The following is a 61,526-nucleotide window of genomic DNA, read 5'->3' on the forward strand; positions in this document are numbered from 1 at the left end:
CGAATAAAGACGACCCTTTGGAGGGGCTGTTCCAGGGAGGAGGTCGATGGCACAGTCGTACGGTCGGTGAGGGGGCAGAGATGTGGCTCTTGCTTTGTTAAACACCTCTCTGAGACCATGGTAGCATTCTGGGACATTGGAGAGGTCAGGAGCGGAGTTAGTAGGTACTGGCCGAGGGGGTAGTGCGGCAGCAAGCAGGCAGGTTCGGTGGCAGTCCTCTCCCCACTCCCTGATCACCCCGGTCACCCAGTCGAGCTGAGGGTTGTGCCGGCGGAGCCATGGGTAACCCAGGATGAGGGGTTGGCCTGGAGAGGGGAGCAGGTGAAACTGGATAGTTTCTTGATGGTTTCCGGACAGACCCATCGAGACCGGGGCCGTGACATGAGTGACCGATCCGAGTAAGTGTCCGTCCAGTGCCCGGGCAGGAATAGGAGGTGTCAAACGGAGGTTCTCCAGTCCCAGTTGGCGTGCCAGCTTGATGTCCATTATGTTGGCTTCGGCGCCAGAATCCACCAGAGCAGCCAGGGTGTGAGTTGAGTCAGAGAGGCGGAGGTGAACTTGCAGCAGGGGTTTGCGGTCGGAGGACTGGATGGTCATTGAACTCAACCGGACTCCCCCTATGCCCGGTGAGCTTCGGCCCTTTAAAGGGCAGGTTACCACACGATGTCCATCACCTCCACAATAGAGGCAGAGGTTTGAGGTGAAGCGGCGCTGGCGCTCTGCAGGAGTGAGAGAGGCTCGCCCAATCTCCATAGGCTCAGACTGATCAAACTGACCTGGGTGAGTGGCAGTAGATGACAGGAGCCCAGTCGGATCTCTCCGAATGCCGGTAGTAGGTGGACCTTGGCGCCCCCTCTCACGACGACGGGTCTGTATCCTTCTGTCGATCCTGACAGTCAGTGCGATGGCTTCATCAAGAGTGGAAGGCAGTTCATGGGAGACCAACTCGTCCTTGATATAGTCAGCCAAACTATGGAGGAACGCGTCCACCAACGATGGTGTGTTCCAAGAACTTCGTCTAGCCAGGGTTCGGAAGTCGATGGAATGGTCTGCGACTGTACGTCTGCCTTGTCGAATACTGAACAGTTCACGAGACGCCTCTGCGGTTGGTGAATCCAGGTCAAACACCTTCAGCATCTCCTCAGCAAACAGGTCGAAGGTTGCACATGCGGGGGTTTGACGTTCGAACTCTGCTGTTCCCCAGAGTCGAGCTCGGCCCGTCAGGTGAGTGATGGCATACCCAACTTTAGCCCCCTCCGTGGCGAAGGTCCTTGGCTGCAAGGAGAACTGAAGTCGGCAGCTAGTCAGGAATGGCCGGACCTGGGTTGAGTCGCCGTTGAACCGCTCGGGGTTTCCAATCTTGGGTTCCGGAGCAGCGGCTGCAATGACCGGGGCAGGTAACTCGGGGGCAGGGCTGGTGGGCAGACTGGCTGGGGTAAGGTTGGTGAGGAGTTGAATGATCATGGCGAGTTGTTGTTGCTGCTGCTGGAACTGCTGCTCATGCTCATCGGTTTCCATGTCGGGGAAAGTGTGCGCTGAGTCCATAATGGTCAGATCGTACTGTCACGGTTCAGACAGACGACCAGAGGACCACAATTGCGTCACACCAGAAAGTTATTTAAAACTTAAGGGAAAAGGGAAGTAGGGAGTGAATGAAGGCTCCAGGGGTAACAGGGATCCCGTCCAATGTGCTGGGTCTGTGCCCCCCCCAGTGGCAGCGATGCGTCCTATGAAGCCGGTGGTGGGTGGTCCAGAAGTCCTGGGGGGGGGAGACACAGACACAACAGGGCGGAATGAAACAAGGCAGCAGTACAGTTCAAGGGAAATCCAAAATACGTAGTAGCAAGGCAGAAGGCTGGTCAGAGTTACCGGGATTGAAGAGTAGTCAGGAGTCGTTATGGCAGAAGCAGGTCTGGATCTCCTGGGGCAGAAGAGTATCCAAAAATCAGGCAGGTCCGGGGTCACAAAACCAGGGTGAGCCAGAAGCGCGAGCAAACAGGTTCCGGGTGTGAGCTTTGCAGACGATCTGACACCGGAGAGCTGAAAGACAGGGCCTTAAATACTGGGAGAGGTAGTGGGTAATGCAGCGCAGCTGGCAGAGTAATTAGAGCAGAGCAGAGCAGGGACAGGTGGAGCTAGTTAGGCTGAGTAGAGAGAGTGGTGAGCAGAGTGGAAGAAAATTAAGGTGGTAACCCGGTGGAGTGAGAGGCTCATGACACTCATTTAACATTATACTGTAGTCTGTGACTGTAAACATGTTTTTTTTACAGTCACTGCCTTTTTAGCTAGGATATGTTGATTTCAACAACATGTCATTATAAGGTCAAATCCTCGGCGCTAAGCAACATTACTGTCAGTCAGTATTGTGAAAGCTATTGTTAATTGACATCCTAATTTCATCATATTATTGTGTGGGAACAGAATGTCTGACTGTAAATCTCTTTTCACCCGAATCCTCTGAATCAGCCCCGTTGCCCTGTTATATACCCCACCATACAGTCACTCCTTATGTTGTATAAAAAATAAAATAAAAAATCACCACAGTACATTATTAAAAGTACAGCGTTAAAGATGAAAGCTGACACTGTTTCTCTTTCGTTCCCCAGCAGGGTAAGAACAGAGAGAAGGAGCAACACAGAGAGAAGGAAAGGGAGAGGGAACAACCCAAAGACAAAGATAAACTGCATCACACTACTAGCAGTGGGCATAAGTTGGTGCCGGGCTCCTTCTCCTGCTGTGCCACCTGCTCACTATGCAGTAAGGCCCTGCAGAGAAAGCATGGCCTGCAGTGCCTGAGTGAGTAGCACACTAACTAACACACTCTAACGTAGTGTACACCCGGCCTTCACACACTCTAACGTAGTCTACACCCGGCCTTCACACACTCTAACGTAGTGTACACCCGGCCTTCACACACTCTAACGTAGTGTACACCTGGCCTTCACACACTCTAACGTAGTGTACACCCGGCCTTCACACACTCTTCAAGTGTACCTCACACACACACACACCTTTCCCACTGGGCGCAAACCGGTAAGAATCAACGTTGTTTCCACATTCTATATCGACATACTTTTTTCAATTCAATGAGACTCGTTTTTTTTTTTTTAATAGGTCTAAAGTTTGTGTCCAGTGGGACCTACTGCTCTCTGCATACTCTGTTTATGACTTATAATCAACACACTCCTCTGCTCCTTTTTTAGAAAATGTTGCAACTGCTTCATTTCACTTCCTGTTGATAGCTTCTGCTTGTGTAATGGAGGAAGGGCATGGTTCCCACTAGATGCCCAAGCTGCAAAGTCAAAATTGGCTATATCATAAAAATTTATGAAAGCTAAAATTAGCTTTTTTTGGTCTCAATTTAAGGTTAGGGTAAGGCATAAGGTTAGCAGTGTGGTTAAGGTTAGGGTAAGGCTTAAGGTTAGCAGTGTGGTTAAGGTTAGGTTTAAAATCTGATTTTAAAAAGAGGAATTGTAGAACTAGGCGGGGCTTCTGACTTTGCAACTTGGCCAGATAGTAATGACCATGTCCGCCACACAGAACCTTGAACTGGTTACATGGACGGTTGGAGAGAATCCAGAACAACTACATTTACTTGAACTGTCAGGTCATGTGCACGCCACCCCGTCTGTTTGGTTTCGTTCTTTACATGACCTGTCCCCCCCCGAGCTTTGCCGTAAACACTGAGAACGTCAGACCGGTGAAAAGACAAACATCGCAGTTGCACTTCATTCAATACCTGTGATGTGTGTGATAGAAGGAGTCAGGCGCAAGAGAGTAATACGCATCCAAAGAGTTTATTCCGTCGATAAACAGTTGCGCAAGCATGCGACAACAACACTCAGGCACAGGGGAAATATCTACCCTGGCAACAACAAGGTAAGGGTAGCTCAACCGAGCTACACACAGCTCACTACAAACAATCACCCACACAGACAAGGAAGCAGAGGGAACACTTATACAATGACTAATTGGGGATAAGGACCAGGTGTGTGTGATTAATTAGACAAGACAAGTGGAGTGATGATAAATGGATCGGCAGCAGCTAGTAAGCCGGTGACGACGAACGCCGAAACCTGCCCGAACAAGGAGGGGAAGCAGCCTCGGCGGAAGTCGTGACAGTACCCCCCCCCCCCTTGACGCGTGGCTCCAGCAGCGCGCCGACCCCGGCCTCGGGGACGGCCAGGAGGACACGGAGCAGGGCGAGCCGGATGGCGACGGTGGAAATCCCGTAACATGGAGGGATCGAGGATATCCCTCACTGGGACCCAGCACCGTTCCTCCGGACCGTACCCCTCCCACTCCACGAGGTACTGAAAGCCCCATACCCGACGCCTCGAATCCAGGATGGAATGGACCGAGTACGCCGGGGCCCCCTCAATGTCCAGAGGAGGTGGAGGGACCTCCCGCACCTCAGACTCCTGGAGCGAACCAGCTACCACCGGCCTGAGGAGAGACACATGAAACGAGGGTTAATACGGTAATCAGGGGGAAGTAATAACCTATATGTGACCTCGTTGACTCTCCTCAGGACTTTGAACGGCCCCACAAACCGCGGGCTCAGCTTCCGGCAGGGTAGGCGGAGGAGCAGATTCCGGGTCGAGAGCCAGACCCGATCCCCCGGTACAAAGACGGGGGCCTCACTGCGGTGGCGGTCAGCTTTGGCCTTCTGACGACGCACAACGCGTTTGAGGTGAACATGGGCAGCATCCATGGTCCCATGGTCCTGGCAGTAGGACCGCAGGAACCTACCCACGTCCTGATTTACCCGTTCCACCTGCCCATTACTCTCGGGGTGGAACCCAGAGGTCAGACTGACCGAGACCCCCAGACGTTCCATGAACGCCTTCCAGACCATGGACGTGAACTGGGGACCTCGGTCCGACACTATATCCTCTGGTACCCCGTAGTGCCGGAAGACATGAGTAAACAGGGCCTCCGCAGTCTGCAGGGCTGTGGGGAGACCGGGCAGAGGAAGGAGGCTGCAGGACTTTGAGAAGCGGTCCACAACGACCAGGATGGTGGCGTTACCTTGGGAGAGGGGAAGATCAGTCAGAAAATCAATGCTAAGGTGAGACCATGGTCGTTGTGGAACTGGTAACGGTTGTAGCATACCTGCAGGGAGGTGCCTAGGTGCCTTACTCTGGGCGCACACCGAACAGGAGGAGACGTACACCCTCACGTCCTTAGCCAAGGTAGGCCACCAGTACTTTCCGCTCAGGCAGCGCACTGTACGACCGATACCTGGGTGACCAGAGGAGGGTGATGTGTGTGCCCAGAAGATCAGACGATCACAGATAAGAGCAGGCATGTACTGTAGCCCATCTGGACACTGAGGTGGAGAGGGATCCGTGCGTAATGTCTGCTCTATATCCGTGTCCATCGCCCATACTACCGGCGCCACAATGCAGGAGGCCGGCAGTATGGGAGTGTTGTCTCTGGGCCTCTCCTCTGTGTCATACAGCCGGGACAGCGCGTCTGCCTTCACGTTCTTCGTACCCGGGATGTATGATAGAGTGAAATCAAACCTGGTGAAGAATAGGGCCCACCTGGCCTGCCGAGGATTCAGCCTCCTCGCTGCCCGGATGTACTCCAGGTTACGGTGGTCCGTCAAGACGAGGAAAGGGTGTTTTGCCCCCTCGAGCCAATGCCTCCACACGGTCAAGGCTCCGACAACAGCCAACAGCTCCCGATCACCAATGCCGTAGTTCTGCTCCGCCGGGCTGAGCTTCTTCGAAAAGAACGCACAGGGACGAAGCTTGGGTGGCGTACCCGAGCGTTGAGACAGGACAGCTACTATCCCAACCTCGGATGCATCCACCTCCACTACGAACGGTAGTGATGAATCGGGGTGGGCCAGTACTGGGGCTGAGGTGAACAGACCCCGCAGTTTGCTGAAGGCCAGGTCAGCCTCAGCAAACCAGCGGAGCCGGGATGGCCCACCCTTCAACAGGGAGGTAATGGGAGCTGCGACCTTGCCAAAGCCCCGGACAAACCTCCGATAATAGTTGGCAAAGCCAAGGAAGCGCTGCACCTCCTTAACCGTGGTTGGAGTCGGCCAATTACGCACGGCTGAAATGCGATCTCCCTCCATCTCCACACCAGAGGTGGAAATGGGGTATCCAAGGAAGGAGACGGACTGCTGGAAAAACATACACTTCTCTGCCTTAGCATAAAGGTCATTTTCCAACAGTCGGGCCAGCACCTTGCGAACCAGGGACACATGCTCGGCGCGCGTAGCAGAATACACCAGGATGTCATCGATGTAGACCACTACACCGCGACCAAGCATGTCCCGAAACACCTCGTTCACAAAGGACTGGAAGATGGATGGGAGCGTTCATCAAACCATAGGGCATCACCAGGTATTCATAATGTCCCGTGTTTGTGCTGAATGCTGTCTTCCACTCATCTCCTTCTCGGATACGCACCAGGTTGTACGCACTCCTGAGATCTAATTTGGCCGGCATCAGGCCGGCACCATCGGAGCGGGAGAAGGTGTCCGTCCTCGTTTCCCGCCTCTGTGGGAAAGCCCTGGAGTGGGCCAACGCGGTGTGGAACGAAGGAGGAGCTACAGGGAGTCCGCTCGCCTCTTTCGGGCGGTATTCGACCACCCGCCCGAGGGTCGAGAGGCGGGTGAGCGACTGGTCCACCTGAGGCAGGGGACGAGGACCGCGCAGGACTTCGCGTTGGAGTTCCGGACGCTGGCAGCGGGGTCCGGGTGGAACGAGCGGGCCCTGATTGACCATTTTCGGTGCCATTTGCAGGAGGACGTCCGACGGGAGCTAGCCTGCTGGGACACCATGTTGTCCTTCGATAAACTGGTGGGTGATTCTGTGATGCGTGTGATAGGAGGAGTCAGGCGCAGGAGAGTAATACGCATCCAAAAACGTTATTCCGTCGATAAACAGTTCCGCAAGCATGCGACAACAAAACTCAGGCACAGGGGAAATATCTACCCTGGCAACAACAAGGTAAGGGTAGCTCAACCGAGCTACACACAGCTCACTACAAACAATCACCCACACAGACAAGGAAGCAGAGGGAACACTTATACAATGACTAATTGGGGATAAGGACCAGGTGTGTGTGATTAATTAGACAAGACGAGTGGAGTGATGATAAATGGATCGGAAGCAGCTAGTAAGCCGGTGACGGCGAACGCCGAAACCTGCCCGAACAAGGAGGGGAAGCAGCCTCGGCGGAAGTCGTGACAGAAGTGACTGTTTCAACTGTTAACATGGTATTTAGGCCTACTAGGAAGTATGTGGTAACAGTGGAACTTACTTCATAGAATTCTACAGAATTGGTAACTATCTAAGAAGTGAACACGTAATTCATACCTCATTATTGTGTGATTGCTATTTCACCATGTACTTTATGAGTAAATGCCTGGAATGTTCTGTACCGTAAGTAAGATAAAGTGTTGCTACCAGACAATGTTTACAACTACAATAGAAGCACTCCACTCTGAAAGCTGAACAGGATGTTTCAACACCAATGTGCTTCTCCTTCTGTCACTCTTTCCTCACCCCCTATGCAGGAGCAGTCCAGATGATAAGATGATATTACACATTGTAGTGTGGAGTGATTTCAGTGCCAACAGAAATTGTATTTGAATTCTATAATTTTGAATTTGTATTAAAAGATATTGATATTTTATTTTTCATGATTTGAAACTGCGTTGACTTAATATTGAATTCAAGTACAATTTCTGTTGGCACTGAAATCATTCCATTATGTAGCCTCATGGCGAAAGAGTCATGATGAAGTATCCCTCTCTTTGGTGTGACGGCGAGGCACCATCAGCAGATGACGGGGAAAAGAAACACTAAACACACACAGACAGGAGAGGAATAGCATAACGGTCTGATACCAGTGTAAGAGGGAAGTGGTATTGTGGTGTCGAGAAAACTATGCTGAGATGCTGTGAGAACAAGAATTCCGCTGACACTGTACTTTGATTATAAAGGTTTATTTACATCAAAGGGTGACAGCGTCAATTTACAGATATCTGCAGAATATCTGGAGAACAACGACCCCAATCTGTAATATGTTGTTCTGTCCTCCTTTGTTTTGACCGTGGTATTTATATCCTATGCCCTATGTTACATAATATGGGTGTTTTCCCTACAGACCAATCCCAGGAGGCCACCTAACAGACTTCCTCGGCTTTAGGGTGCCCCTATAGAACTACTCTCCAGATGCTCCCTTTAAGCTGAGTCAACATCCTCTAAAACCATTTGAAACCATTAGCAAAGTCATAAATTCCTCAGATACCACAGTATTAATTGTTGTTTTTTAAATCACTCCCACATAACAGCCTTTCTTTGGACGTTGACATGGACATATTAATGCAATGCAATAGTATAGCTGTTAGGGGAAAAGGATGACTGAAATATTGGCACCAAACAGAGCAGAGGGGCTTATTGAATGACTTGCATGAGACCCAATGGAATATCGTACCACCCACAGACACTAATTCCCACTACTTCACGAAACCGCATGCTCTTTACGTTTGGCTGGCCGAAAGTATTCAATTAATCTGAGTTTCCAAGTAATGGCCTGAGACAAAAATCCTAACCTCTTGGAATAACAAGGAAGGAACCCACGGGGAAAGGTATGTCAGTCACTGAATTTAATTTCTCATCCAAAAAAATACTCTCTCTCTGTTTACTAATGTAATTGAGCTGCGGTTGAAGTAAAAGTCCCCTTTCTGCAAATAAGGGAGGATGTTTGTTTATTTGCTGCTTCATTTGTTTTGTACCCTTGTTATTGTTATATTGAATGAGTTGAGCCAAAAATAGTTCACTTCTTACATGGTTTCTAGGCTGTGTGTGTCCCCTTCCCTCTTACCATCTTATCTCAAGTCCAAACAGCATTGTTTGAAACTGTAGTTGGGCCTCAAGCCACACATCACTTATAGTATATAGTACCCAGCTACTGGATAGAACGACATTTGGGCCTGCCGTTTTTTGTATACGTTAATGTCACAACTTGTGTTAATGGATTTTCATAGACCCTTCTCTTTGCACACATGGTCTGCAGTGATTATTTGGGAGGGGAATCCTCTGGGAAACAGTGTGACTGTAAACACATGGAGAAGTCTCTCTCTCTCTCTCTCTCTCTCTCTCGCTCTCTCTCTCTCTCTCTCTCTCTCTCTCTCTCTCTCTCTGTCTCTCTGTCTCTCTGTCTCTCTCTCTCTCTCTCTCTCTCTCTCTCTCTCTCTCTCTCTCTCTCTCTCTCTCTCTCTCTCTCTCTCTCTCCTCTTAGTTTTTAAACTGTATGGGGAACTTGTAGTCTCAGTGTCCATTTCATATTATACTCTAATTCCACTCTGGAATGAGGAAACTACTGCCTTATATCTGCCTGGTTACTCTTATTCAGTTTATTGTCTAGGAGAAGTCAGATATAGCTACAGTATATCATCTACTATACTGGTAGTAGATTATCCTACCTGAAACTCATTTTTTTCCACTTAAAGGGCTTGAAGTATTTATAGACCTGAGTAGAGAGACAAAGCCCACAATCACCTAAAAACAGGCATAAATCGGACAGCAGGACAAGACAGCTGGGGAATATTATGGATGACTGTTTACTTTAGTTTGCTTATTAAGCGTTAAACAAATCACACTGATATATCTCACAAGGCACCAAACAGTCAGGACGCTTAGGACTGGGCTGCCTTGTGATTTAACACTAACCAGTGACAGACAGGCAGCAGGCAGTAATACAAAACACACGCACACAAATGCAAGCAGGCAGCCAGGCACACACACACAAGAATGAAAGACATACTGTGGATGACTTACATTTTAGTAAAAATATTAAATACTTTTCCAGTTGGAATCTTCTAAAACGCTACATGCCCAAATTAATTCAACTCCAACCTCCTCCAAATGTTTACCGAATGCAGGAAAAGTAAACAACCATAATTAATGACCTACTTATTGGCGTGAGAAAAGTAGTGAGTATCCCTTTAATTCTGAACCCAAGCCTAGGATAATCAGCCTAGAATCAGCCTGTGGAATGCGTCGTGTGTAAAACAGGGATTGTTCCCACAATTCTTGATCGGAGAGTGTAGGGAAGACGAACTGGACGGAGAAAAGAGTGGGAATACTTGTTGAATTTAATCGTTTGAGTGCACTGATTTACACGGCAGACCGATTTCTTTGAAATTAGATCACAGACTTCTGTGTTTTCTTTCACGGTAAGCTTTCGAACAGATCAGGTGGATGCGCCGTTGTTTCTCTCACTTGTTGCAGAGATCCATTTAGAAGCTACAGTAGTTAGCTAACCAGTATGTTAAGGTAGTTGGCAAGTAATCTAGCTAATGTTAGCTATCTATAGGCCAGCTAGCTGTTTGATAAAGGTACAGAGACAAACTACATGTAGAGATGCTTAAGTAGCTAGCTACCGACAGTACTGAAATGCGTACCGTAGTTCAATTCTGTATTTAATTACGTTGACCTAGCTAGTTTATAGCTAGGTAGCTTGCTATCCAAGTTAGAGCTAGTTGGCTACCAAGAGAGCTAGCTGGCTACAGTACTAGAGAAAATGTGCTAGCTAATTGTGGTCAATCTATCATTTGCTACTGTTCCTTACAAAATATAACTATCTAGCTAGCTATCTTTATTAAGATTTGTGATTGAGATCCTCTTGCAACAGGTGATCGAGCTAGGTTTACTACTAGTTAGCATCTATTTTACTAGAAAGCCAATCAACTAGCTAGCTATAGCTAATTATCTCATCGTTTTTGTTGATGTTTTAGCAAACATAGCAAGACATTTTTCAATTGAGTTTAACAGTAGCTACATCACTGTTTCAATAATGTATTTATTGTTGTTTACTCTCGAACTAATACCATGTAGACCTACATAACTCTTTCATTAGCTACGAATACAGGCTTGTCCCTCACAAATGTTTCTTTATATTTTTGGCAGTTAAAAAAATCCGTTTTTAAGACATCTCAAGTGTCAGTTTGAAAATCACTGCTAAACTACATTGTAACTTTATGAGATCAAAGTGTAATCTCAAACGAATGCACTGCTTCATATGTATATCATCACTTTTTGGCATGCTTCATTTGGGAGTGAAAAAGTGATGGTTCCTTGTCCCATTTCTTCAAACGCTCCGACACACAAACCCAGGTCTGGACTAGGTGGTCACATTTCCCACCAACCCCTCAGTTTTCTGAGCTCACTGGGTCTGGGTCACATGGTAATAATTGTGCTTGGCAGGTCTGCCAGTGCATAACAGCTCACCCCAGTGGCTCTGAGTCTACCCCATGTTAGGACCCTGCTTCTCCATGCATGACTGGCCACTCTCCTTCCCTGCCTGCCCTGCCACCCTCCTCCCCCGCCTGCCCTACCACCCTCCTCCCCCGCCTGCCCTACCACCCTCCTCCCCCGCCTGCCCTACCACCCTCCTCCCCCGCCTGCCCTACCACCCTCCTCCCCCGCCTGCCCTACCACCCTCCTCCCCCGCCTGCCCTACCACTCTCCTTCCCCGCCTGCCCTACCACTCTCCTTCCCCGCCTGCCCTACCACTCTCCTTCCCCGCCTGCCCTACCACTCTCCTTCCCCGCCTGCCCTACCACTCTCCTTCCCCGCCTGCCCTACCACTCTCCTTCCCCGCCTGCCCTACCACTCTCCTTCCCCGCCTGCCCTACCACTCTCCTTCCCCGCCTGCCCTACCACTCTCCTCCCCTGCCTGCCCTACCACCCTCCTCCCCTGCCTGCCCTACCACTCTCCTCCCCTGCCTGCCCTACCACTCTCCTCCCCTGCCTGCCCTACCACTCTCCTCCCCTGCCTGCCCTACCACTCTCCTCCCCTGCCTGCCCTACCACTCTCCTCCCCTGCCTGCCCTACCACTCTCCTCCCCTGCCTGCCCTACCACCCTCCTCCCCTGCCTGCCCTACCACTCTCCTTCCCTGCCTGCCCTACCACTCTCCTTCCCTGCCTGCCCTACCACCCTCCTCCCCTGCCTGCCCTACCACCCTCCTCCCCTGCCTGCCCTACCACTCTCCTTCCCTGCCTGCCCTACCACTCTCCTCCCCTGCCTGCCCTACCACTCTCCTCCCCTGCCTGCCCTACCACTCTCCTCCCCTGCCTGCCCTACCACTCTCCTTCCCTGCCTGCCCTACCTCTACCTAGGGATGGGGCAGGTGCACTAAACAGGCTACGCTACTCAGTCAGGGCAGACCAGCCCCCCTCACCAAGTTCCTATTCAGTAGGTAGGAATGTTTAGAAAGCTGCAGATGGACAATATATTATGGAAAAAACAGCATTCTGTGTTGTGGACTATGAACATTGTGCGATGGAACAATATTATGCTAAGAACTAAAACTTGTTTGAAACTTGTTTGACTAATGATGTCACGTGATACTGGTGCTGAGGCTGTCCCCAGTGGGTGCTTTTGTCCTGGGATTTCTGTGAATTAGCGTAGACCTAGGTCAGGTGCACAGACAGTTAGTTGCTTGTTGTTGTCGTCAGAGTTTTGCTGTGAAGATGGATCGTCAAAGCAGCGTAGCAGAAGTAGACTACAACGTCGTAGACTGTAGTGGTTTCTCTCTATCTGTATTAGCTTTGGCATTATGCCTATGTCATTTTGTAACATTATTATTTATTTTATTTTTTTATTTTTATTTAACATTATGAGTAAATCTTTCCTATAGCCGTCTGTACATCGACTGCCAGACCTGACGTACACTACCAGTCAAAAGTTTGGACACCTACTCCTTCAAGGGTTTTTCTTAATTTTTTACATTGTAGAATAATAGTGAAAACATCAAAACTATGAAATAACACACATGGAATCATGTAGTAACCAAAAAAGTGTTAAACAAATCAAAATATATTTTATATTTGAGGTTCTTCAAAGTAGCCACCCTTTGCCTTGATGACAGCTTTGCTCACGCTTGGCATTCTCTCAACCAGCTTCATGGGGTAGTCACCTGGAATTGTACATTTTAGTCATTTAGCAGACGCTCTTATCCAGAGCAACTTGCAGTTAGTGAGTGCGTACATTTTTATAAAAAAATAAAATAATAATTATACTGGAATGCATTTCAATTAACAGGTGTACCGCCTTAAAAGTTAATTTGTGGAATTTATTTCCTTCTTAATGCGTTTGAGCCAATCAGTTGTGTTGTGACAAGATAGTGGGGGTATACAGAAGATAGCCCTATTTGGTAAAAGACCAAGTCCGTATTATGGCAAGAACAGCTCAAATAAGCAAAGAGAAACAACAGTGCATCATTACTTTAAGACATGATGATCAGTCAATCTGGAAAATGTCAAGAACTTTGAAAGGTTCTTCCAGTGCAGTCGCAAAAACCTTCAAGCGCTATGAGGACCGCCACAGGAATGTAAAACCCAGAGTTACCTCTGCTGTAGAGGATAAGTTAGTTACCAGCCTCAGAAATTGCAGCCCAAATAAACACTTCACAGAGTTAAGTCACAGATCTCAACATCAACTGTTCAGAGGAGACTGTGTGAATCAGGCCTTCATGTTCGAATTGCTGCAAAGAAACCACTACTAAAGGAAACAAATTAAGGAAGAGAACTGCTTGGGCCAGGAAACACGAGCAATAGACATTAGACCGGTGGAAATTTGTCCATTGGTCTGGAGTCCAAATTGGAGATTTTTGGTTCCAACCACCGTGTCTTTGTGAGACGTGGTATGGGTGAACGGATGATCTCCGCATGTAGTTCCCACCGTAAAGCATGGAGGAGGAGGTGTTATGGTTTGGGGGTGCTTTGCTGGTGACACTGTCTGTGATTTTATTTTATTCAAGGCACACTTAACCAGCATGGTTATCACAGCATTCTGCAGCGATACACCATCCCATCTGGTTTGGGCTTAGTGGGACTATCATTTGTTTTTCAACAGGACAATGACCCAACACACATCCAGGCTGTGTAAGGGCTATTTTACCAAAAAGGAGAGTGATGGAGTGCTGCATCAGATGACCTGGCCTCCACAATCCCCCGACCTCAACCCAATTGAGATGGTTTGGGATGAGTCGGAACTGAAGAGTGAAGGAAAAGCAGCCAACAAGTGCTCAGCATATGTGGGAACTCCTTCAAGACTGTTGGAAAAGCATTCCAGGTGAAGCTGGTTGAGAGAATGCCAAGAGTGTGCAAAGCTGTCATCAAGGCAAAGGGTGGCTATTTGAAAAATATCAAATATATTTTGATTTGTTTAACACTTTTTTTTGGTTACTACATGATTCCATATGTGTTATTTCATAGTTTTGATGTCTTCACTATTATTTTACAATGTAAAAATAAAGAAAAACCCTTGAATGAGTAGGTGTGTACAAACTTTTGACTTGTACTGTATGTTAGAAAATAGGAATGCTGCTGAAAAAAGCTTTTTGAAAGGGCGGTGTAGGTAGATTGTTCAAGATGTCATTGAATTCTGGTCAATGTGAATAAATGATTAGGCTACAGTGGCTTGTGAAATTATTCACCCCCTTTGCATTGTTCCAATTTTGTTGCCTTACAACCTGGAATTATTATAATAATTTTTTTGGGGGGGGTTTGTATCATTTGATTTACACAACATGCCTACCACTTTGAAGATGCAAAATATTGTTTTATTGTTAAACAAACAAGAAATAAGACCAAAAAACAGAACTTGAGCGTGCATAACTACCCCCCCCCCCCAAAAAAAAAGTATATACTTTGTAGAGCCACCTTTTTGCATCAATTACAGCTGCAAGTCTCTTGGGGTATGTGTCTATAAGCTTGGCACATCTAGCCACTGGGATTTTTGCCCATCCTTCAAGTTGGATGGGTTCCGCTGGTGTACAGCAATCTTTAAGTCATACCACAGATTCTCAATTGGATTGAGGTCTGGGCTTTGACTAGGTCATTCCAAGACATTTAAATGTTTCCCCTTAAACCACTCAAATGTTGCTTTAGCAGTATGCTTAGGGTCATTGTCCTGCTGGAAGTTGAACCTCCGTCCCAGTCTCAAATCTCTGGAAGACAAACAGGTTTCCCTCAAGAATTTCCCTGTATTTAGCTCCATCATTCCTTCAATTCTGACCAGTTTCCCTGTTCCTGCCGATGGAAAAACATCCCCACAGCATGATGCTGCCACCACCATGCTTCACTGTGGGGATGGTGTTCTCGGGGTGATGAGAGGTGTTGGGTTTATTCCAGACATAGCGTTTTCCTTGATGGCCAAAAAGCTCAATTTTAGTCTCATCTGACCAGAGTACCTTCTTCCATATGTTTGGGGAGTCTCCCACATGCCCTTTGGCGAACACCAAACATGTTTGCTTATTTTGTTCTTGAAGCAATGGCTTTTTTCTGGCCACTCTTCCGTAAAGCCCAGCTCTGTGGAGTGTACGGCTTGAAGTGGTCCTATGGACAGATACTCCAATCTCCGCTGTGGAGCTTTGCAGCTCCTTCAGGGTTATCTTTGGTCTCTTTGTTGCCTCTCTGATTAATGCCCTCCTTGCCTGGTCCGTGAGTTTTGGTGGGCGGCCCTCTCTTGGCAGGTTTGTTGTGGTGCCATTTTTTTAAATAATGGATTTAATGGTGCTCTGTGAGATGTTCAAAGTTTTATGATATATTTTTATAACCCAACACTGATCTGTACTTCTCCAACTTTGTCCCTGACCTGTTTGGAGAGCTCTTTGGTCTTCATGGTGCCGCTTGCTTGGTGGTGCCCCTTGCTTAGTGGTGTTGCAGACTCTGGGGCCTTTCAGAACAGGTGTATGTGTGTGTATATATACTGAGATCATGTGACAGATCATGTGACACTTAGATTTCACACAGGTGGACTTGATTTAACTAATTATGTGACTTCTGAAGGTAATTGGTTGCACCAGATCTTATTTAGGGGCTTCATAGCAAAGGGGGTAAATACATATGCACGAACCACTTTTGCGTTATTTATTTATTTGAATTTTTTGAAACAAGTTATTTTTTTCATTCCGCTTCACCAATTTGGACTATTTTGTGTATGTCCATTACATGAAATGCAAAAAAAAATCCATTTAAATTACAGGTTGTAATGCAACAAAATGGGGATGAATACTTTTGTAAGGCATTATATATATATATACGTTTAATGGTGTTAATTGGTTACAGTTGGGGACTATCAGGTGTGAGCTGAGAGCTTGGCTACCCATCCCTAACCCATCCCCTATCTAACTTCATGCCAGGTGCTTCCCTAAAGCACCTGCTATTGACTGCTGTGCTACAAATAAAGCGTACAGTAAAACTGGACTGACAAATGAAACAAGATGTACTACTACTAGTAAGGATCCTCTTCCAGGGAAAACAATATAACTTAATAAGAAATCCCTTCCCTTCACTATCGCAATCTGACTGTGCGTGTGTGATTCCAGTAATCTGTGTGGCGGTTTCTCCCTTAAAGATAACACAAGCCCTTGCATTCTTCAGGGCAGGCTGATATTGAGGAGTGTCTGCTTGCAGCCTGTAGTCTCCACCTCTCTCTTGTTGTGGTGGGTCATGGAATTTAGAAAGACGGTTATTTGTCAGCCAAATGACCACGGTCACCGTTGTAATTGTTCGAATAGCAAACGTTTTGTAAAAAAGAGTTTATCCTCCGTCTCCTGTGTTGGTTAGCCAGTGTGGCCTGTTTTGGTAAGACATTGTGAGGCATGTGTTTTATGATACTCATTTGCTACAACACCTTTGATGAAACGAGGGGCAACAAAGTTTCATCACGTTGTTAAGAGTCTATGTTACAGCGGAAACAGACTCAACTTGACTTTTGTCTGAATGCCAAGCGGTCTTCCGTCAGCTGTTCGGTCCACAGCACAACATTCTAGAACTGGGTCGTTTTGTCTCGTTATATTGGCTGTTCTATGTGGACCAGGCTTTAACTTTGGTGCTTTTGGGGGGAAAGTTTGTTGACTTTAATATGTACAACTTTTTTAAAATAAAAATATGTATTAAAGCGGTTAATGAGTTTTATTTTAATGACGGTTATTTTATTTTAATGACTGTCTTCATCCATAATTGTCAATTGACACTATTATACAATTACCGTGCCAGCCTTAGTGGTTGCTCCTGTCTCGAGACGGTACAGACTGTCTGTACACACACCATTGAGTCAGTTGGTCATTAGTGTTGAGCGATTTAACCAACATTTCGGTTATTTTATTATTTGACCAATGTAGGTTCAATTATTTGAATTCCATTTCATTCGTTTTTTTCTTCTTCTGTGAGCTCAATAAGCACATTGCACATTTTCTGGAGAGATAAATCGGATGAAGCCCGAGCTATGCAATGTAGTCGGGAGTTATAGTTTCCAACAGGCCAATTTTCTACGTAGTTTAGTGCAGAAAATGTGGTATTTAACTACAATGACCATAATCCATTGCGCGCCTACTTGTCCGTCTGTTTCTTTGACACCTATTACATAAAAGAGACCGAAGAACGCATGAGAGGGAAACAGAGCAGTTGCTTCGCGAGGCATCTACCTGAAAATACATGATCTAAGTGATTGATAGCCTAGTTGGTATTCAGCAATCATAAAAGTATGCCTTATTTACTTTGAATAACTACTAAGATTGTGATTTTGTCAGACAGCATAGGCAGCAGCTCTGTAGAGATGATGACTTAGAATTAAATAGTCATAAAACAAATATAATATACACAACTATACAAAAAAATATAAAGTAACTAGGCAACAGGATAGATAATAGACAGTAGCAGCAGTATACTGTAGGTAGGGGTAAAGTGACTAGACAACAGGATAGATAATAGACAGTAGCAGCAGTATACTGTAGGTAGGGGTAAAGTGACTAGACAACAGGATAGATAATAGACAGTAGCAGCAGTATACTGTAGGTAGGGGTAAAGTGACTAGGCAACAGGATAGATAATAGACAGTAGCAGCAGTATACTGTAGGTAGGGGTAAAGTGACTAGACAACAGGATAGATAATAGACAGTAGCAGCAGTATACTGTAGGTAGGGGTAAAGTGACTAGACAACAGGATAGATAATAGACAGTAGCAGCAGTATATTGTAGGTAGGGGTAAAGTGACTAGACAACAGGATAGATAATAGACAGTAGCAGCAGTATACTGTAGGTAGGGGTAAAGTGACTAGACAACAGGATAGATAATAGACAGTAGCAGCAGTATACTGTAGGTAGGGGTAAAGTGACTAGACAACAGGATAGATAATAGACAGTAGCAGCAGTATACTGTAGGTAGGGGTAAAGTGACTAGACAACAGGATAGATAATAGACAGTAGCAGCAGTATACTGTAGGTAGGGGTAAAGTGACTAGACAACAGGATAGATAATAGACAGCAGCAGTATACTGTAGGGAGGGGTAAAGTGACTAGACAACAGGATAGATAATAGACAGTAGCAGCAGTATACTGTAGGTAGGGGTAAAGTGACTAGATAATAGACAGTAGCAGCAGTATACTGTAGGTAGGGGTAAAGTGACTAGACAACAGGATAGATAATAGACAGTAGCAGTATACTGTAGGTAGGGGTAAAGGGACTAGACAACAGGATAGATAATAGACAGTAGCAGCAGTATACTGTAGGTAGGGGTAAAGTGACTAGGCAACAGGATAGATAATAGACAGTAGCAGCAGTATACTGTAGGTAGGGGTAAAGTAACTATGCAACAGGATAGATAATAGACAGTAGCAGCAGTATACTGTAGGTAGGGGTAAAGTGACTAGGCAACAGGATAGATAATAGACAGTAGCAGCAGTATACTGTAGGTAGGGGTAAAGTGACTAGGCAACAGGATAGATAATAGACAGTAGCAGCAGTATACTGTAGGTAGGGGTAAAGTAACTAGGCAACAGGATAGATAATAGACAGTAGCAGCAGTATACTGTAGGTAGGGGTAAAGTGACTAGACAACAGGATAGATAATAGACAGTAGCAGCAGTATACTGTAGGTAGGGGTAAAGTGACTAGGCAACATGATAGATAATAGACAGTAGCAGCAGTATACTGTAGGTAGGGGTAAAGTGACTAGACAACAGGATAGATAATAGACAGTAGCAGTATACTGTAGGTAGGGGTAAAGTGACTAGGCAACAGGATAGATAATAGACAGTAGCAGCAGTATACTGTAGGTAGGGGTAAAGTGACTAGACAACAGGATAGATAATAGACAGTAGCAGCAGTATACTGTAGGTAGGGGTAAAGTGACTAGACAACAGGATAGATAATAGACAGTAGCAGCAGTATACTGTAGGTAGGGGTAAAGTGACTAGGCAACAGGATAGATAATAGACAGTAGCAGCAGTATACTGTAGGTAGGGGTAAAGTGACTAGACAACAGGATAGATAATAGACAGTAGCAGCAGTATACTGTAGGTAGGGGTAAAGTGACTAGACAACAGGATAGATAATAGACAGTAGCAGCAGTATACTGTAGGTAGGGGTAAAGTGACTAGGCAACAGGATAGATAATAGACAGTAGCAGCAGTATACTGTAGGTAGGGGTGAAGTGACTAGGCGACAGGATAGATAATAGACAGTAGCAGCAGTATACTGTAGGTAGGGGTAAAGTGACTAGGCAACAGGATAGATAATAGACAGTAGCAGTATACTGTAGGTAGGGGTAAAGTGACTAGGCAACAGGATAGATAATAGACAGCAGCAGTATACTGTAGGTAGGGGTAAAGGGACTAGTCAACAGGATAGATAATAGACAGTAGCAGCAGTATACTGTAGGTAGGGGTAAAGGGACTAGTCAACAGGATAGATAATAGACAGTAGCAGCAGTATACTGTAGGTAGGGGTAAAGTGACTAGACAACAGGATAGATAATAGACAGTAGCAGCAGTATACTGTAGGTAGGGGTAAAGTGACTAGATAATAGACAGTAGCAACAGTATACTGTAGGGAGGGGTAAAGTGACTAGGCAACAGGATAGATAATAGACAGTAGCAGCAGTATACTGTAGGTAGGGGTAAAGTGACTAGACAACAGGATAGATAATAGACAGTAGCAGCAGTATACTGTAGGTAGGGGTAAAGTGACTAGACAACAGGATAGATAATAGACAGTAGCAGCAGTATACTGTAGGTAGGGGTAAAGTGACTAGATAATAGACAGTAGCAGCAGTATACTGTAGGTAGGGGTAAAGTGACTAGGCAACAGGATAGATAATAGACAGTAGCAGCAGTATACTGTAGGTAGGGGTAAAGTGACTAGACAACAGGATAGATAATAGACAGTAGCAGCAGTATACTGTAGGGAAGGGTGAAGTGACTAGACAACAGGATAGATAATAGACAGTAGCAGCAGTATACTGTAGGTAGGGGTAAAGTAACTAGGCAACAGGATAGATAATAGACAGTAGCAGCAGTATACTGTAGGTAGGGGTAAAGTGACTAGGCAACAGGATAGATAATAGATAGTAGCAGCAGTATACTGTAGGTAGGGGTAAAGTGACTAGACAACAGGATAGATAATAGACAGTAGCAGCAGTATATTGTAGGTAGGGGTAAAGTGACTAGACAACAGGATAGATAATAGACAGCAGCAGTATATTGTAGGTAGGGGTAAAGTGACTAGTCAACAGGATAGATAATAGACAGTAGCAGCAGTATATTGTAGGTAGGGGTAAAGTGACTAGGCAACAGGATAGATAATAGACAGTAGCAGCAGTATACTGTAGGTAGGGGTAAAGTGACTAGACAACAGGATAGATAATAGACAGTAGCAGCAGTATATTGTAGGTAGGGGTAAAGTGACTAGACAACAGGATAGATAATAGACAGTAGCAGCAGTATACTGTAGGTAGGGGTAAAGTGACTAGATAATAGACAGTAGCAGCAGTATACTGTAGGTAGGGGTAAAGTGACTAGACAACAGGATAGATAATAGACAGTAGCAGCAGTATATTGTAGGTAGGGGTAAAGTGACTAGACAACAGGATAGATAATAGACAGTAGCAGCAGTATACTGTAGGTAGGGGTAAAGTAACTAGGCAACAGGATAGATAATAGACAGTAGCAGCAGTATACTGTAGGTAGGGGTAAAGTGACTAGACAACAGGATAGATAATAGACAGTAGCAGCAGTATATTGTAGGTAGGGGTAAAGTGACTAGACAACAGGATAGATAATAGACAGTAGCAGCAGTATACTGTAGGTAGGGGTAAAGTGACTAGATAATAGACAGTAGCAGCAGTATACTGTAGGTAGGGGTAAAGTGACTAGACAACAGGATAGATAATAGACAGTAGCAGCAGTATATTGTAGGTAGGGGTAAAGTGACTAGACAACAGGATAGATAATAGACAGTAGCAGCAGTATACTGTAGGTAGGGGTAAAGTAACTAGGCAACAGGATAGATAATAGACAGTAGCAGCAGTATACTGTAGGTAGGGGTAAAGTGACTAGACAACAGGATAGATAATAGACAGTAGCAGCAGTATACTGTAGGTAGGGGTAAAGTGACTAGACAACAGGATAGATAATAGACAGTAGCAGCAGTATACTGTAGGTAGGGGTAAAGTGACTAGATAATAGACAGTAGCAACAGTATACTGTAGGGAAGGGTGAAGTGACTAGTCAACAGGATAGATAATAGACAGTAGCAGCAGTATACTGTAGGTAGGGGTAAAGTGACTAGGCAACAGGATAGATAATAGACAGTAGCAGCAGTATACTGTAGGTAGGGGTAAAGTAACTAGGCAACAGGATAGATAATAGACAGTAGCAGCAGTATACTGTAGGTAGGGGTAAAGTAACTAGGCAACAGGATAGATAATAGACAGTAGCAGCAGTATACTGTAGGTAGGGGTAAAGTGACTAGTCAACAGGATAGATAATAGACAGTAGCAGCAGTATACTGTAGGTAGGGGTAAAGTGACTAGACAACAGGATAGATAATAGACAGTAGCAGCAGTATACTGTAGGTAGGGGTAAAGTGACTAGACAACAGGATAGATAATAGACAGTAGCAGCAGTATACTGTAGGTAGGGGTAAAGTGACTAGGCAACAGGATAGATAATAGACAGTAGCAGCAGTATACTGTAGGTAGGGGTAAAGTGACTAGACAACAGGATAGATAATAGACAGTAGCAGCAGTATACTGTAGGGAAGGGTGAAGTGACTAGACAACAGGATAGATAATAGACAGTAGCAGCAGTATACTGTAGGTAGGGATAAAGTGACTAGACAACAGGATAGATAATAGACAGTAGCAGCAGTATACTGTAGGTAGGGATAAAGTGACTAGGCGACAGGATAGATAATAGACAGTAACAGCAGTATACTGTAGGTAGGGGTAAAGGGACTAGACAACAGGATAGATAATAGACAGTAGCAGCAGTATACTGTAGGTAGGGGTAAAGTGACTAGACAACAGGATAGATAATAGACAGTAGCAGCAGTATACTGTAGGTAGGGGTAAAGTGACTAGGCAACAGGATAGATAATAGACAGTAGCAGCAGTATACTGTAGGTAGGGGTAAAGTGACTAGACAACAGGATAGATAATAGACAGTAGCAGCAGTATACTGTAGGTAGGGGTAAAGGGACTAGACAACAGGATAGATAATAGACAGCAGCAGCAGTATACTGTAGGTAGGGGTAAAGTGACTAGACAACAGGATAGATAATAGACAGTAGCAGCAGTATACTGTAGGTAGGGGTAAAGTGACTAGACAACAGGATAGATAATAGACAGTAGCAGCAGTATACTGTAGGTAGGGGTAAAGTGACTAGACAACAGGATAGATAATAGACAGTAGCAGCAGTATACTGTAGGTAGGGGTAAAGTGACTAGACAACAGGATAGATAATAGACAGTAGCAGCAGTATACTGTAGGTAGGGGTAAAGTGACTAGGCAACAGGATAGATAATAGACAGTAGCAGCAGTATACTGTAGGTAGGGGTAAAGTGACTAGACAACAGGATAGATAATAGACAGCAGCAGTATACTGTAGGTAGGGATAAAGTGACTAGGCGACAGGATAGATAATAGACAGTAGCAGCAGTATACTGTAGGTAGGGGTAAAGTGACTAGACAACAGGATAGATAATAGACAGTAGCAGCAGTATACTGTAGGTAGGGGTAAAGTGACTAGGCAACAGGATAGATAATAGACAGTAGCAGCAGTATACTGTAGGTAGGGGTAAAGTGACTAGATAATAGACAGTAGCAACAGTATACTGTAGGGAAGGGTGAAGTGACTAGTCAACAGGATAGATAATAGACAGTAGCAGCAGTATACTGTAGGTAGGGGTAAAGTGACTAGGCAACAGGATAGATAATAGACAGTAGCAGCAGTATACTGTAGGTAGGGGTAAAGTGACTAGACAACAGGATAGATAATAGACAGTAGCAGCAGTATACTGTAGGGAAGGGTGAAGTGACTAGACAACAGGATAGATAATAGACAGTAGCAGCAGTATACTGTAGGTAGGGGTAAAGTAACTAGGCAACAGGATAGATAATAGACAGTAGCAGCAGTATACTGTAGGTAGGGGTAAAGTGACTAGGCAACAGGATAGATAATAGACAGTAGCAGCAGTATACTGTAGGTAGGGGTAAAGTGACTAGATAATAGACAGTAGCAACAGTATACTGTAGGGAAGGGTGAAGTGACTAGACAACAGGATAGATAATAGACAGTAGCAGCAGTATACTGTAGGTAGGGGTAAAGTGACTAGGCAACAGGATAGATAATAGACAGTAGCAGCAGTATATTGTAGGTAGGGGTAAAGTGACTAGACAACAGGATAGATAATAGACAGTAGCAGCAGTATATTGTAGGTAGGGGTGAAGTGACTAGACAACAGGATAGATAATAGACAGTAGCAGCAGTATATTGTAGGTAGGGGTAAAGTGACTAGACAACAGGATAGATAATAGACAGCAGCAGTATATTGTAGGTAGGGGTAAAGTGACTAGTCAACAGGATAGATAATAGACAGTAGCAGCAGTATATTGTAGGTAGGGGTAAAGTGACTAGGCAACAGGATAGATAATAGACAGTAGCAGCAGTATACTGTAGGTAGGGGTAAAGTGACTAGACAACAGGATAGATAATAGACAGTAGCATCAGTATATTGTAGGTAGGGGTAAAGTGACTAGACAACAGGATAGATAATAGACAGTAGCAGCAGTATACTGTAGGTAGGGGTAAAGTGACTAGATAATAGACAGTAGCAGCAGTATACTGTAGGTAGGGGTAAAGTGACTAGACAACAGGATAGATAATAGACAGTAGCAGCAGTATACTGTAGGTAGGGGTAAAGTGACTAGATAATAGACAGTAGCAGCAGTATACTGTAGGTAGGGGTAAAGTGACTAGACAACAGGATAGATAATAGACAGTAGCATCAGTATATTGTAGGTAGGGGTAAAGTGACTAGACAACAGGATAGATAATAGACAGTAGCAGCAGTATACTGTAGGTAGGGGTAAAGTGACTAGATAATAGACAGTAGCAGCAGTATACTGTAGGTAGGGGTAAAGTGACTAGGCAACAGGATAGATAATAGACAGTAGCAGCAGTATACTGTAGGTAGGGGTAAAGTGACTAGACAACAGGATAGATAATAGACAGTAGCAGCAGTATATTGTAGGTAGGGGTAAAGTGACTAGACAACAGGATAGATAATAGACAGTAGCAGCAGTATACTGTAGGTAGGGGTAAAGTAACTAGGCAACAGGATAGATAAAAGACAGTAGCAGCAGTATACTGTAGGTAGGGGTAAAGTGACTAGACAACAGGATAGATAATAGACAGTAGCAGCAGTATACTGTAGGTAGGGGTAAAGTGACTAGACAACAGGATAGATAATAGACAGTAGCAGCAGTATACTGTAGGTAGGGGTAAAGTGACTAGATAATAGACAGTAGCAACAGTATACTGTAGGGAAGGGTGAAGTGACTAGTCAACAGGATAGATAATAGACAGTAGCAGCAGTATACTGTAGGTAGGGGTAAAGTGACTAGGCAACAGGATAGATAATAGACAGTAGCAGCAGTATACTGTAGGTAGGGGTAAAGTGACTAGATAATAGACAGTAGCAACAGTATACTGTAGGGAAGGGTGAAGTGACTAGTCAACAGGATAGATAATAGACAGTAGCAGCAGTATACTGTAGGTAGGGGTAAAGGGACTAGATAATAGACAGTAGCAACAGTGTATGTGTTGAGTGTGAAAGTGTGTGTGGCGTCCAGTATGTACACTACCGGTCAAAAGTTTTAGAACACCTACTCATTCAAGGGTTTTTCTTTATTTTTACTATTTTCTACATTGTGGAATAATAGTGAAGACATCAACACTATGAAATAACACATGGAATCATGTAGAAACCAAAAATGTGTTTTATATTTTATATTTGAGATTCTTCAAATAGCCACCCTTTGCCTTGATGACAGCTTTGCACACTCTTGGCATTCTCTCAACCAGCTTCACCTGGAATGCTTTTCCAACAGTCTTGAAGGAGTTCCCACATATGCTGAGCACTTGTTGGCTGCTTTTCCATCACTCTGCTGTTCGACTCAAAACCATCTCAATAGGGTTGAGGTCGGGGGATTGTGGAGGCCAGGTCATCTGATGCAGCACTCCATCACTCTCCTTCTTGGTAAAATAGCCCTTACACAGCCTGGAGGTGTGTTGGGTCATTGTCCTGTTGAAAAACAAATGATAGTCCCACTAAGCCCAAACCAGATGGGATGGCGTATCGCTGCAGAATGCTGTGGTAGCCATGCTGGTTAAGTGTGCCTTGAATTCTAAATAAATCACCGACTGTCACCAGCAAAGCAGCCACACACCATAACACCTCCTCCATGCTTTACGGTGGGAACTTCACATGCGGAGATCATCCGTGCACCCACACCGCATCTCACAAAGAAACTGTGGTTCGAACCAAAAATCTCCAATTTGGACTCCAGACCAAAGGACACATTTCCACCGGTCTAATGTCCATTGCTCGTGTTTCTTGGCCCAAGCAGGTCTCTTCTTATTATTGGTTTCCTCTAGTAGTGGTTTCTTTGCAGAAATTCGACCATGAAGGCCTGATTCACACAGTCCCCTCTGAACAGTTGATGTTGAGATGTGTCTGTGACTTGAACTCTGTGAAGCATTTATTTGGGCTGCAATTTCTGAGGCTGGTAACTCTAATGAACTTATCCTCTGCAGCAGAGGTAACTCTGGGTCTTCCATTCCTGTGGCGGCCCTCATGAGAACCAATTTCATCATAGCGCTTGATGGATGGTTTTTGCGACTGCACTTGAAGAAACTTTCAAAGTTCTTGAAATGTTCTGTATTGACTGACCTTCATGTCTTAAAGTAATGATGGACTGTTGTTTCTCTTTGCTTATTTGAGATGTTCTTGCCATAATATGGACCATCTTCTGTATACCCCCCTGTATACAACACAACTGATTGGCTCAAACACATTAAGAAGGAAATAAATTCCACAAATTAACTTTTAACAAGGCACACCTGTTAATTGAAATGCATTCCAGGTGACTACCTCATGAAGCTGGTTGAGAGAATGCCAAGAGTGTGCAAAGCTGTCATCAAGGCAAATGGTGGCTATTTGAAGAATCTCAAATATAAAATATAAAACAAATTTTTGGTTACTACATGATTCCATGTGTGTTATTTCATAGTTTTGATGTCTCTACTATTATTCTACAATGTAAAAAATTGTAAAATAAAGAAAAACCCTTGAATGAGTAGGCGTGTCCAAACTTTTGACTGGTAGTGTGTGTGTGTGGGTTGGTAGAGTCCAGTGTGTGTGGATAGAGTCGGTGCAAGATAGTTGGAGTAAAAAAGGGTCAATGCAGGTAGTCCGGGTAGCCATTTGATTAGCTATTTAGCGCTCTTGTTTAGAAGTCTTATGGCTTTGGGGTAGAAGCTGTTGAGGGTCCTGTTGGTTCCAGACTTGGTGCGCTGGCTGGCTGGTCAGTGTTGGCTCACTATCGGCCCCTCGCCACACCATTACTGAATCATTCTTGCTGTCCCCCTCTGCCAGGCCTTTTCAGCAGCAGAGTACCCTGGTACTCACTCAGCCGTTGCCAAACACAGACCGAACTAAACCCTGATGGGTCAACTCTGAAATGTGCTACTTTTCTAATGTGTGTGCTGAGATATTTTAGAACTCTTTTTTATTTTTATTTTTTACAAAAACAAGCAAACCAACAGACGTTACACATTTATCCCAACCCGCAACCCACCCACAGGACCTGCTTTATTTATTTTTTTACGTAGTATTACATGGCAGAAATACAGTTTGATATGCACATTACACACAAAATGGTACTCAGACATATCTGTTATACATGATTGATATATGGTATTTTTGGTCCTAACTATCACAGATCATGCATGAGTTTTTAATCCCACTGCTAAACTACTCTCAGCCCATCCCACCCAGCTCCGTAGACTGCCCTCTCTTGGTTTCCATGTGCCATGTATATTTTTTTAACAGTGCAGGGATGTCTTACATTAATTCTGAACGCATCTAATCTCGTAGTGTCCACAGATTGTAAATTAAAGTGGAATATTTTTGCTAAGAGTATTGTTAATTGATTGACTATGGCTTTCCCAATTGCCCAACAGTGCTATTTTTGTAGGCTTAGTTAAGTGAATATTGTGATTTTTCTGCCTATCCTGGGACGAGAAACAAGCTACAATGCATTGGGAAAGTATTCAGACCCTTTCCCTTTCTGTTACGTTAGACTTATTCTCAAATTGATTAAATAAAATAATTTCCTCATCAATCTACACACAATAAATACCCCATAATGACATAGTGCAAAAACAGGTTTTTGGACTCTCAAACCATTACATTTTAGTCATTTAGCAGACGCTCTTATCCAGACAATCAGTGAGTGCAGATTCTCTGGTCTGATGAAACTAAGATTGAACTCTTTGGCCTGAATGCCAAGCGTCACATCTGGAGGAAACCAGGCACTGCTCATCACCTGGCCAATACCATCCCTACGGTGAAGCATGGTGGTGGCAGCATCATGCTGTGGGGATGTTTTTCAGAGGCAGGGACTGTATACTGTGCTGTACCCTACTGTACTGTAATGTACTGTGCTCTACTGTACTGGGTTCTACTGTACTGTAATGTACTGTACTGTGTTCTACTGTACTGTGTTCTACTGTACTGGGTTCTACTGTACTGGGTTCTACTGTACTGGGTTCTACTGTACTGGGTTCTACTGTACTGGGTTCTACTGTACTGTGTTCTACTGTACTGTGTTCTACTGTACTGGGTTCTACTGTACTGTGTTCTACTGTACTGTGTTCTACTGTACTGGGTTCTACTGTACTGGGTTCTACTGTACTGGGTTCTACTGTACTGGGTTCTACTGTACTGGGTTCTACTGTACTGTGTTCTACTGTACTGTGTTCTACTGTACTGTGTTCTACTGTACTGGGTTCTACTGTACTGTGCTCTACTGTGCTCCTGATCTAGTGGTGAAATTGTTAACTTGTCATGGTCCCAACTCTCTGGGTCTGGATCTTGGGACCAATTTCCTGGTATAAATCAGTTAATTAAAAAATAAAACAATTGTTAATTTGGTATGAAAATAATTTCGTTGTAAGTTAATCAAAATGATCAGCACTGTGCATGGTTCTCCCTTTTATTGCTACTTTTTCATTGTTTCGGCAGTGACATTTAGTGGGGTGGTAAGGAATCCAGGTACATTTTTCAAATATGCAATACCAAGTGTGAAAGTATTCAGACCCCTTGACTTTTTCCACATTTTGTTATGTTACAGCCTTATTCTAAAAAAATAAAAATAAAAAATCTACACACAATACCCCATAATGACCAAGCAAAAATAGTTTTTTTGGACATTTTTGCTAATTTATTAAAAATAAAACAACTTTACTCAGTACTTTGTTGAAGCATCTTTGGCAGCGATTACAGCATCGAGTCTTCTTGGGTTTGACGCTACAAGCTTGGCACACCTGTATTTGGGGAGTTTCTCCCATTCTTCTCTGCAGATCCTCTCAAGCTCTGTCAGGTTGGATGGGAGTGTCGCTACACAGCTATTTTCAGGTCTCTCCAGAGATGTTAGATCGGGTTCAAGTCCGGGCTCTGGCTGGGCCACTCAAGGTCATTGAGACTTGTCCCAAAGCCACTCCTGCATTGTCTTGGCTGTGTGGTTAGGGTCGTTGTCCTGTTGGAAAGTGAACCTTCGCCCCAGTCTGAGGTCCTGAGCGCTCTGGAGCAGGTTTTCATCAAGGATCTCTCTGTACTTTGCGCCGTTCATCTTTCCTTCGATCCTGACTAGTCTCCCAGTCCCTGCCGCTGAAAAACATCCCCACAGCATGATGCTGCCACCACCATGCTTCACCGTAGGGATGGTGGCAGGTTTCCTCCAGACGGGATGCTTGGCATTCAGGCCAAAGAGTTCAATCTTGGTTTCATCAGACCAGAGAATCTTGTTTCTCATGGTCTGAGAGTCCTTTAGGTGCCTTTTGGCAAACTCCAAGCGGGCTGTCATGTACATTTTAATGAGTGGCTTCCGTCTGGCCACTCTACCATAAAGGCCTGATTGGTGGAGTGCTGCAGAGATGGTTGTCCTTCTGGAAGGTTCTCCCATCTCCACAGAGGAACTCTGGAGCTCTCTGAGTTCACTGGCTTGGTTTTATTCTCTGACATGCACTGTCATCTGTGGGACCTTATATAGACAGGTGTGTGCCTTTCCAAATCATGTCCAATCAATTGAATTTACCACAGGTGGACTCCAATCAAGTTGTAGAAACATCTCAAGGATGATCAATGGAAACAGGATGCACCTGAGCTCAATTTCGAGTCTCATAACAAAGGGTCTGAATATTTATGTAAATAAGGTATTTCTGTTTTAGTATTAATAAATGTGCAAAAATGTCTAAACCTGTTCTCGCTTTGTCATGATGGGGTATTGTGTGTAGATTACTGAGAACAAAATTTAATTTTAGAATAAGGCTGTAACGTAACGAAATGTGTAAAAAGTCAAGGGGTTTGAATACTTTCCGAAGGCACTGTATATGTGCCTGACATCTTGGAAGACGTGTGCTGAAAGTTTGGGGAAAATAGGAAATGAATTAGCATTTTTTTGTAATTTACTCGATGTTACTCCAGTGCTGTCGAGTAGCTGTTCAAATTTATTTTTAGATTTGTTTTGTAACTGAAAATAAAGTTGACCCATTGAAAAAGAGACTCATTTCTCCTCTCTCTGTTTTGCAGACTGTGCAGTGAACGTCCACAAGAGTTGTCGGACCCTACTAACGGAGTGTAACCGCAGCAAGAACAAGGTATGTTTAAACTAAATTTTACTTTTAGTTACTCCCTCTACTCATTTAGACCCAAAATGTAACCTTGCAGTTACAAGCAAGCATCTTCTTCGTTTTGCCAACGCTACTGTCTAAATTGTTCTCTCTCCCTCCAATTTAACATGGTCAATATCTTTGCTCTGTTACATTGCCTTCAGAAAGTATTCCCACCCCTTGATTTTTACCCACATTTTGTTGTTACAAAGTGGGATTAAAATGGATTGAATTGTCATTTTTTTGTCAGTGGAAGATTTAAAAGAAAAACATTTTGTAAATAAATAAATAAAATAAAAACACTAATGTATCTTAATTAGATAAGTGTTCAACCCCCTGAGTCAATACATGTTAAAATCACCTTTGGCAGCGGTTACAGCTGTGAGTCTTTCTGGGTAAATCTCAAACAGCTTGCCACACCTGGATCGGGCAACATTTGCCCATTATTCCTTTCAACATTTTTCAAGCTCTGTCAAATTGGTTGTTGATCATTGCTAGACAACCATTTTCAGGTTTTGCCATAGATTTTCAAGCAGATTTAAGTAAAAACTGTAATTCGCCCACTAAGGAACATCCACTGTCTTCTTGGTAAGCAACTACAGTTTAGATTTGGCCTTGGGTTTTAGGTTATTGTCCTGCTGAAAGGTGAATTCATCTCCCAGAGTCTAATGGAAAGCAGACTGAACCAGGTTTTCCTCTAGGATTTTGCCTGTGTGCTTAGCTCCATTCCGTTTTTTTTTTTATCCTGAAAAACCCAAGTCCTTAACGATTACAAGCATACCCATAACATGATGCAGCCACCACTAGGCTTGAAAATATGGAGAGTGGTACTCGGTAATGCATTGGATTGGATTTGCCCCAAACAAACTTTTTTTCCTCAATACAGAGTGTTAATTGCTTTGACAATTTTTTTGCAGTTTTACTTTAGTGCCTTGTTGCAAACAGGATGCATGTTTTGGAATATTTATATTCTGTACAGCAGGGGTGTCAAACGTCCGGCCCACGGGCCGGATCAGGCCCGCAAACGGGTTTAATCCGGCCCGCGAGATGATTAAAAAAAAAAAAAAAAAAAATTTGTATAATAATGCGCTGCAATTTTTCAATAAAATAAACTGCTGTTCCAATTGCGTCCACTGGATGGCGCAATAGCAATTGTGTTAAGCAAACTGTTTATACCGGGGCAGAGCAAGTAGGTCAAGCACGTGCAGCCAATGAGCTACTTTGTTTTGCCCGCGATATTTATTACGGCTTCTACTTTTAACATTATGTGCTTTGGCACCCTCATTGCCCCAATATGTCTCTGTCAAAAAAGAGAAAAGTGGACGCAGAGTGTTCCAAGAAAAATGGTCATCATATAGAATTGAATGGGAAAGCTGTATGTTTGGTGTGTTCAGAGCATGTTGCAGTGCTGAAAGAATATAACCTTTGTCGCCACTATGTGAGTCTTCATGCTGACAAATATGACAACTTTCAAGGACAGCGGAGATGAGAGAAGGTGAATGAACTGTTGGCGGGTCTGAAGAAACAGCAGTCTGAGTTTACTCACAGCCGAGACATCAGTGACGCTGCAGTGAAAGCTAGCTACCTCATTGCTAATGAAATCGCAGTGGCTTCAAAACCATTTAGTGAGGGTGAATTTGTAAAAACATGCATGATGAAGGCAGCGGAGATTGTGTGCCCTGAAAAGCGGCAGGCTTTTGCAAATATCAGCCTGACAAGAAACACAGTTGCAGACAGGATTTCCGATCTTTCAGTGGATTTGGACAGCCAGTTGAAGCAAAAAGTAAAGTCATTTATTGCGTTTTCGGTTGCAATTGATGAAAGCACGGACATTACAGATGTTGCACAACTGGCCATTTTCATCCGCGGAGTTGATGACACATTGACCGTCACCGAGGAGTTCATGGAGTTGGTGCCGATGACAGATACAACGACAGCAGCTGATATTTTTACCGCACTCGTCGGCGCGCTGGACAGGGTCGGAGTGGACTGGTCCCGCGCTGTCAGCCTGGCTACAGATGGTGCGCCCTCAATGATCGGGAAAAAAGCAGGCGTTGTGACAAAGTTCAGAGAGAAAGTGCAATCTGCAAATGGAGGACGTGATTTTTTGACTTTTCACTGTATTTTGCACCAGGAGGCTTTGTGTTGCAAGTCATTAAAGATGGATAACGTCATGAAGGTGGTCATCCAAACTGTTAATTTCATCCGATCCAGAAGCCTGAATCACCGTCAGTTTGACAGCCTTCTCAGAGAGAAAGACCACATCTATGGCCTGCCATACCACACTGAGGTAAGATGGTTAAGCCGAGGTGCTGAGGCGTTTCTTTGATTTACGAGAAGAAATTGAACAGTTCATGGAAGAAAAGGGCAAACCAGTGTTAGAATTTCATTCCGCAGAATGGATGCAGGACCTTGCATTTATGGTGGATGTTACAGAGCACCTGAATAACTTGAACAAACAGCTGCAAGGGCGCAACAAAGTTGTCACGCAGTATTATGACAGCATACGTTCTTTCAAGTTGAAGCTGTCATTGTGGGAGACGCAACTTGCCGGTGGTGATGCAGCTCACTTCCCCTGTCTGAAAAATGTGTGCGCGACCCAACATGTGGCAGACATGAAGCGGTTCAAAGATAAAATAACGGGACTGTTACGGGAGTTTGAGCAACGCTTTCAGATTTATGTTTATATGTTTTTATGTTGATGTGCTATTGTTTTTAATTGATTTTATTTTATTTTTATATTTAACCTATTCTTGACTCTGGTTCTTGCACTTGTTTGGGGAACAGGATTTCATTATTTTTATCTACATTTCTGCCTGAGAAATGACACCCTGATATAGTTCTGTGATCTGTGATCTACTTCTGTGAATCACTGAGGCATTGTGTGTTTGTGTGTTCTTTGTCCTCAGAACTTTCAAATAACTTGAGGTGTTTTATGATTAATAGTGATGTTGTGCTTTTGGACACTGTCCTCAGGCTCCAGCTTTATGTTTATATGTTTTTATATTGATGTGCTATTGTTTTTAATTGATTTTATTTTATTTGTATATTTAACCTATTCTTGACTCTGTGGTTCTTGCACTTGTTTGGGGAACAGGATTTCATTATTTTTATCTACATTTCTGCCTGAGAAATGACACCCTGATGTAGTTCTGTGATCTGTGAAACAGTTCTGTTAATCACTGAGGCATTGTGTGTTTGTGTGTTCTTTGTCCTCAGAACTTTCAAATAACTTGAGGTGTTTTATGATTAATAGTGATGTTGTGCTTTTGGACACTGTCCTCAGGCTCCAGCTTTATGTTTATATGTTTTTATATTGATGTGCTATTGTTTTTAATTGATTTTATTTTATTTGTATATTTAACCTATTCTTGACTCTGTGGTTCTTGCACTTGTTTGGGGAACAGGATTTCATTATTTTTATCTACATTTCTGCCTGAGAAATGACACCCTGATATAGTTCTGTGATCTGTGAAACAGTTCTGTTAATCACTGAGGCATTGTGTGTTTGTGTGTTCTTTTTCTTTAGAATTTTCAAATAAACTTGACGTGTTTTATGATTAATAGTGATGTTGTGCTTGTACTATTTTGGACACACTGTCCTCAGGCTCCAGCTTTATGTTGTATGTTGATCGTATTAAAACAAAGAAAACAATCTGAAGTTGTTGTTTTTAAGTTATATATACCATGATTTTTCCGGTCCGGCCCACTTGGGAATAGATTTTCCTCCATGTGGCCCCTGAGCTAAAATGAGTTTGACACCCCTGCTGTACAGGCTTCCTTTTCACTCTATCAATTAGGTTAGTATTGTGGAGTAACTACAATGTTGTTGATCCATCCTCAGGTTTCTCCTATCACAGCTATTAAACTCTGTAACTGTTGTAAAGTCACCATTGGCCTCATGGTGAAATCCCTGAGCGGTTTCCTTCCTCTCCGGCAACTGAGATAGGAAGGACGCATTTATATTTGTAGTGACTGGGTGTATTGATACACCATCCAAAGTGTAATTAATAACTTCACCATGCTCAAAGGGGTATTAAATGTCTGCTTTTTTATTTTTACCCATCTACCAATAGGTGCCCTTCTTCTTTGTGAGGCATTGGAAAACCTCCCTGGTCATTGTGGTTGAATCTGTGCTTGAAATTCACTGCTCGACTGAGGGACCTTACAGATAATTGTATGTGTGCAGTACAGAGCTGATGTAGTCATTCAAAAATCATGTTAAACACTATTATTGCACAAAGAGTGAGTCCACATTACACTATTTTTAATCCCAGCCCCCGTCCCCGCAGGAGGCCTTTTGCCTTTTGGTAGGCTGTCATTGTAAATAAGAATTCGTTCTTAACTGACTTGCCTAGTTAAATAAATAAATATATGTAACTTGTTAAGCACTTTTTTACTCCTGAACTTATTTAGGCTTGCCATAACAAAGGGGTTGAATACTTATTGACTCAAGACATTTCAGTTTTTCATTTTTTATTAATTGTAAAAGCTATTCCACTGATATTATGGGGTATTGTGTATAGGCTAGTGACAAGTCTCAATTTAGTCCATTTTAAATTCAGTCTGTCACACAAACATTTAGAAAAAGTCAAGGGGTGTGAATACTCTCTGAAGGCACTGTATATAATCCTCTGCTTGAAACTTGTGTTTTTCTCCTGATAGAAGGATTCTCTGCATAGGACCTTCACAACAGCATCGCCAAACCTCGGTGAGTGAAAAAAATACACACACACACACCTGTTTTTCTATCCTCGTGTGGACCTAAAATGTATTTCCATTCAAAACCCTTAACCCCTAAACCTTACCCTAATTGTAACCCTAAGCCTAACCCCTAAGCGTAAAATAGCCTTTGTCCTCCTGGGGATGTGGGAAATGCCCCCACAAGGGATAATTTCTTGTTTTACTATCCTGGTGGGGACCTTTGGGGATTTCAGGTCCCCACCAGGATAGAAGAACCAGACCACAGACTTTTCGACCTTCACAGCTCCAACGTTGGAATGATCACACGCACAGAACAAGATCTCCCATCTTTGATAGAGCTCTCCTCCTCTCGCCATTCCCTCTCTCCCCTCCTCCTCTTGCCAGTCCCTCTCTCCTCTCTCCTCCTCTCCCTTCTCCTCCTCCTCATACTTTCTCCTCCTCTCTCATCTCCTCCTCTCTCATCTCCTCTCTCCACATTCTCTCCTCCTCTCCCCATACTTTCTCCTCTCCCCATACTTTCTCCTCTATCCTCCTCTCTCATCTCCTCTCCTCCTCTCTCATCTCCTCTCCTCCTCTCTCATCTCCTCTCCTCCTCTCTCTTCTCCTCTCCTCCTCTCCCCATACGTTCTCCTCTCCTCCTCTCCCTTCTCCTCCTCTCTCTTCTCCTCCTCTCTCTTCTCCTCCTCTCTCTTCTCCTCCTCTCTCTTCTCCTCTCCCCTCTCCTCCTACGTTCTCCTCTCTCCTTCTCTCATCTCCTCTCTCATCTCCTCCTCTCCCCATACTTTCTCCTCCTCTCTCCACATTATCTCTCCTCCTCTCCCCATACTTTCTCCTCCTCTCTCCACATTATCTCTCCTCCTCTCCCCATACGTTCTCCTCTCCTCCTCTCCCTTCTCCACTCTCCTCATCTCCCTTCTCCTCATCTCCTCCTCTCCCTTCTCCTCTCTCCTCCTCCTCATACTTTCTCCTCCTCTCTCATCTCCTCCTCTCTCCACATTATCTATCCTCCTCTCCCCTTTCCCCATTCTCTCTCCTCTCTCCCCTTTCCTCCTCGGCTTGGCATCCATAGGCAACAAACCGATTGGCTCAACTGACCAATAACAGGGCACTGTGGTTTACCTCCACCATGCTGCCCTTTGATTGGTCAGCCAAGTTGAGCCCTGTGTTTGCCTATGGATGCAAGGGAGGAGAGGAGGGAAGGAACATGGGAGAGGTTAGGGGGTGATGAAGGATGAAGGAGGGGTGACAACAAGGAGGAGGAAAGAGGGATGATACTGGTCCCTGAGAGTCAAATTAAAGGTATCCTGCTGCTTCTCATATGGTTCTTGATAGCTGCTGTATCGTCCAATCACAGGGCAGATACAAGTCACGTGATCTGATGGCGAACACGTGATGGCACTTCATGTGTGCGCTAACGGATCGCGTGACTTGTATGTTCTGTAATTGGACAATACAGACCACGAGGTGGATTGGATAATTTACCACAGGTGGATTCCAATCAAGTTGTAGAAACATCTCAAGGATGATCAATGGAAACAGGATACACCTGAGGTCAATTTTGACTCTCATAGCAAAGGATCTGAATACTTACAAATAAGGTATTTGTTTTTTATTTGTAATACAGTTGCAAAAATGTCTAAACCTGTTTTCGCTTTGTCATTATGGGGTATTGTGTAGATTGATAAGGGGAAAAAAATAATGTAATCCATTTTAGAATAAGGCTGTAACATAACAAAGTGGAAAAATTCAAGGGGTCTGAATACTTTCCCGAATGCACTGTAAGTGAAGATCTGCTCCAGCCTCTCCAACCTAATTTGTTTGTGTGTATAAGGTGGGTTGGATCCTGTATGGACTAAGAAAGTATATCTTATATCACTGGTCCCCAGCAGTGTTGAGCTCAGTTCAGAATTGAGAATGCCTCATAATATCCAATTCAATTATTGAATTTGAAATTCATTTTAATTGACGTAGTGAACAGGATACAGAATTGCAATTTTAATTAAAGGAAATGGAATTGAATTCAATGAAATTCAATTAAATTCAAGTGCCTCTTCTATTCTATATTAGTGTAGTCTATACAAATACACGTTTTGTACATAAAACATGTCTTTTATATACATGCATATAAAATATTGTTGAAACAATTGATTTTCAGCACTAACTCTTAAAATGTAATGATCAAGGAGAACAAAACCTGTATGTGAATATTATAAGTTATTATATTTAATTAATCACTTAAATTCTGTTCAATATGGGGAAAATACTACATTTCCCTAAAGCCATCAAATAGAAGCCAAACAAATGAAATGTTTGGTGGAAATATAATTGTATAAATAAAAAAGTCATGTTCTATGACTGAGTGGAATTTCTTTGAATTGCACTGAATAAAAGTATACTTCCTGTCACTCAAATTCTAATTCTACATCATTTGGGGTGTGTTCAATTCGAATTTCAACTCATGAGTTGAATGGGAGTCAATTCCTTAATTCTGAATTGAGCCCTGGTCTCCAGGGAACCAGATATCTACACTACAATATTCCCATTATACCTGGAACCTTCTAGTTACGTGTTGCTGTTAACTCCTATACTGAACAAAATATATAAATGCAATATGTAAAGTGTTGGTCCCATGTTTTATGAGCTGAAATAAAAGATCCCAGAAATGTTCCATATGCACAAAAAGCTTATTTCTCTTAAATTTTATTTACATCCCTGTAAGTGAACATTTCTCCTTTGTCAAGATAATCTATCCACCTGATAGGTGAGGTATATCAAGAAGCTGATTAAACAGCATGATCATTACACAGGTGCACCCTGTGCTGGGGACAATAAAAGGCAGTTTTGTCACACAACACAATGCCACAGATGTCTCCCAAGTTTTGAGGGAGTGTGCAATTGGCATGCTGACTGCAGGAATGTCCACCAGAGCTGTTGCCACGGAATTGAATGTTCATTTCTCTACCATAAGCCGTCTCCAACGTCGTTTTTAGAGAATTTGGCAGTAGGTCCAACCGGCCTCAACTGCAGACCACGTGTAACCACTCCAGTCCAGTACCTCCACATCTGGCTTCTTCACCTATAGGATCGTTTGAGACCAGCCACCCGGACAGCTGCTGATGAAATGTGGGTTTGTACAACCGAATAATTTCTGCACAAAACTATCAAACCGTCTCAGGGAAGCTCATCTACGTGTTCGTCGTCCTCACCTGGGTCCTCACCTGGGTCCTCACCTGGGTCCTCACCCGGGTCCTCACCCGGGTCCTCACCCGGGTCCTCACCTGGGTCCTCACCCGGGTCCTCACCTGGGTCCTCACCCGGGTCTTGACCTGGGTCCTCACCCGGGTCTTGACCTGGGTCCTCACCCGGGTCTTGACCTGACTGCAGTTCGGCATCGTAACCGACTTCAGTGGGCAAATGCTCACCTTTTGATGGTCACCGGCACACTGGGGAAGTATGCTCTTCATGGATAAATCCCAGTTTCAACTGTACTGGGCAGATGGCAAACAGCGTGTAGTATGGCGTCGTGTGCGGGAGCGGTTTGCTGATGTCAACGTTGTGAACAGTTATGGTATGGTCAGGCATAAGCTACGGACAACAAACAAAATAGCATTTTATCGTTGGCATTTGAATGCAAAAGAGATACCGTGATGAGATCCTGAGGCCCATTGTCGTGCCATTTATCCGCCGCCATCACCTCATGTTTCAGCATGATAATGCACGACCCATGTCGCAAGGATCTGTACACTTCCTGGAAGCTGAAAATGTCACAGTTATTCCATGGCCTACATAATCACCATACATGTCACTCGTTGAGCATGTTTGGGATGCTCTGGGTCGACGTCTACGACAGCGTGTTCCAGATCCCGCCAATATCCAGCAACTTCGCACAAACATTGAAGAGGAGTGGGACAACATTCTACAGGCCACAATCAACAGCCTGATCAACTCTATGCGAAGGAGAATTTGCGCTGCGTGGGGCAAATGGTCACACCAGATACTGACTGGTTTTCTGATCCACACCCCTACTTTTCTTTAAACTATCTATCTGTGACCAACAGATGCATATCTGTATATTCACAGTGATGTGAAATCCATAGATTAGGGCCAAATTAATTTATTTCAATTGACTGATTTCCTTATATGAACTATAACTCAGTAAAATCTTTGAAATTGTTGCATGTTGCGTTTTATATTTTTGTTCAGTGTAGTTGGGAATGAACTCCAATAATGCATGACCGTGAATAATTAGTTTCTTCCCTCTGTCCATTATCTTGGCTACAGAAAAAATAGCTGCAAATGAATTTGCATTTGAATCTGCAGTTCATACAATTTTAAAAACATTACAATACATTCACAGATTTCACAACACACTGTGTGCCCTCAGGCCCCTACTCCACCACTACCACATATCTACAGTACAAAAATCCATGCGTACGTGTGTCTGCATGTGTCTGCGCCTATGTTTGTTGCTTCACAGTCCCTGCTGTTCCATAAGGTATTTTTTTAAAATCTGTTTTTTAAATCTAATTGCATCAGTTACTTGATGTGGAATAGAGTTCCATGTAGTCATGGCTCTATGTAGTACTGTGCGCCTCCCATAGTCTGTTCTGGACTTGGGGACTGTGAAGAGACCTCTGGTTGCATGTCTTCTGGGGTATGCATGGGTGACCGAGCTGTGCGCCAGTAGCTCAGACAGACAGCTCGGTGCACCCAACATGTCAACACCTCTCATAAACACAAGTAGTGATGAAGTCAATCTCTCCTCCACTTTGAGCCAGGAGAGGTCGACATGCATATTATTAATATTAGCTCTCTGTGTACATCCAAGGGCCAGCCGTGCTGCCCTGTTCTGAGCCAATTGCAAGTTTCCTTTTTTATGACACCTGACCACACGACTGAACAGTAGTCCAGGTGTGACAAAACTAGGGCCTGTAGGACCTGCCTAGTTGATATTGTTGTTAATAAGGTAGAGCAGCGCTTTATTATGGACATACTTCTCCCCATCTTAGCTACTGTTGTATCAATATGTTTTGACCATGACAGTTTACAATCCAGGGTTACTCCAAGCAGTTTAGTCTCCTCAACTTCCACATTATTTATTACAAGATTTAGTTGAGGTTTAGGGTTTAGTGAATGATTTGTCCCAAATACAATGCTTTTAGTTTTAGAAATATTTAGGACTAACTTATTCCTTGCCACCCACTCTGAAACTAACTGCAACTCTTTAAGTGTTGCAGTATTTCAGTCGCTGTAGTAGCTGACGTGTATAGTGTTGAGTCATCTGTATACATAGACACACTTTACTCATTAGTAAAGATTGAAAAAAGTAATGGGCATAGACAGCTGCCCTGGGGAATTCCTGATTCTACCTGGATTATGTTGGAGAGGCTTCCATTAAAGAACACCCTCTGTGTTCTGTTAGACAGGTAACTCTGTATCCACAATATAGCAGGTGGAGTAAAGCCATAACACATACTTTTTTTCCAGAAGCAGACTGATCGATAATGTCAAAAGCCGCACTGAAATCTAACAAAACAGCCCCCACAATCTTTTTATCATCAGAGATGCAACCCAAAAATATGAGCATTAGGAATGAAAAGGCACAACTCTCACTGACAATTAAAAACCTGGTACTTTTAATCTAAATATTAAAATCAGGACATTTCCGCCATCATAATACTGTACATAAATTATATTTCCTTATCAATCAGTAATGGAAAAATTGTAATTCTGTCAATTAGTATGAAATTAATGAATGTGTTGTACGTGTCATTTGCATTTGAGAATCAGGAGACTTTTATTCCTTCCCTGGTGGATGAAGGCTGATGTTAAACGGCTCATCTTCAGTAGCAGCAGTCTGGTGGATGAAGGCTGATGTTAAACGGCTCATCTTCAGTAGCAGCAGTCTGGTGGATGAAGGCTGATGTTAAACGGCTCATGCGCCGTAGCAGCAGTCTGGTGGATGAAGGCTGATGTTAAACGGCTCATGCGCCGTAGCAGCAGTCTGGTGGATGAAGGCTGATGGTAAACGGCTCATCTTCAGTAGCAGCAGTCATCTGAAGAACAGCAGGACTCTGACTAATAGACCCCTGCGTTCTCATCTCCCTTCCTGCGGCTGGTCAATCTCTGCCTATGAGAGAGAGAGAGATCTCAGTAGTCCGGTTCTATATAAAGCCCTGTGTGCTGTCTCCGTGACTACAGCAGCATCCCTTCTAAAGCAGTATCGCCTCCTGTTCTACCAGACAGACACTATGGAACTACATTAGCAGTTAACAAGGGGGTTGACTGGGCCAGACCTCCCTGGAATGTCCGGGGGCCCTCATGGGGTCTGTCTGGGGGTCCGGTTGCTGATGCACAGAGAGAACCTCACCAGTCACTTCCTGCAGGGCTCTCAGTTTAGCGCCTGACTGCAGTGTTACTGGGGCCAGCAGTGCTCTAACCACCTCTTTCTCCTCCTCTCATCTCTCCCCAGCCCCGAGGGAGCGGGAGCGGGACCAGTCTTCTTCGGCCCCTGATTGCCCCTCTGGCTCTACGCACATCCCAGGCATGACCCTCACCCCGCAGGGACCCAGTGCTCAGCCTGCCTCCAACAGCTCTTCCTCCAGCCACAACAGCCGCTCCGGGTTAGTAAGAAGAACCACAGCTAGGCACCTGGCCAATCAATCAATAGGCTACATAAGCTAGCTGCTGGTCAATAAGTGTATGGTTCATAGAATCAAAAATTCAGCATGAACGTTGTGTAACCTAATCACCGAAAATGACTTACGTAGGGCAATGTCGGTGTCAGTAGTTTTCGCTTTATCATCCCAGCTCTACTCTGTAGTTATAGGCTCTATATCACTGTTCTCTATCACCTTATTGTCTTTGTCTTTGGCCGTGTCAGAAATACCCATACTTGCGTTCTTAATATGCATTTTGGGTATGCGGAAAAAAATAACGTTTTATATTATGTGAAATTTCAAACAATTTGTATGCTTTAAATGCCAGGATGTCATACCTATTTAGGCTTTTAATCTAGTAGAATTCGCTGCACACTATTGAGGAAGCGAATCGTATTTTGAGACCCACGTGTGTCTGACGAGCTGATAATCATAAAATGAACGAATGGCGGGAATCAACGCAGTTGCACAATAATGACGCGTTCTCAGTAGGAGGATGCCTAGTATGCTGTTATTTGTTGCTTACTGCATTCATTTTTACTTAACAGTACGTTCTAAATAGTACGTAGTATGATTTAATATGCAGTTTAAATAAGTAGTAGGAAAGACACATTTTGGACACGTTTTTTTTTCACCACCTGAAAGTAATTAATTTATCAAATTAAAGTTTATTGGTCGGGTTCACAGTTTTGCAGGTGTTATAGCGGGTGCAGCAAAGTGCTTATGTTACTAGCTCCTAACAATGCAGTAAAATGACAAATCAAGAAAGACCAGTGCAAAGGCCAAATTACAGAGGAATTACTTTTTGAGGCTATTAAATCCTTTGTGTGGAAAAACCCCAGGGCTTGATGGCATACTGGTAGAGGTATATCAAGCCTTTTTTTTATATACTCAAAGCTCAATTTTGAGCTTGTTTTAACTACTCTTATAGAAATTGTAGTCTGTCAGGTACTCAGCAGGAAGGTCTGATTTCACTATTATTAAAACAAGACACAGATGGCAAATAGACTGGATCTTTATATCTTAAAAACTGGAGGCCTCTAACACTTCAATGTTGTAATGCAAAAATACTATTGAAATGCATAGCACTCAGAATTAAGGTTTTACCAGATATTGTTCATCCTGATCATAGGTTTTTTACATGGACGATACATTGGTGATAATATACTACTAGAAATAATAGAACATCATGAAACATCTAAGAAGCCAGGCCTGGTATTTATAGCAGATTTTGAAAAGGCCTTTGATAAAGTAAGACTGGATTTTATTTATAAATGCCTGGATTTTTTTTCAATTTCGGTGATTCTCTTATAAAATGGGTAAAAGTAATATATAGCAACCCCAGGTGTAAAATAGTAAATAGCAGCTACTTCTCAGAATTGTCAAGAGGAGTTAAACAAGGGTGTCCGCTGTCACCATATCTATTTGTTATGGCCATCGAAATGCTAGCTATTAAAATCAGATCAAATAACAACATTAGAGGATTAGAAATCCAAGGCTTAAAAACAAAGGTGTCCATGTATGTCGATGACTCAAGTTTTATATTAAGTCCGCAAGCTAGATCCCTGCAATGTCTCATTGAAGATCTAGATAACTTTTCTGGACTCCCTGGACTAAAACCTAATTATGATAAGTGTACAATATTACGTATTGGATCTTTAAAAAAATACAACCTTTACATTACCCTGCAGTTTACCTATACAACGGGCTGACGGTGAAGTAGACATACTTGGTATTCATATCACAAAATATGTAAATGAGCTCTCCATGATGAATTCAATAGAAAACTAGTAAAAATAGACAAGATCCTGCAACCATGGAGAGGTAAATACCTGTCTATTTATGGAAAAATTGCCCTGATTAACTCCTTAGTCATATCTTCCTTTACTCACTTACTTATGGCGCTGCCTACTCCTGATTTATTCGTTTTTCAAATCATACGAGCAAAATATATTTCGCTTTTTGTGGGATGCTAAACCAGACAAGATAAAGCGTGCCTATCTATATAATGAATATGAATTGGGTGGGTTGATATTATAAAATATATAGGCACTAAACCTCTCTAAAAGCATCACTTATTCAAAAGTTTTACTTGAACCCTAAATGGTTCTCAAGTAGATTACGAAGAAAAGCTCATCCATTGTTTAAAAATGGCCATTTTGCCTTTGTGCAGATTGCCATGTCTCATCTTCGATTAATTGAAAATTGTATTTTTTCTTTTTCAAACAAGCATTGCAGAGCTGGCTACAATTTCATTTCCCTGAAAAGATAGAACAAACATTATGGCTGAACTCAAATGTGCTGGTTGATATAAGACCTGTATTTATGGGAAAAATGTTTGAAAAGGGACTTTTTGTTTTTAAATGATATTGTAAATTGGAATGGTAGAGTTATGTCTTTCATGGAGTTATCAGAATTGTATGGGAAGGTCTGCTCAATCCAAGATTACAACCAATTGATTACAGCATTACCTCAAAAATGGAGGAGGCAGGTGGCAGTGGGAGGAGGTAGGGAACTGGTCTGTCTGCCCAATATATAGGATCAAAACTGGCGGAGGAATAAAAATAGCATGAATAGGAAAGTATAGCAGTTTCATTTGAGGACCAGGATATTGACAGCTGTGCCATACAGATTGCAAAATAGTTGGGAAGAGATTTTTTGATGTACCGATTCCATGGTACAGGGTTTATGAGTTGATATATAAAACGACGCAAGATTCAAGACTTCGTGCTTTTCAGCTAAAATTATTATATAGAATTCTTGCCACCAACCAAATGTTGAATATTTGGGGCATACAATCATTGAAGCTCTGCAGATTTTGTTGTGAGGATACAGAATCAATAGACCATTTGTTTTGGTATTGCCCTCAGGTAGCCTGCTTCTGGTCTCAGGTTCAGGAATGGCTGAAAATGCATAACATTGATTGATTTTTCTCGGGGCGGTCTCAGATGGTTGAGGGGCAGCTCTTGTGGAACTGTGGGGGGGGGATCTTGGAGGGCTGGCTGTTGGGAGCTTGGGCCGGTGGCTGATGGGTCGCTGGTTCGGGTCCCCGTTTTTGACCTTGTGGGAGATCTGTCGACGTGCCCTTGAGCATATAAGCTGTTCAACAGACAGATGGTCTGGTGATAGAAGCTGTTCTTTAGTCTTGGTCTGATCTCTGATGCACCTGTACTGGCTGTCTTTTAACCTGTGTGAAAAGATTCCGGTGGTTGTGGTGTTTAATCTAGGCTATTTCTACGTTCTTGCCTTTCAGCTTAAACGCTAGTTTTCTCTACATCTCTGTGATGTGTTATTAATAGGTGGCATGCAGCAGCTACGGACCTTTTAAAACAGCCGGTGCTGTCGTAGATGGACCGTCTTGCAGGCAGGCTGCAGGAGGGTGGCGTGAAGCTGTGTTTTTGTCATGTGTGGTGGTAGTGTGGTCTCTGTTAGCGTGTAGACTATGACCCTCTGGGCTGCTGTAGTCTATAGCTGTCTATAGTCTATGGCCGCCGTCTAGCTATGGCCGTCGTCTGTCTCCTGTGGTCTCGTAGTGTTAGTGTAGTCTCTCAGTATGTTCAGTATTTATCTGTGTCTGTAGTGTTAGATTAGTCTCTCAGTATGTTCAGTATGTATCTGTGTCTGTAGTGTTAGTGTACAATAGTCTGTTGTCTGGACAAGTCTCAGTCTCTCAGTATGTTCAGTGTTTATGCCACTCTAGACCTTTTGGCGCTCGTCTTTCAGAGCCCCCCCAGGGGACATGGATGAGCTGGACAGCCTACGCCTCGGGATCAAGCGCTTCAACGAGGACGCCGTCTCCCTGGCCCCTTCCACCACTGACTCCATCATTGTAGAAGGTGAGTGGGCTAGGGAGGGAGCTGCTGCGCGTCGCAGCTCAGATACTGTACCTGGGGCGAGTGTACTGTACAGCCAGGGTGGACAACCGCTACTGGGTGTGCAGGCTTTTGCTCCAACTCTGTTGTAACTAACCTGATTCAGCTGATCAAAGTCCTGGTGAGCAGCTAATTGGTAGAATCAGTGTTTGTTGGCTAGATTAGGGTTGGAGAGAGCCTGCAGGACGGTAGCTCTCCAGGGGGAGGGTAGCTCTCCAGGGGGAGGGTAGCTCTCCAGGGGGAGGGTAGCTCTCCAGGAGAGGGTAGCTCTCCAGGGGGAGGGTAGCTCTCCAGGAGAGGGTAGCTCTCCAGGGGGAGGGTAGCTCTCCAGGGGGGAGGGTAGCTCTCCAGGGGGAGGGTAGCTCTCCAGGGGGAGGGTAGCTCTCCAGGGGGGAGGGTAGCTCTCCAGGGGGGAGGGTAGCTCTCCAGGGGGGAGGTAGCTCTCCAGGTGGAGGGTAGCTCTCCCTCCCCCTAGCTCTCCCTCCAGGGGGAGGGTAGCTCTCCAGGGGGGGGGTAGCACTCCAGGTGGAGGGTAGCTCTCCAGGGGGAGGGTAGCTCTCCAGGGGGGAGGGTAGCTCTCCAGGGGGGAGGGTAGCTCTCCAGGGGGGAGGGTAGCTCTCCAGGGGGAGGGTAGCTCTCCAGGGGGAGGGTAGCTCTCCAGGGGGAGGGTAGCTCTCCCTCCCCCTAGCTCTCTCTCCAGTGGGAGGGTAGCTCTCCAGGGGGGAGGGTAGCTCTCCAGGGGGGAGGGTAGCTCTCCAGGGGGAGGGTAGCTCTCCAGGGGGGAGGGTAGCTCTCCAGGGGGGAGGGTAGCTCTCCAGGGGGGAGGGTTGTCTAACCCTGTTATGGTAGGTTATGTAACCGATATGTAGATTGCGTGGGCTATGGGGAGGGAGATGGGGCCTCACCCAGTTTCATTAAGCTAGTGCGTGGGGGAGAGACCTCTAGCCGAGGTTGTCTAGCAGTACTGTGGCTCCTAGAGCTGCGACAGTAGAAAGACAACCAGCCATCCACACAGACCGTGGTAGATCACTATGGGTTCTTACTGGCCGTAACACAGGTTGGATTATTACTTTTGCATTTAATTGCACATGTTGGTAAATCATATGATGTGACAATTAGGAACATCACCTATTGAAGGCATTCAAAATACATTTCAGTTGAGTTGTGCTGCACACTAATCATAATAATTTGAGCCGTGCTGTTCTGTGACCCGCCCCTCCCCTTCCCCAGATGCGTACTACTCTACATTTCGAGCTGATCTGGATTCAGATGCCCAGGACCTGGAGGTATTGTATTATTGTACACTGAACTCGAATATAAAACACAACATGTGAAGTGTTGGTCCCATGTTTCATGAGCTGAAATAAAAGTTGTTCCATTCGCACAAAAAGCGTATTTATCTCAAATTTTGTGCACAAATTTGTTTACATCCCTGTTAGTGAGCATGTATTTCTCCTTTGCCAAGATAATCCATCCACCTGACAGGTGTGGCATATCAAGAAGCTGATTAAACAGCATGATCATTACACAGGTGCACCTTGTGCTGGGGACAATAAAAAGCCACTCTAAAATGTGCAGTTTTGTCACAACACAATGCCACAGATGTCTCCAAGTTTTGAGGGAGCGTGCAATTGGCATGCTGACTGCAGGAATGTCCACCAGAGCTGTTGCCAGGGAATTGAATGCTCATTTCTCTACCATAAGCCACCTCCAATGTCATTTGAAAGAATTTGGCAGTACGTCCAACCGGCCTCACAACCGCAGACTACGTGTATGGCGTTGTGTGGGCGAGCGGTATGCTGATGTCAACGTTGTGAACAGAGTGCCCCATGGTGGCGGTAGGGTTATGGTATGGGCAGGCATAAGCTACGGACAACGAACACAATTGCATTTTATCGATGGCAATTTGAATGCGCAGAAATACCTTGACGAGATCCTGAGGCCCATTTCTTTTAAGGTATCTGTGACCAACAGATGCATATCTGTATTCCCAGTCGTGTGAAAACCATAGATTAGGGCCTAATGAATTTATTTAAATTGACTGATTTCCTCATATGAACTGTAACTCAATAAAATCTTTGAAATTGTTGAATGTTGTGTTTATATTTTTGTTCAGTGTATTTATTATTATTATTATTATTATTATTATTATATATTTGTATGATCTATTACATCGTATATATTATAGGTGGAGTCATGGAGTCTGGCTGTGGACCAACAGTACCTGAAGAAACACACCAAGGAGATGGTCAAGAGACAGGACGTTATCTACGGTACATTTCACTGTCTTTTATGTTGTATTCCAAGGAGATGGTCAAGAGACAGGACGTTATCTACGGTACATTTCACTGTCTTTTATGTTGTATTCTGATGTTTTAGACCAGGGGTGTCAAACTCATTTTAGCTCAGGGGCCACATGGAGGAAAATCTATTCCCAAGTGGGCCGGACCGGAAAAATCATGGTGTATATATATATAACTTAAAAACAACAACTTCAGATTGTTTTCTTTGTTTTAATACGATCAACATACAACATAAAGCTGGAGCCTGAGGACAGTGTGTCCAAAATAGTACAAGCACAACATCACTATTAATCATAAAACACGTCAAGTTTATTTGAAAATTCTAAAGAAAAAGAACACACAAACACACAATGCCTCAGTGATTAACAGAACTGTTTCACAGATCACAGAACTATATCAGGGTGTCATTTCTCAGGCAGAAATGTAGATAAAAATAATGAAATCCTGTTCCCCAAACAAGTGCAAGAACCACAGAGTCAAGAATAGGTTAAATATACAAATAAAATAAAATAAATTAAAAACAATAGCACATCAACATAAAAACATATAAACATAAAGCTGGAGCCTGAGGACAGTGTCCAAAAGCACAACATCACTATTAATCATAAAACACCTCAAGTTATTTGAAAGTTCTGAGGACAAAGAACACACAAACACACAATGCCTCAGTGATTCACAGAAGTATATCACAGATCACAGAACTATATCAGGGTGTCATTTCTCAGGCAGAAATGTAGATAAAAATAATGAAATCCTGTTCCCCAAACAAGTGCAAGAACCACAGAGTCAAGAATAGGTTAAATATACAAATAAAATAAAATCAATTAAAAACAATAGCACATCAACATAAAAACATATAAACATAAATCTGAAAGCGTTGCTCAAACTCCCGTAACAGTCCCGTTATTTTATCTTTGAACCGCTTCATGTCTGCCACATGTTGGGTCGCGCACACATTTTTCAGACAGGGGAAGTGAGCTGCATCACCACCGGCAAGTTGCGTCTCCCACAATGACAGCTTCAACTTGAAAGAACGTATGCTGTCATAATACTGCGTGACAACTTTGTTGCGCCCTTGCAGCTGTTTGTTCAAGTTATTCAGGTGCTCTGTAACATCCACCATAAATGCAAGGTCCTGCATCCATTCTGCGGAATGAAATTCTAACACTGGTTTGCCCTTTTCTTCCATGAACTGTTCAATTTCTTCTCGTAAATCAAAGAAACGCCTCAGCACCTCGGCTTAACCATCTTACCTCAGTGTGGTATGGCAGGCCATAGATGTGGTCTTTCTCTCTGAGAAGGCTGTCAAACTGACGGTGATTCAGGCTTCTGGATCGGATGAAATTAACAGTTTGGATGACCACCTTCATGACGTTATCCATCTTTAATGACTTGCAACACAAAGCCTCCTGGTGCAAAATACAGTGAAAAGTCAAAAAATCACGTCCTCCATTTGCAGATTGCACTTTCTCTCTGAACTTTGTCACAACGCCTGCTTTTTTCCCGATCATTGAGGGCGCACCATCTGTAGCCAGGCTGACAGCGCGGGACCAGTCCACTCCGACCCTGTCCAGCGCGCCGACGAGTGCGGTAAAAATATCAGCTGCTGTCGTTGTATCTGTCATCGGCACCAACTCCACGAACTCCTCGGTGACGGTCAATGTGTCATCAACTCCGCAGATGAAAGTGGCCAGTTGTGCAACATCTGTAATATCCGTGCTTTCATCAATTGCAACCGAAAACGCAATAAATGACTTTACTTTTTGCTTCAACTGGCTGTCCAAATCCACTGAAAGATCGGAAATCCTGTCTGCAACTGTGTTTCTTGTCAGGCTGATATTTGCAAAAGCCTGCCGCTTTTCAGGGCACACAATCTCCGCTGCCTTCATCATGCATGTTTTTACAAATTCACCCTCACTAAATGGTTTTGAAGCCACTGCGATTTCATTAGCAATGAGGTAGCTAGCTTTCACTGCAGCGTCACTGATGTCTCGGCTGTGAGTAAACACAGACTGCTGTTTCTTCAGACCCGCCAACAGTTCATTCACCTTCTCTCATCTCCGCTGTCCTTGAAAGTTGTCATATTTGTCGGCATGAAGACTCACATAGTGGCGACGAAGGTTATATTCTTTCAGCACTGCAACATGCTCTGAACACACCAAACATACAGCTTTCCCATTCAATTCCGTGAATAAATAGGATGACAATTTTTCTTGGAACACTCTGCACTCTGCGTCCACTTTTCTCTTTTTTGACAGAGACATATTGGGGCAATGAGGGTGCCAAAGCACATAATGTTAAAAGTAGAAGCCGTAATAAATATCGCGGGCAAAACAAAGTAGCTCATTGGCTGCACGTGCTTGACCTACTTGCTCTGCCCCGGTATAAACAGTTTGCTTGCTTAACACAATTGCTATTGCGCCATCCAGTGGACGCAATTGGAACAGCAGTTTATTTAATCGAAAAATTGCAGCGCATTTTTATACTTTACAAAATTATTATTATTATTATTATTATTATTTTTTATTTTTTTAATCATCTCGCAGGCCGGATTAAACCCGTTTGCGGGCCTGATTCGGCCCGCGGGCCGGACGTTTGACACCCCTGTTTTAGACAATTTATGTTCATTTGTCTTATGTTGGCTTTCATTGTGTTTTTATAGTTATATCTGTGATTAAGTTTATGATTAAAAGGTAAGTTAGGGAAATGGAGAAGCGCAACTTATCTTTTTTTCAAAGCCATTTGTACCATTTTTCTGTTTGTCTGGACTTGCCATTGTTTTATTATTGACATCAAATCAATTTTTATTTGTCACATACATGTGTTTAGCAGATGTTATAGCGGGTGTAGCGAAATGCTTGTGCTTCTAGCGCCGACAGTGCAGTAATATCGAACAATTTCACAATAAATGGAGTCCAGTGGTTGAAAAGCAAATTCCTTTTTAAAGACCAACTAGATGTTGAACCCCCGTCTGTCTGCCGGGCTGTATTTCTCCCAACAGAGCTGATACAGACAGAGATGCACCACGTGCGGATCCTGAAGATCATGCTGCGTGTGTACGTCAGGGAGCTGAAGGAGCACCTTCACCTGGACGATCTGTTCCCACGCCTGGAGACCCTGCTACAGCTGCACACACACTTCCTGTCCCGCCTCAAAGAGCGGCGGCGAGACGCCATGCAGCCCGGCAGCGACAGGAACTACAACATACAGAGACTCGCTGACATCCTCACCACTCAGGTAGAGACTACACACACAGTCATATATATATATATACATACATACACACACACACACACACACACACACACACACACACACACACACACACACACACACACACACACACACACACACACACACACACACACACACACACACACACACACAGTGGGGAGAACAAGTATTTGATACACTGCCGATTTTGCAGGTTTTCCTACTTACAAAGCATGTAGAGGTCTGTAATTTTTTATCATAGATACACTTCAACTGTGAGAGACGGAATCTAAAACAAAAATCCAGAAAATCACATTGTATGATTTTTAAGTAATTAATTTGCATTTTATTGGATTTTACTGCATTAAATTTACTCGACAAATCAGACGCTGTGTCCCAATTACCTCGACAGTGTTCCTCTCTGAGTTCCTCTTCCCTTTATATGTCAAAAGGATCATGTGTGTGTGTATAGTCATACCGTATTGCGTTGGTTTAAACTGTCAGAGAGAGGAGGCAGACTATCTACAGTTTCTCCTCATTCCGGTCTCTGCTCCAGTTTTCAGGTGACATAGGGGAGCAGATGAAGGAGAGCTATGGGGATTTCTGCAGCCACCACACCGAGGCTGTCGGCAACTACAAGGAGCAACTACACAGCAACAAGAAGTTCCAGAACCTCATACGGGTTGGTCGTTACTGGTTCCATTACTGTAGTCTAGAAATTGACAAAAGGTCCAGCACCATCTGGGGGCTGTCTGCAGTTGAAAGCGGTCACCCTCGCCTCTGTTTTGGTCAAAAACTGAGGGGTGGGCCTGGAGAAATGTGACCATTCTTAAATTCATAGACATAGCTATTGATGCAAGGACTGACCATCCATGATATCAAAATGATAGTTTTAAGCATTTCTTTAGGCTATACAGTGTTTACGTTTACAATGTAGTAAAACAAGCTTATATTTGGGGTTCTGATGGGGTACACCAGTTCTAAGCTCATGAGGCAAGTTATATTCTTCAAGAATCAATGAGTACAGTTGAAGTTGAAATTTACATACACTTGGATTGGAGTCATTAAAACTCGTTTTTCAACCACTCCACAAATTTCTTGATAACAAACTATAGTTTTGGCAAGTCGGTTAAGACATCTTCTTTGTGCATGACACAAGTCATTTTTCCAACAATTGTTTACAGACAGATTATTTCACATATAATTCACTCTATCACAATTCCAGTGGGTCAGAAGTGTACATACACTAAGTTGACTGTGCCTTTAAACAGCTTGGAACATTCCAGAAAATGATGTCGTGGCTTTAGAAGCTTCTGATAGGCTAATTGACATAATTTGTGTCAATTGGAGGTGTACCTGTGGATGTATTTCAAGGCCTACCTTCAAACTCAGTGCCTCTTTGCTTGACATCATGGGAAAATCAAAAGAAATCAGCCAAGACCTCAGAAAAAAATGTGTAGACCTCTGGTTCATCCTTGGGAGCAATTTCCAAACGCCTGAAGGTACCACGTGCATCTGTTCAAACAATAGTACGCAAGTATAAACACCATGGGACCACGCAGCCGTCATACCGCTCAGGAAGGAGACGCGTTCTGTCTCCTAGAGATGAACGTACTTTGGTGCGAAAAGTGCAAATCAATCCCAGAACAACAGCAAAGGACCTTGTGAAGATGCTGGAGAAAACAGGTACAAAAGTATCTATATCCACAGTAAAACGAGTCCTATATTGACATAACCTGAAAGGCCGCTCAGCAAGGAAGAAGCCACTGCTCCAAAACCGACATAAAAAAGCCAGACTACGGTTTGCAACTGCACATGGGGACAAAGATCGTACTTTTTGGAGAAATGTCCTCTGGTCTGATGAAACAAAAATAGAACTGTTTGGCCATAATTGACCATCGTTATGTTTGGAGGAAAAAGGGGGTCGCTTGCAAGCCGAAGAACACCATCCCAACCGTGAAGCACAGGGGTGGCAGCATCATGCTGTGGGGGTGCTTTTTTGCAGGAGGGACTGGTGCACTTCACAAAATAGATGGCATCATGAGGAAGGAAAATTATGTGGATATATTGAAGCAACATCTCAAGACATCAGTCAGGAAGTTAAAGCTTGGTCGAAAATGTGTCTTCCAAGTGGACAATGACCCCAAGCATACATCCAAAGTTGTGGCAAAATGGCTTAAGGACAACAAGGTCAGGGTATTGGAGAGGCCATCACAAAGCCCTGACCTAAATCCTATAGAAAATGTGTGGGCAGAACTGAAAAAGTGTGTGCGAGCAAGGAGGCCTACAAACCTGACTCAGTTACACCAGCTCTGTCAGGAGGAATGGGCCAAAATTCACCCAACTTATTGTGGGAAGCTTGTGGAAGGCTACCCGACACGTTTGACCCAATTTAAACAATTTAAAGGCAATGCCCCCAAATACTAATTGAGTGTATTTAAACTTCTGACCCACTGGGAATGTGATGAAAGAAATAAAAGCTGAAATAAATAATTCTCTCTACTATTATTCTGACATTTCACATTCTTAAAATAAAGTGGTGATCCTAACTGATCTAAGACAGGGCATTTTTTACTAGGATTAAATGTCAGGAATTGTGAAAAACTGAGTTGAAATGTATTTGGCCAAGGTGTATATATAAACTTTCGACTTCAACGGTATATCATTTAAGTTATAAGTCCAAAAATGTATGCAGCAACTGCGGATTTGACCCCTTTTTTTTAAAGAGGATGTGAAACATTAATGAGAGTGGGTTATTTATGAACGTGTGGCATGTTCGCATCCAGCTTTTGTGGCCTCCTGTGTGTAACCAGAAACATTTTATTGATTGCCCTACATGGTCCGTGAACAGTATGTATAATGCATGTCCCTTTTTCTTCCAGAAAGTCAATAATCTGTCTGTTGTGAGAAGATTAGGAGTGACTGAGTGTATTCTCCTGGTGACACAACGCATCACCAAGTACCCTGTGCTGGTGGAACGCATTGTGCAGAACACAGAAGGTTAATAGACAGAGGGTTTATGTACTTGGTCTCTACCCTCCGATGACTCTTGAGGTTTAGGCCCGACTTTCTGTTAAAGACTGTTGGACTAGAAAGAATAACGTTATTTCTCCCTGATGTTCAGTGTGTCTGAAGTTGAATAACTAATCAATGAAATGTATTTTATAAAGCCCTTTTTTTTACATCCAACAGTAAAACATCACCACACTCCCTCACAGATACCTAAAAGCCCAAAGAGCTAAGAGAAATACCAACATTCTGAGTGTCTGAACTCATCCTCTCCTTTACTCCCTCCAGTGGGGACGGAGGAACACGACGAGTTGTCCAGGTCTCTGGGTCTGATCAAAGACTGCATCGTCCAGGTGGATGCCCTGGTCAACCTGCATGAGAAGGCCTCGCGCCTCCGAGACATCGCCCACAAGATGGAGCCCAAGTCCCTGGGCAAGAACAAAGATGGCCGTGTGTTCCACAGAGAGGACCTGGCCCAGGGTCGACGCAGGCTGCTGCACGAGGGGACGGCCAACCACAAGGCTGCCTCCGGCAGACTCAAAGGTAACAGGATGACCCTCAGGCCAGGGTTGGGGTCAATTTAATTTCAACTCCAGTCAATTCAGGAAGTGCACAGAAATTCAAATTCTCTTCAATGCTTTTCAATTGGGGAAAGTTTGGAATTTGTTTTACTTTCTGAATTGACCCCAACCCTGCCTCAGGGGCTGCATCTCCAATAATCTGAAGTAAGTGATCTTTTCTCTTCTGTCTGTATTGATTTCACACAGGTCTAAAAATGTACCTCCCCTTTTCATTTCAGATATACTGGCTGTGCTGCTGTCTGACGTGCTATTGTTACTCCAAGAGAAGGACCAGAGATATGTCTTCTCTGCTGTGGTGAGTCGTGAATTCTGATGTGTCAGTTAATTCCGCCCTGTAACCTGACTACGCTTTGTTTTCCTCTCTGGAACGACTAACTGAATCTGTCACACTAAAATCCTAACTCAACTCTCAACGGAAATATGGACACTGCTTCTTCTGTTTATCTGTCTAGAACAGGGCTCTCCAACCCTGTTCCTGGAGAACTACCCTCCTGCAGGTTTACACCAGGGCTCTCCAACCCTGTTCCTGGAGAACTACCCTCCTGCAGGTTTACACCAGGGCTCTCCAACCCTGTTCCTGGAGAACTACCCTCCTGCAGGTTTACACCAGGGCTCTCCAACCCTGTTCCTGGAGAACTACTCGCCCTGGTGTAAACCTGCAGGAGGGTAGCTCTCCAACCCTGTTCCTGGAGAACTACTCGCCCTGGTGTAAACCTGCAGGAGGGTAGCTCTCCAACCCTGTTCCTGGAGAACTACTCGTCCTGGTGTAAACCTGCAGGAGGGTAGCTCTCCAACCCTGTTCCTGGAGAACTACTCGTCCTGGTGTAAACCTGCAGGAGGGTAGCTCTCCAACCCTGTTCCTGGAGAACTACTCGCCCTGGTGTAAACCTGCAGGAGGGTAGTTCTCCAGGAACAGGGTTGGTGAGCCCTGGTGTAAACCTGCAGGAGGGTAGCTCTCCAGGAACAGGGTTGGTGAGCCCTGGTGTAAACCTGCAGGAGGGTAGCTCTCCAGGAACAGGGTTGGTGAGCCCTGGTGTAAACCTGCAGGAGGGTAGCTCTCCAGGAACAGGGTTGGTGAGCCCTGGTGTAAACCTGCAAGGAGGGTAGCTCTCCAGGAACAGGTTCTAGAACTATGAAAAGTTCCTCCATTTTGCTTTCTGGTGTCATTCTCTTTCAGTGTGACTTGTAGCTGCCTTGTGCCTCTCTCTCCTCCCCAGGACAACAAGCCCTCAGTGATCTCCCTCCAGAAGTTGATAGTGAGGGAGGTGGCCCACGAGGAGAAGGCCATGTTCCTGATCTGCACCTCCTCCAAAGAGCCTGAGATGTATGAGATACACACTGCCTCCAAAGAGGAGCGCAACTCCTGGATGACACACATCCGCCAGGCCGTGGAGAGGTACACGTACACACTCTCTCTCTCTCTCTCGCACACCAGAGCGGAGTTGAGCGGTTGGAAAGGCGCTCCATGTCCTTTCCTACCTCTTGGTTAAAAACCGCTCTGTGCTCACAGGAAAAAGAACTGCTGCTCCAAATTCGCTCCATTCATTAAAATTAAAATGTAACCAACACCCATCTACTTTTTGTGACTACCTGGACCTGCCATTTGGTTTTGAAGTATTCAAACCAAACCATATAGATTTGAATGAAAAGTATTTTAATAAACCTGAAAGGGTGACTGTAAGAAGCGCTCATCATTTCAAATAGGCTACATGTCGTATTAAACAGCATATAAACACTCTAAATCTTTTGGGCACTATTGCCAGGCTGGACAGAGATGCAGATTATTATTATATATATATATATATATATATATATATATATATATATATTATTTTTAAATATAGGTAGGTCTAAAGGTTTTTAGGCAAAATAACCCAATCAAAACGTAAAGCTTCTTGAACGTGGGAATATGCCAGGGCTGTTGGGCCAAAATCAATGATGGCCTATTGTAAAGATAATAGAACGAAAATGAACGAAACGTTTAAGGATCAGATTTTTTGTTTATAAATACTTTGCCACAATGTGCATGTAGTAACTACACCATGCTTTGGGTTTAGTTGTGGACACTACGTCACCACACTCCCTCTCTTGGGTTTAGTTGTGGACACTACGTCACCACACTCCCTCTCTTGGGTTTAGTTGTGGACACTACGTCACCACACTCCCTCTCTTGGGTTTAGTTGTGGACACTACGTCACCACACTCCCTCTCTTGGGTTTAGTTGTGGACACTACGTCACCACACTCCCTCTCTTGGGTTTAGTTGTGGACACTACGTCACCACACTCCCTCCCTTGGGTTTAGTTGTGGACACTACGTCACCACACTCCCTCTCTTGGGTTTAGTTGTGGACACTACGTCACCACACTCCCTCTCTTGGGTTTAGTTGTGGACACTACGTCACCACACTCCCTCTCTTGGGTTTAGTTGTGGACACTACGTCACCACACTCCCTCTCTTGGGTTTAGTTGTGGACACTACGTCACCACACTCCCTCTCTTGGGTTTAGTTGTGGACACTACGTCACCACACTCCCTCTCTTGGGTTTAGTTGTGGACACTACGTCACCACACTCCCTCTCTTGTTCTTGATCCTCCTCATCTTTGTAAGTCACCTTGATTTGTCACCTGTGTGTTTTTATCAGTTTCTTTATGACAATATGTAGTGAACTCCATGACAGTAGCTAAAGCAAGGGGCTATAGCAGCACACAAGTAGACTACAGATGCATGCTGGGCCGGGCACGCCCTGAGCTGGTGACGTGAGCGCTACTGGAGCGGGCGAGAAGGCCGACGCTCCAACCTTTGCGGGGAATTTAGACGCATCCAATGCAAAAACAAATTTCTCTAGCTTAAACTGACAGGTTTATATTGGGATGTTTTATATTATGCTAATTAGATTCCCACAGGTGCGCCGATGACTCTAGGGGGTTAAATGATAGTAGCGCACATCTGTGTCGCTCCATCTTTGAACTGACCGTCGAATAACAGTTTCCCCTGTATCAATAAATCCATAGCGCCACAGTACAATAGAACATGAACATTCGTAGCTCTTGAAACAAACCAAACACAACAATTTTAATTCACCCAGTAACATTTAATTTAGTCTATTTAAAGTTTTCACACCTCTCCTGGACTTCCGTGGGAACATCTTGTCCTGGATAAAGCCACAGATCAGGTGTGTCTCTCCTGTGAGATGCCAACATACGGCCATCCATCCGAACAATGTATTGAGTCCTGACACTGGCCTCTGCAAGACGAGTATCACCTGCTTTTCCACTACACAATCTCTCAAGCAAAAGCCCACATGTTAGGGAGTAAGACAGCTAATATTTTATATTTCAAGTTTAGCCAACTTGGATCTATTTGTTAGCTAACCAGGTAGAACAGTTTAATTGTTATGAACACACCCCTCTGTCTGTCTCCAGCTGTTCGAACAGCATGTTAGCCTGTCCACATTGTTCAGATGTTGAAATCAAGTGACCTACCTTATTTCTCCGAATTAGAACGAGTTGCAAATTACTGTAATACTTTTGTTTTTATGATTATTGCACATTTATAAAACACAGACTAGACAGCTAGTGTGACAGTATTTGGCTAGAATGCTGCTAGCGGTACGACAATGCCGCCGCGCGACAAACTGAGCATTCATTTTCCAGAATCAATATTCATTGATACTCTCATTTTAGAAGTGTCTTGCTCTGCGCGCAATTTGAGTAGTTGAGACATAGAAAGGTAGTTAGAAAGGTTAACTTCTCCTCTATTACAGTAAAATAATGTCTCAATGGGTTTGTCCATATGACCGATTCTGTTGGACCAAAACTGGGGGGGGAGGGGCTTGGTGTGTGGGGGGGAGGGGCTTGGTGTGTGGGGGGAGGGGCTTGGTGTGTGTGTGTGTAAATGGGAAGATGCACAGTCGCAGCGGGAAGGAAGGAGAAGAGACCAAAAGGACATGAGAGAAAGCTGACAAAAACGCTCATACTTTTTAAAAAAACAACATAAACATGTTTCTTTCAAGACAGGCATCTGAAATATCGTGCCAAAACATACATTCAAATTAATTGTATATATCACCCAGCCCTATCTCCTTCCCCCTTCTATATATCACCCAGCCCTATCTCCTTCCCTCTTCTATATATCACCCAGCCCTATCTCCTTCCCTCTTCTATATATCACCCAGCCCTATCTCCTTCCCTCTTCTATATATCACCCAGCCCTATCTCCTTCCCTCTTCTATATATCACCCAGCCCTATCTCCTTCCCCCTTCTATATATCACCCAGCCCTATCTCCTTCCCCCTTCTATATATCACCCAGCCCTATCTCCTTCCCTCTTCTATATATCACCCAGCCCTATCTCCTTCCCCCTTCTATATATCACCCAGCCCTATCTCCTTCCCCCTTCTATATATCACCCAGCCCTATCTCCTTCCCCCTTCTATATATCACCCAGCCCTATCTCCTTCCCCCTTCTATATATATCACCCAGCCCTATCTCCTTCCCCCTTCTATATATCACCCAGCCCTATCTCCTTCCCTCTTCTATATATCACCCAGCCCTATCTCCTTCCCCCTTCTATATATATCACCCAGCCCTATCTCCTTCCCTCTTCTATATATCACCCAGCCCTATCTCCTTCCCCCTTCTATATATCACCCAGCCCTATCTCCTTCCCTCTTCTATATATCACCCAGCCCTATCTCCTTCCCTCTTCTATATATCACCCAGCCCTATCTCCTTCCCCCTTCTATATATCACCCAGCCCTATCTCCTTCCCCCTTCTATATATCACCCAGCCCTATCTCCTTCCCTCTTCTATATATCACCCAGCCCTATCTCCTTCCCCCTTCTATATATCACCCAGCCCTATCTCCTTCCCCCTTCTATATATCACCCAGCCCTATCTCCTTCCCCCTTCTATATATCACCCAGCCCTATCTCCTTCCCCCTTCTATATATCACCCAGCCCTATCTCCTTCCCCCTTCTATATATCACCCAGCCCTATCTCCTTCCCCCTTCTATATATCACCCAGCCCTATCTCCTTCCCTCTTGCTCGTCCACTCTTTCTCTCCAGTGTTAAACACTTCAGGGCTTTTCACACTACTGAGCCGAACCGAACCAAGCTGGACTGGTTACGCAGCCACCACATTTATTGGAACAGTGCTGAAAATAACTTTATCAAGAGTCTGCTTAGTTTGGGTCGGTGAAAAGTCGGTGAAAAGTCCTGCCCGTTCGTACAGCTCTCAACCATACAGCTCCTTCACAGGTGTTGATGCAGCATTGAGGACCCATTTGTGTATCCACAAAGCACCTCAGAGTAGGAGTGCTGACCTAGGGTCAGATCCTCACCTGTCCATATAATGTTATTCATAATGATCTAAAAGGCAAAACTGGTCCTAGATCAGCACTCCTACTCTGAAATGCTTTGTGGATACGATCCCAGCTCATTAAAACACGTCATTACCTCTGCCTGGCCTGTGGCATTTAATGTTGCCATTTCATTCTCATGACCTTTTACAAGACGTGGCAGTCATGGGATGTCTTGTACATGGTCACAGACCCAACTACTCTGGCAGAGGTCATCTTGTGTGAGGTCTGGGTCTTCAACTCCCAGCACCACCATATAGCTGGTGAGAGACCGTGTGGCGCTGTGCCTAACAACCATCTTTCACTCCAGCTGAACATACTGTACTTGTACTCCTGAGTGGCGCAGTGGTCTAAGGCACTGCATCGCAGTGCTAACTGTGCCACTAGAGATCCTGGTTGGAATCCAGGCTCTGTCGCAGCCGGCCGCGACCGGGAGACTCATGGGGCGGCGCACAATTGGCCCAGCGTCGTCCAGGGTAGGGTAGGGAATGGCCGGCAGGGATGTAGCTCAGTTGATAGAGCGTGGCGTTTGCAACGCCAGGGTTGTGGTTTTGATTCCCACGGGGGGGGGGCAGTATAAAAAAAATTAAAAAAAATGTATTCACTAACTGTAAGTCGCTCTGGATAAGAGCGTCTGCAAAATGACTAAAATGTAAAATGTAATATAAAACATCAGGTGGTTATAATACTGCTCCTCAATGGGACCTGAACATACTGTATAACATCAGGTGGTTATAATACCGCTCCTCAATGGGACCTGAACATACTGTATAACATCAGGTGGTTATAATACTGCTCCTCAATGGGACCTGAACATACTGTATAACATCAGGTGGTTATAATACTGCTCCTCAATGGGACCTGAACATACTGTATAACATCAGGTGGTTATAATACTGCTCCTCAATGGGACCTGAACATACTGTATAACATCAGGTGGTTATAATACTGCTCCTCAATGGGACCTGAACATACTGTATAACATCAGGTGGTTATAATACTGCTCCTCAATGGGACCTGAACATACTGTATAACATCAGGTGGTTATAATACTGCTCCTCAATGGGACCTGAACATACTGTATAACATCAGGTGGTTATAATACTGCTCCTCAATGGGACTAAGTGGTTGAAAAGAGAACCTCGATACACAGTTGATCCCCAGGACTGGAGTTGAGAAACACTGCTTTGTATCTAAACCCAAGGCTTTGAGTCCTAGCTAACTCACCTCTCTCTCTCTCTCTCTGTCTCTCTCTCTCTCTCTCTCTCTCTCTCTCTCTCTCTCTCTCTCTCTCTCTCTCTCTCTCTCTGTCTCTCTCTCTCTCTCTCTCTCTCTCTCTCTCTGTCTCTCTCTGTCTCTCTCTGTCTCTCTCTCTGTCTCTCTCTGTCTCTCTCTGTCTCTCTCTCTCTCTCTGTCTCTCTCTGTCTCTCTCTGTCTCTCTCTCTCTCTCTCTCTCTCTCTCTCTGTCTGTGTGTCTCTCTCTCTCTCTCTCTCTCTCTGTCTGTGTGTCTCTCTCTCTCTGTCTCTGTCTGTGTCTCTC

General features: G+C 44.1%; 1 protein-coding gene across 1 annotated transcript; it reads left to right on the forward strand.

Moving 5' to 3' along the window:
• Nucleotides 1-4,699: 4,699 nt before the first annotated feature.
• LOC311126713 (rho guanine nucleotide exchange factor 18-like) lies at nucleotides 4,700-56,017 on the forward strand (the record flags this gene model as incomplete). The annotated part of the gene is made up of 14 exons (XM_084200705.1): nucleotides 4,700-4,732; nucleotides 10,183-10,210; nucleotides 30,201-30,268; nucleotides 34,946-34,991; nucleotides 41,457-41,607; nucleotides 45,367-45,479; nucleotides 46,746-46,801; nucleotides 47,704-47,788; nucleotides 50,820-51,055; nucleotides 51,588-51,713; nucleotides 53,914-54,031; nucleotides 54,329-54,583; nucleotides 54,840-54,916; nucleotides 55,839-56,017. Coding segments are annotated over 14 exons (1,571 nt in total), but the record flags the coding sequence as incomplete, so codon positions are not given.
• Between the last annotated feature and the right edge of the window lie 5,509 nt (nucleotides 56,018-61,526).

Source organism: Coregonus lavaretus, assembly GCF_964263955.1.
Source record: "Coregonus lavaretus genome assembly, contig: HAP1_SCAFFOLD_3294, whole genome shotgun sequence".
Classification (NCBI taxonomy): Eukaryota; Metazoa; Chordata; class Actinopteri; order Salmoniformes; family Salmonidae; genus Coregonus; species Coregonus lavaretus.